Here is a 60,948-nt window from a genome sequence, read left to right as displayed (position 1 = left end):
ATAGTACTTTTGGTATGATTAAAAAGAAAAGAAAAGTGGCTTCAACCATCCTTATTGTAATGAAGGCTCAAGACTAAAGATTCGTTTTACTCACTTTGCCGTTAGATTTCTCTTTTTTTTTCCTTTTTATTTAAAGCCAATGTGACTTATTTTAGAGGAGTGTTCCTCAATAGGCGGCCCGCGGGCCACATCCGGCCCGTGAGACGAAAATGTTTGGCCCGCGCTCATTTCAAGGTTGTCATGGTAACATCAGCATAAGCACGTCACTGGCGTTAAAATTCAAACGCAGTATCTGACAGCATTCGCGCACATCAAAAATATGGCAAGTGTTAAGAAAAGAAAAGTGGACACAGAAAATAGACGATTCAAATCTGAATGGACTGAACAATTTTGTTTTATTTTGCCTGACCACAACAACGCAAAGCCAACGTGTTTGTTATGCACGCAGACCGTGGCTGTCTGTAAGGCTGATAATATCAAACGCCATTTCAACTCATTGCACTGCAATTTTAACAGCAATTTTCCTGAACATTCTGAGAGTCGCAAACAGAAGGTAACACAATTGGTAGCAGCTTACAAGCAATCAGGTGCTGTTATTCATAAAACCACATCCATACAGGAGAATGCTGCATCCTTACGTGTGGCTTGGAACCTGGCAAAGGCCAAAAAGCCTTTAAAACCTTTAAAAATTAATTAAAACCTGTGCGATTGACATGGTGGATGAAGTTTTAAATCACGATGAGAAAACGAAAAAAATGGTTGTGGAGCTATTACAGAAGGTGCCAGTATCCGATTCCACAGCAACAAGAAGAGTAGAGGCATTGGCGGGTGAGTGTCTGTCCAATCTTTTATCCGACATAAAGAAAGCCGAAGTCATGTCACTTGCAATAGACTCGTCTTGCGACCGAACCGACATTGAACAGCTGTCAGTGTTCGTCAGATTTTTTGATGGGAAGGTTTTCCGTGAAGAGCTGCTTTGTTTGCTGCCAATACAGGGACGTACAACCGGAGAAATTATTTTTAACGAACTGATGCAATTCTTTGAAAAGAATGGATTAGATTTAAGCAAAGTTGTGTCAGTTGTCACTGATGGGGCTCCGTCAATGGTTGGACATCACAGAGGCCTGATAAGCAGGCTAGCTGCTGTCAATCCAAAACTCATAGCATTTCACTGTATAATTCATAAATCGGTGTTATGCGCCAAATTGTCTGGAAAAATAAAAGAGACAATGGAGTTCTGGTCTGCAACATCGCCTTTTCCGAGCCTTGCAGGAGGAAATGTCTGCAGAACGGCACAATCTATTGCTGCACAATGATGTCCGATGGCTGAGCAAGGGTCGTGTACTGGAAAGAGTGTGTGAACTTCAAAATGAACTTTGTTCATTTTTAAGCAGCCTTCAAAGCCAAAAGGCAGAGACATTTCTGAGGTTTTTGACTGACGACACAGAGATGGCATTCGTGCATTTTTTGTGCGATGTCATGTCTCACCTAAATCAGCTTAATTTGCAATTGCAAGGCATGAACCACACTATTGCTGACATGTACGAAGCGGTTGAAGCTTTTCGTTTAAAGCTGACCCTTTTTGAGCGGGATCTTCAAGGGAGAAAGCTGCACTTTCCGTATTTACAACAGCATTGCGAGAAACACCATGTGCAAGAGGACCCGTTAATGCGCGACTTTGTGATGAGACTGGCAGAGAATTTCAAAGAGCGATTTCAGAGCTTTAACCTGTCAAGTGAACTCCTTCTCTTCCTAAGACAGCCATTTTCAGTCCCAGCAGATGGACAATGGACTGCTGAGGCTAAACGCCTGGTTTCATCCTTGGATGAAGCATCTTTGCAGCTGGAGATTTTGGAAATGTCAAAGTCTCACTTGATCAGAGAGCAACACAAGGAGGCTAGTGTGAGTGACTTTTGGACAAAAGTGGTTTCTCAAGCTAAATTCAAGAACAGCAGAATTATTGCAATGTTCCTTCTTTCAATGTTCCCATCCACTTACATCTGTGAGTCATCGTTTTCTATAATGAACAACATCAAGAACCAGGATAGAAACAGACTGTCCAGTGTGCATCTTGATCAGTATCTCAGAATTGCTACAACAGAATATAGCCCTAACATCAGAGCTATTGCTTCAGCCTCTCGCTGTCACTTCTCTCATTTGTGACTCTTTTAACAAAACAACAACAACAACAATAATAGCAGAAGAGCAAACATTAAGGTCATAACATTTTGGTCGGTGGCCCTTGGCTTTGTATTGACGGCAGAATTTGGCCCTTGGTAAAAACCAATTGAGGAACCCTGTTTTAGAGCATGTGAGCCACATCTACAGATGTTTGACGTTTACTGATCTCTGGCAAAACACAGCAGGTTTGTTTAATTTCTTTATTCATGCAATAAGGAAATTACTGCATCATTTTTGTGTGATGATCAGCTGTGAATTAGTCAAATTGATGAATAAAAAACACTGCGTTTCAGCATTCATACAAAACTGGGCTCCTATCCATACCGTTAAACCACACAGATGGGCTTATTTGATTCTTCAGCAAGGGAAAGGGTGTGCTATAGCAATAATTGGTGCACTTTTAAGCCGAGCGTGTGTGAAGCGAAGGGAAGGGAAAATGCCGTCATCCAAAATTGGTGTGACAGCGTGACATTAAAAATGGCTTCGGTGAAGGTGATAAAGAGCAAGAGAGAGGTTAATGGAGAAATGTCACAACCTCTCAATGGATCAAAAAACAACTCCACAAACTTACCGACTGGCCTGAACTTTGGCAGCCAAGATATTTAAAAGCTTTGTAGCTACAGCTGATGGCTGGATACAGCACTGTTCCTGCTAAAGCTCTGCTCTCATCACTCAGAGTAGGTGCTATTTGTATGGGTCTCAAGTAGAGACTCACACATAGGTAACAGCCGAAGACATGGTAACTCGGTGACTCAGACCCTGACTAGGCCTTGGATGACGGCATCTGGATTAGGCTCGGACTGTGAAATGGAATTTTAGAGCTCAGAGAGAAGGGACAGCTGTAATTTCCTGAGCCAATTCTTCTTTAAAAAAAAAAAAAAATAAATAAAACAAGTCCAAAATCTTATGGTACAACAGGGCAAAATGTATCTGAGATAAAAGTCCACAATTTATTTTCTTCCAAAGCAATAAACATCAGCTTTAGCTTCCTAAACTCCTGTGCTTTGCTGTATTGTGAAATGTTCCAGATGTATGAGTTTTTGTTGTTGTTGTTGTTGTTGTTGAGCAAATACAGGATACTGTATTTAAGATAATTTTTTTTAATGTTTCTGGTTTATGTAGATAATGAATTAATCACAAATATTTTAAGGAAAAGGACTTTCCCAGCCTGTTCCATGTGTGAATTTCATTTTGCTGAAGGTCAATAAATCACCAGTTTTTCAGTAACGGATAGGATCATATTATAGGGTTAAAAGCCGCCTGTGAAAAGACCCACTGTTAGGATTTGTGAAGATTCATATATTAAATACACTACAGTTCAATATTTTGGGGAATTTTTTTTTTGTTTGTTTGTTTGTTTGTTTGTTTTTTAAAGAAATGAGTACTTTTATTCTGGAAAAATGTAATTATCAAAAGTTATAGTAAAGAAAATGTAAATGTTACCAAAGTAAAATATACCAAGGAGACATTTTAATTGTTTATTAATAAACAAGTGTTTTCTGTGTCAGTGCCCTGCATAGATGAAGTTGACGATGCTGACTCACGATCTTCGCAGTAGTGAACGTGCCAGAGAGAAATGCACATTTCATACGGATTACATAAGGAGAGAGCAGTCTGTTTTCTTTCATTTTGAATTGTTCTGTTTAAAAGAAGACATTTCAAGCTTTCTATAGATATATTTCTCAGGCCTGTCAGGCAAGTAGGCTACCTTACGCTGAGTTTCGGTTCATTTATGAGACGAGCTCCAATTCACGCGCCAGCGCCTCCGTGTCGTGATTATTTATTGTCTGCTATATATACTTCTTATTTATTAAATCCAGGCAATTGGTTGATTGGTTGGTTTGAAACATTGATTAAAATTAAGATACAATTAATACAAAACGAAATTCATTTTAAAGAAAGGCTTTGTGCTTTCTGTTTGAGGTCTCAGTGAAAGTTTTAAACAGTCTTTTAGTGCCACTTTCAGAGCGCTCACGTCTGTAACATTGTTTTTTTCCTCATAATTGCGAACATGAAAAATAAAATAAAATGAATATGTTATGTTCTGTGGAGAGCGGTGGGTATTACTTTTGGTTTTGCGCATCCCCGGCCCAATTTAACCACTGCCGATGGGCAAAATCAAGTCTTGCACTCATTTTTTTTTTCTTGTTCGAGAAGCCATTTCACTCGGATATACGTCACAATAGGAAAGAAAAGAACTTCTGTTTCGTGTCAACTATAAAAGTGCTCTGGACAAAAGCATTTGCCAAATGCATAAAAGGTTAAAGGAAAAAGTATGTGAACCACGCTGGTTTTAATCACAAATTAAATTTATGCTAACTTTCCCTCTGCTCTTCAAATAAGTAACACAAAGGATCTATCAACGGTCTACTCTACAATTATACATTTTAATTTCTCTATTGAACATACTCTTTCCTGCAACTGAAAATGTGTGCAACTGAAACTGAATATACTATTCATAAGAGGAAGAAAGAGCAGTTTGGCAGATGCTGCCGAAGCTCCTGCTAAGAGAACAAAAGCCCAGAGCAGATTACATTACAGACCAACTCGAGTTAAAGCAGCAGGAGGGACTTTGATAAGCTTGACTCTTCTTTTCAGACATGCAAGTAATCATCATCCCATAAACACTGCATGTATAAAATAAGCTTCTAATGATGACTTAACATTGCATTTAATGGGGCTCATTGCAGTATCTGCACACAAATGCAGCTGGTTACATGTGTACTGTGCACAGCGCCTTCAATCGATTATGACCATCTATTCACTTTTAAAAATTGTGTTATTGTAAAAGTTATTGTAAGTACTTTTCAACTAAGAGAGATATTTAAGCTGAGATACACTGATGGCTGTGAATGATAATTGCTGTTAGCCCCAAGAGAGTGCCTTTCGGTTATGATGAATATAATTTAATCTACTTGTTTCTCACTATTCCTATTCAGCGGTACCTCTAATAAGGGGCTGTATGACCCTCAGCGGTCCAAGGGGTTTAGCAGTTAGTCCATTCATTACTAGCACAAAAAATGTCAATCATGGCAGTCTGGTCAGTAAAGTGCGGGGGGGGGGGGGGGGGGGGGGGGGTTCTTTCCAATCATTACTGTAGCAGAATACATTTTATGAATTTCTAAATGGTGTTTGCACCCCACAATGTCCATTAGTCGTCCTCCTGTGGTGGAGATAGACAGGCATTTAAAAAATCCTCTGGTGTCAGTCAATGGCTTCCCCAGCCAATCCATTTAGAAATGACCGTTGGAACCTCACGTTTCCTCGTATTTCTCAGTAGTGACAGCCGTCTCAATTTCAGTGTTAAAATGAATCCAGCTATGTATTTGTTCTTATGGTATCTGGTATCCATCAACTGCACATTCATGCTCATTCACATGTTCACTGACAAATTAGTTTCAACTAATTAAATTAGGGATTTGAATGATTATAGTAGTATTAGTCTGTATCATTGGAAGATAGCCTATATGTAGCATTATTAAAGGAAACTGCCATCATTAAAATATTGTTCAAAAGGATTTATCAAAATATTATTCTTGCTTAATAATGCAAAATCCTCTGCAGGCACTTTATTACACTGATGTTCAGAAGAACGAGTCGGAAAATACTGGGGAAAAAAATACTTTTTAACAGCTTCATTGAAATGAACCATCTGATTGAACCAATTCCCTTAAATTACCTGTAGCCTATTTTCCAAATCTTTTTGAGACATTCTAAGAGAGAGTGTTTTGTTATCTAAACTCCTCCGGTTGTACGGCTATGAGCCTAATAATGTGCCATAAAAAGCAGTGATGCCAAAAATAGCTATAAGCTACACATTTTCAAAACGACTGCTGTACCTCTAATAAAGATGTAGTTAATTTGTGTAACGTAATAATTTAAAGTAAGTTGCTGAGGTGGTTTGTTTGCTGTCTACATGCCATCTGGTCTTTTGTGCTCGTGTTCATGTTACCCTCTTCTGCCTGTTTGCCTGCCATTAGTGTTCTAATCCAACAACTTGTTACATCACTGCCAGCTGGAGGCAGTTCCCTGGATCACGGCAAATTTTGATGTTCGGTATTCCAGGCCTTGTCAGCTTCCATGTTCATATCTTCCATGAAAGCGACTCCCTCGCACCTGCTCCCGTCTCCTCCTCAGCCACGGCTGATTGCTCCTGGAGCTCCCAACCCCTGCAGATAATCATCTAATCAGGCAGCTACGGTGGGCTGTGATTGCTTTTCCAATCAGTTAACCCTCCTTCACCCTGACTCACTCGCTGTTCATAGGTACCCACTGCAGCTGCCATCAGCACCACTAATTAAAACAGGAAGACCATGACTGGGTATGAGAAGTGTTGCTGGTGAGACGGCTGGAAACTCTTATGATATTGGGAAACTACTTAAAGCAACACTAAGGAACATTTTTTACCTTAAAATAATGTTTCCAAAATCGTATCAGTGGTTCAAGTCGTAACAGGGTGAAAGGCACTTCTGGATTCGCTTTGCAGCCCTATATCTGCTATAACAACACCATGCAAGTTTGCCAAACCGCGTTTCTGTAGTTCGAATGAGACATAAGAAAACTACAAATTTGACTTGCTTTACGCCAAGCGTTACAATAGTCATTATTTAGTTTTCCTTCGTTTCTGATGTCGCAATACATCATACTTTCATGAAATCATGCAACATACTCTACCTTGTCAGTGGACATCGTTCATTCCAAAGCCGGTGCTGGATAAACAGCGTGTGTGCGTGCAACAGTAGACTGCGGGCGGAGAAATGATTTACGACAGCGGTAATGGACAATTCCGCTTCCAACCTGTAGGGCGACCGAAGAGGAAAAGTTCCTTTGTGTTGCTTTAAAGGACTTGGATTGTTTACGCCATTTTTTATTCATCTAACTTGAGGTCCTTACAAAATCTACATCTTTCTTAAACAGTCATTCAGCACTGCCATGACAGGTCCCTACTTGTTCTTTTCCCTTTTAAAGGGAACATATCATGAAAATCTGACTTTTTCCGTGTTTAAGTGCTATAATCGGGTCCCCGGTGCATCTACCAACCCAGAAAACATGAAAAGTGAGAACCCAGTAACTTGTAGTGGTGTCCGAAACCATAGTGGACGTTACTGAGTGCACTTATTCAATCCCACATTGCACTGCAATAATGAGAGTACGGCCAATGTACACTGAACGACCGTCTGAATTTGCTCACCCCTTTTCATTCACTCCTTCAAAGTGAACAGTATTAGTGGACTAGTGTAGGGAATAGTGAATGAGGGTTTAGGGGGGCGATTTCGGATTCAGCCCAAGAGTTGTTAAATGGGACGTTATAGCCTACGGAAGATTGTTCTTGTCGCCTATCAACTGTGACAGCTGCCGTTGATGAGCGGCAGTAACATTTGGACTAGACTTTTTTAAAAGTTATATTTACCTGTCTGAAAACAAAACAGGGTTCACAAACTTTCTATTATGTTCACCATGGTCCATTTCTGTAATAAAGAATATACTATATATAATCGCATCTTAAGCTATAATTCAACATTTGAACCGCTTTAAAGGTTTTTCTTTATTTTTACATTTGTATCATTAGATATTTCAGTAAGTGTAATTCGACAAATTCTCTAAAAAAAAAAAACGTGTCGTCAGAGGCGCACAATGAATTCTGGGGCTGCAAAGGATCTGTTGTATCCTTCGTTTACTGCAAAACTCATTTGGAGGCCAAATTTGAAGGAGCCTTTCGATTTGGGACAGCCTTCTTTGTGCCGTGGTGACGCAATCGCCCTTTGAATGCGGCCTTCGAAAGATGCAGCCTCTGAATTGGGACGCAGCAATAGAAGTCACTTTCAAACCAAGCAGCTTTCTGTTGGTCAACGCATTGAATTCACGTGACCAACTTGAACACGAGAGGAATCTGTGTGGAGAACTTTTCATCCCTAATGCAAAAATCTTGATCGCACAGATTCCTATTGAAATGCCTGGATTTTACTCACAAAATTTCACCAAGCAAAATTTTGAACATCCTGGCAAAAGGCAAACATTTCTCCATGCATGGATTGAATCAAATTCAAGCTTGTTAAACTGTGAACCAGCAAAATTGCAGCATTGGCCAATATAATAGCTTACTTTGAAATTTCAAAAAAAGTTTCACTAATCCAAGCTAACTAAAATATGTTCAAAGAATATTTTGCCAATGTTCCCATTAATAATTTATGAAAAAAAATGATTTCTGAATCATTTCATTATTTCCATTTTTTTAAATGTTAAAACCTTTCTTCTTCTTTTTTTTTTTCTTTTTTTTTGGTTATGGGAACGTTAAGGGAAGATTGCATTTTATATTTTTTTCAGACATTTATGAGAATGTTAATTTTTAATGTTCTCTGAGTGTCCTGAAACAGGTAGTTAACATTTAAAAAACGTTAGATGAACACCCAAAAACTTTTTAGAAATAAACGATGAACGATAACGTTGTGGCAATAATTTTATTTGTTTTTGCTAACTTTTTGAGAACATTATTAAAGACCCGAGAACTCTAAACAAATTAGCCTTACGTTACTGAAAAAAACGTTGTTCATTACTTCAAGAGAACTTTGCCAGAACGTTAGTAGGCTACATTTCAGTAACTACTCAACGAACGTGAATTTATTCACCTGAATAACTATTTAGATGTAACCAAATGTAACAGCGTTTGCTATTTCATACATACACCCGACATCTTTAAGTCAAACTACATGCGTAAGTGCGCGACTCTGCGATTGTGATATTGCTTTTAAACAACAGTTAACAAAAAACAATAAATTGAGTAACTTACCTTTTAAAATGTCAGATAACATGCCAGATAGTCTATTTTCACTCCGTAAACAGCTCCAAACGAAACCGCAGTAGTATCAAAAGTCCTGCGTCTCCGAGCATCACACTGCCTCAGTTTAGCTCCTGAATGAATCACTGTTTTAAATGAATCTGTTGAGTGAATGATTCGACTCACTCACAAAGACTTTTGTTGTTTAGTTTCTGAATGAATCGGAGTTTTTTTAACGAATCGTTTGAATTAATGATTCAGTGACTCATACAACTTGTCGCCACCAACTCATTAGTAATGTACATGAATATAGTCACTCACCCAATCAAATTTGTGGACTGAAACAACTGCTGTAGACTAATCAACAATATATATTTATTTTTTTAACACAATTAACTTCTAAAAATGTTTGTATTTTGCCAGTGTGTTTTTCAATTGATATTGGTTTGTTGTAAAACATAATTTGAGGCTTCCTGATTCAGGGTGAAGATGGATAGCCTACATTTGATCTAAGCCTATAATTTAAAAAAATGTAGCCGTTTTCATGTACTGAAGGATGTGACTGACGACCAGGCCAACACGTGGCGCCCACATTCATTTGTTGGCTCTGGTTTCAGTGCTTCTGTTGGCAGGACCGTAAACACCCGGTGAGAGGAAATATCTGTCTGGGAGCAGGCGAATGTTGCTCTGGCAGAGCAGAGTGACAAAAGTTGTCCAACACATGTGCTGAGAGGTGACACCCTGACATTTGACATTCATATTCATCTGGGCTCTGCAGAGACATCACACAAAAGATGGAGAATGGGAGAGAGGCCACAGTCTCAGCCTGGGGATTGTAACAGAGTATTAAAGCAGATGAGTCAATAATGTGTGAAAAACAGATGAATGGGAGGAAAATATATGATTTTGATAAAAGGATTTTGTATTATGGAGTTGATGGCCTTGCTACGGATTTCTAATTTGCAGTCATTTTACATTATGCAGCTCTTGTCCTCTGAAGGTGACATGATCCAGTGTTTGTCCTTTCCTTAATATAAGCTTGCACTTTAAAATCAGATTTGTGTATTAAATTAATATTGAATAACCTGTAAAAGGATTCAGGTTCATTTAACTTTTGTTTCTTGTGATTTTCTCATCATTAAAAACTGTCATCATAAGTTCTCTGGTTAACTCTCTCTCATGTTGGCGGAGACTTTAACACCTCAACAATCTCTGTGGGCATATGGCGCTCCTCTGTATCACTGTGTAATGTTTGCCATATTTCATATGTGGGAGAGACTACATCTCAAATACAGAGGAGGCTCGGTTGGCACGAATGTGTGTGTAGGGAGTGTGAAGGCATTTGGTCATTTGATTGTGAGCCGTGTGAATCATTGCCAGGGTGGCCGACAGCCAGCTGCCGGTGCCATCATTTGCAGGAATGAACTGTAATTTGTTTCCATATTTCACATAATTACCTCACTGATAGTCCAGGTTTAAGACAGAACAGAGGGGGTACATGCAGTTAAAGTAATGAAGATGAGCTTCAGTTAAGATGAGACGTGGAAGAGATGAGATGAGATGACAATGAAAAGATGAGATTGAGGATGATTGGGGATGAGATGGGGTGGAATGAGATGAAATGAGCTTGAATTGAAATTGAAATGAGATGAGATGAGCTTGAATTGAGATTGAAACAAGGTGAGGTGAGATGAGATGGAGAGAAAGATATAGCTGAGATGGAAAGTTGGGTGAGAAAACAATTGAGATGTGATTGTTGATGAGTTGAGACTGAGGATGAGATCAGACTGAGATTTAGATTGATTGATGGGATTAAGGACCAGATAAATTGGAGTTGAGATGAGATGAGTTTGAGGCAAAAGATTAGATGAGATTAAATTGTATTGATATGAAATGTAGTATGAGGTGAGATAACATTGAGATTTAGATTGAAATTAGTTAAAATGAAATGGAGTTGAAGTTGAAATGAGATTTGAAGATGAATTAGTTTTAAATTTAAATGAAATGAGATTGAAGATGATTTGAGACTGAGGATGAGATGAAGTTGAATGAAATGATAGGAGAATGAATTGAGATGGAGAGAGAGATTAGTTGAGATGGAGAGTTGAATGAAATAACACTTGAGATGAGATGGAGGATGTGGTGAGACTGCATTGAGATTTAGACTGAGATGAGATGGAGTTAAAATGAGTTAAGATAAAATGATTTTGAGTTTTATATTAAAATGAAATGAGATTAAGGATTAATTAGACTGAGAATGAAAGGTGACAGATTTAGACTGAGGAGGAGTTGAGACTGAGAATGAGATGTGACTAAAATTTAGATTAAGAATGAGATTATGAGGTGGAGTTGAGATTATATTTAGTTTAAAAAATGAGATGAAGGAAGAGGTGAGATAACACTGAGATTTAGATTGAAGTAAGATGAATGATGATATAGATTGGAGCTGAATTGTTGAAGTAAGATGAAGGATGTTATGAGATGGAACTGAAATGTGATGAGACGGAGTTGAGATGAGATGACAGAGAGAGACTGGGATGAGATGAAGGATGAGATGAGATTAAGTTGAAATGAGATGAGATATGATATGACTGATATTTAGATTGAGATGAAATTAAGGATAAATTGAAACTGAAGATAAGATTTGACTGAGATTTAGATTGAGATCATATTAAGGATGAGATGAAGATGAGCTACTTCACGAGTTCACCCTTACATCAATTAAACAGAGTAAAGATTATGCGTATTTGGCGTGCTGTCCGGGGAGGGCTCCGAGCTCGGAAATTTTGCCCGAACCCAGAGTACTCCCCCATTGTTGTAAGACTATTTAGGACTAGAAGTGAGGAGATGGGGTGTTGGAGGGATGCTGTTAAACTGTCAACGAACAGAGTTAAGTTTGCAGTATATATATATACACCTCTTACCTCGTTGACTGGGTTGATTAACAGAGTGTGGTCCACTCGTGTCTAATTAGGTTTGATTGTCTGAATGTGCTCCACATGTGTTTAATTAGGTTTGATTATCTGAACGTGCTCCTCCCGAACTTTGTTAATAAAACATAATTTAAAGGAAGTGTAAGCAATGTTTTTCATAAACACTTTTTGTTTTATTGGGTGGATCTCTCTTCCCTTCCCAGCAATCAATATTAGAAGTGCCATCCATCCATCCATCTTCTTCCGCTTATCCGGGGCCGGGTCGCGGGGGCAGCAGTCTAAGCAGGGATGCCCAGACCTCCCTCTCCCTAGACACTTCCTCCAGCTCTTCCGGGGGGACACCGAGGCGTTCCCAGGCCAGCCGGGAGACATAGTCCCTCCAGCTTGTCCTAGGTCTTCCCCGGGGCCTCCTCCCGGTGGGACATGCCCGGAACACCTTCCCAGGAAGGCGACCAGGAGGCATCCGGAAAAGATGCCCGAGCCACCTCAGCTGGCCCTTATCGATGTGGAGGAGCAGCGGCTCTACTCTGAGCTCCTCCCGGGTGACCGAGCTTCTCACCCTATCTCTAAGGGATCGCCCAGCCACCCTGCGGAGAAAGCTCATTTCGGCCGCCTGTATCCGGGATCTTGTCTTGTCCATGAACATAGGTGAGAGTAGGAACGTAGATTGACCGGTAAATCGAGAGCTTCGCCTTGCGGCTCAGCTCTTTCTTCACCACGACAGACCGGTACATCGACTGCATTACTGCAGAAGCTGCACCGATCCGTCTGTCAATCTCCCGTTCCTATTAGAAGTGGTCTAAATATTAAAACGTGTACATATATCTTCTTTAGACGTTTCAGAACTAAAAAAATGTTCGTCCAATCATTGCATTCGGTCCGAGTGCAATAATAAGATGTCCTACCTGCCTGTTAACATAGGTCTTTGCATACCTCCTTTGAGAGGAGGTAATTTAACACTGTGGGCCCTATCTTGCACCCAGCGCAATTGACTTTGTACACTGACGCATGTTTCATTCCTATTTTGCACCCGCGCAAAGCGCGCTTTTCCCTCCACAGAAGCACGTCGCTAAACTAGGGAATGAACTTGCGCTCCCTGGGCGGTTCAGCGCAAAAAAGGAGGCGTGTTCCGGCGCAAACGTTCCTTAATGCTATTTTGCAGGTTTAGAAAACAATTGCGCCACTAACCAGGAAAAAATAGTTTAAAGTCAGTGGCGCGTTGCGCATGTTATTCATATGCTATTTTAAGGGCGCATGCTTGGCCATAATTAATGTAGCGTGTGCACAACGCGCATACACTTTGATTCTCTCATCTACACAGAAGCAGCAGTTTTCATTTTTGCAAATCATACATTATTATGATAGATAGATAGATAGATAGATATATAGATAGATAGATAGATAGATAGATAGATAGATAGATAGATAGATAGATAGATAGATAGATAGATAGATAGACAATTTATTATAAAAGCATACATCTAGCTTACACATTTACCCAAATTATCATACTCCTTTTTAACCGAAGTTAATTTGGGTGGGTTTCTCCATCCCCAACGTCCCTGACGAGAGCGTTGCTCTCCTTGGCTGTGAACAGCTCCTGGCGCGCGTCTGGCAAATCCGCCGTTATAATAGGAATCCGCTTTAGAACAAAGCGCGTCTGCTCTTAAAGGGAATGTGAGATGACGCTCTGATTGGTTTATTTCACGTTACGCCCAAACCACACCTATGAATAATGAAGCTACTTCAGACCAACCCATTTTAGATTTGCGCCTGGCGCAAGAGTCATTTATCCCGCTGGGAAAATAGCAACAGCGCCAAGACCCGCCCACAAAGTTACTTGCGCTTTGCGCTTTGACACTTGCGTTTCAGATCGTTAAAATAGGGCCCTGTGTCTCATGACGCTTGCAGACTCTGCTCTGGCTGTGTGTGTTCATTTGTTTGGAAGGCTTTGGAGAGCGTACCGAAGGGAGGGTGGGATCTTATGCTTACAAAGCTAATATGCAATTGCCTATACCCTGCCTTTTAATGTTGCTCCCTGGGGGTAAGTGTTTGTGTAGTGTAAGTTGCTTTGGATAGGAACAAATTACCATCCGACACACATCCGTAACGACAGAGGCTTGCGCACTCTGCACCAGTGTGGGTGTTGAGGGGGTTGACTTGTTCTCCAGTGAGTCAAATTGGATAGAAGCAGGTCGGTGGCTATGAGCAGAGACAGGTACACTCTCATTAGAAGCCCTAATGATCAGCCTTCATTGACTGCTCCATCAGGCAGTAAGTGATGAAGATAAGGGGAGAAGGATGGACTGATAGGGTAGAGTTCACAATGAGGAGGACAATCGACCAGGCAAGGCTTATTTTATTTTTAACAGGGAGGAATTTTGAATGACTGAAGTGAAATAAGGTATTATAATGAGGCAATAATCAGGCATTTTAATCTGAAACTAACAACCCTTGATTACAGAAAAACAACCATGGAGAGGAAAAGTTGTGTGGGAGTGGGTGAGTGGAAAAAACTTCCAGTTTCTCTTTCCCTTTTATTTAATTCTTGAGAGTGCTCATTGCAGCATTCAAAAACACTGACAGTCTTTTCATCTGCATTTTCGGTAATGACGTGAAATTGGCCTGCTGGCTGGGAAGTGCAACTCCAAAATTCAGTTTGTGTGTGTGTGTGTGTGTGTGTGTGTGTGTGTGTGTGTGTGTGTGTGTGTGTGTGTGTGTGTGTGTGTGGGGCAGTCATCCACTTTCGTAGCACAGCGTGAGAGCACCACTTTGTCTTAATCCACTTTGTGGTGACCTTACTGTGGCATGAAAAGCTGTTTGCCACAAAAGAAAAGTAATCCAAACCATTAAAATCTATCAGACTATCCTTGGGGTTACTGAAAGCAACGATTAAAAGAGTGAAAGAGTACAAGAAAAGGTACATGCAAGGAAACATTGCTAGGTCATTCTCTCAGCAAGGTCACCAAATCTAAGTAGCAGATTCTGGTAACCTCTAATCCCTGCAAGACATGTTAAAAACAGACGCACGCAATAAGACTCGTCCACAGTTTTACATTATCAATCTGTGACACGTTCACTGTGAGCTTACGTGCAGGACTAAAATGGTGGCTAGCAAACAAAAACAGTCTTGAGCATTAATCTTGAGCATGGCTTTTCTTGAAAAGTAAATGAAAGAAATGAAGACGTGTGGAGCAAGTGGTAGTTTATTGTCTCACTAATTGCGGCATCAGTTTCTGCACTATATATATTTTTTGATTTGACAGTCGTAGGATTAGTCACACTGCAGGTTTGTGCCTCAAGACTTCTGAAACTGCCTGAATTTTGTCTGAAGTAAAAAAAAAACGTTTTGCAATGGTCATTAATCAGTCCTCGGCGAACGTCAAACTAGCGGAAAAAATTTTTTTGGCCCAGGACCAGAGGAATCTTTCAGGATTTTCTCATTTGGGAATCATGGCCAAAATCGAACAGTGCTTTAATGCCCAGTACATATTGTACGATTTTGGCCTGTCCCAGATGAAAGATGACAAATCGTGGCGATTCCTGTGGTCGTGGCTCCTAAATGATGGTCCTGCGTCATACATAGACGATTCAAAGATGGCCGTTGACAATGTCAGAAATTTAGCATGATCATCTCACAGTGCTATACGACCTACGTCTACGGACTAGCATGACATTACATGGCGTATTGATCAATGCGACATGGCACTAAAACCTAAAACTACTTACCTCAAGCCCCATTTGCAAAATTGGCATGCTAAGTTGGCCTCTTTTTCCTAGCCATGACCGCATCCATATTATCCTCTTTTGCTTCCTCCTCATTTTTCAGTGCACATAACACCACATTTGCCAAAGTGTGATTACTCTGGCTCTATTTCTTTACCACTAGCACATGCTGATTACGTTTTATTCTCCTATACTAACGTGCATAGCCTACGATTCAATAGGTGTCATCATCGTACAGTCTACATACATGTCGTACCCAAATGATGCTCATTAGATCCATGCCTTACAGTGTGGATATTTTAATGATCTTGATTGCCAAAATCGCAGTCTGTAGCAGGCGTTGGGGGGAAAACCTTCCATGAACATTGTATAAATAATGTTTTTAAAGACCATATAACATTGAACAAACATTCTATAACGTTACCAGAATAATGTTTGATCATAATTTTGAGAGAACATTGCCAGAATGTCAGCCAACGTTCTGAGAATGTTCCCTGTTAGCTGGGGAGCTGCCTTGTCGGATTCAGTGGCTGTATATCTGCAGAAAACCAAAATGCAGGATATAATATAGAGGCGTAACGGATTTCGGTATCGGTAACCTCTAATGTTATCCAAAACCTGTTACCTCTTGTTGTTAGCAGCACCAATCCTAAAACCATAAACATGGAAGTGTGAAAAAGGCTAACTGGACTTGTTCTGTTTCAACTGTAATGAGACGTACTCGTGTAATGGACTTTGCTATATTAGTCGCTGTCTTGGTTACAGATGATATTCACAGCTGTGTAAAGGAACAGAAAAGGGACTGACATGTGTTTACTTGTTTAATGACATCAGTTCAAGAGTCCTACCTGTTAAATAAGTTTTTCAATCCCAAACACTAACTGTGTGAATGTAGCTTATAGGAGACCAGATAGACCTTCTTAAAACCAGCAAACCATCTTAGGCCAACAACACAGTTGAGCAGCACCATTATGTGTGTGTGTGTGTGTGTGTGTGTGTGTGTGTGTGTGTGTGTGTGTGTGTGTGTGTGTGTGTGTGTGTGTGTGTGTGTGTGTGTGTGTGTGTGTGTGTGTGTGTGTGTGTGTGTGTGTGTGTGTGTGTGTGTGTGTGTGTGTGTGTGTGTGTTTGTGTGTCCTCCTTTGCAGAGGAAGGATGAACATATTGTTGGAATAGGTCTTCCAAGGACACACATAATCCACTTGAGGCCTCTTTCCTTTTCTTTATAGGAAGCTGATAATCATAAGCAACATGACGTGTCACATTCACCTTTGATTGACGAGTGAATCTGATGATGAAGAAGACCCTCTGATTAAAGTAATCACAGATAATGGTGTCTTTCCCTTCTGAGAACTCAGTATTCACTAAATCTGCTTGTCCTCTTCCCTGGTTCTCAGCGTGTGAGTGGCAGCAGAATTATTGGAATCGCTCAGAAGGTTGGAGAAGGGGTGGAACTAATGGGCCAAAACTCATTCTTCATAGTGCGTGAAGCCTTGTTGTGATGCCTTGTGTGATCTTGTGTCTTTGAAATGAGGAACATTTACCTTGTCGTTACAACCATATTATGATTTTGTATGATTTAAGATAAAGACGATAAAGACAAAATAAAAGAAAGATGTTCAGCACTAACCAAATTTCTTGATTTTTCTATGGTTTTTTGTCTTCCTTTCTGACAAGTGGTGAGAAAATAGTTAATATTTATAATAGTAGTTACATTGCAAAACATTAAGTCACAGTATTTTTTTTTTTCTAAAGTTGCAATTCTAAATTGTCATATCATTAGCCTCATAGCATAATAGCCTAAGTCATTTTTAAAAAAAATATGACTTAGGCAATTATGCTATGAGGCTAACGATATTGTAAGATATAAAGTCACAATTATGAGATATAAAGTTGCACTTGTGAGATACTGGATAGTCAATTTCAATTAATTTAAGTTTATTGTATTATGTCTTCATTTCTAATGATGACCCCTTTAGAACACCTTCAGAATTTCACAGCTTGACCGCTTCACTGTTACACTGTTTATTTGTACAGCTTTCAAATGGTGTCATAAAACCTGTCCACCGGAGGAGATTGATACAGTTGAGCTGTGTGCACATAAAATGGTGAAATGTCTTCTGGTGCCAGCTGTGCCACTGCTTAGATGGCATCAGTATGTCACATACACATTCAGAGTGTGTGTGAGTGCGTGCGTTCTAATAGTATGGGGCCCTCTTCTGGTAATCTAATGCAGGTGCAGTTTTACATTTATTTTGCCACAATCTCGTTTCCTTTACTGTGATTAATTGAAATATTTATGAAAATATGCAGCCTAGACATTTTACTGAACTTACGAACTTTTAGTTGCACAGATTCATTTTTAGATGCATATTTTTTTATTTAAAGAAAGAAAGGAAAATTAATCAATGCTAGTATGATTTTATTCTTCATTGGTGTGTAGATGAGATTAGCAAAGTGTTGATAACATATATATTCAGTATATTTGCTCTTTTTGCATGAATAATGAAATCTCAAATGAAAGTTGGTACTTTTTAATCTAAGCAAGGCTCAAAGGATAGACATTTTGCAATTAAATCTATCTAAAAACAATCAAAAGTTTTTCTCCTTTTTCTCTTGTACATCTCTTATTTTTTCCCTGGCCCATATGGGTCCTGTGTGATCGTTCCTGCTATCTCATCCCCAAACTGAAGCTTGTTGGCCAGTTTGTGCGCGTTACAGGTAGGAAGTAGCCAATAGCCGCTGCCGCTGTAAGATAAATATTAGCATGCATTGGAATGCATATAGTCGTATTTCCAAGAAGAAATTGGGCTACCACCAGGAAGAATTTAATTGTATTGTATTGACATAAACTCATTCATAACATTTGCATTTCAGTCTTGTCATGTTAATTATAAATTCTTACCCCATAAAACGAAAGTACACGGCATCACGTGACCTAAAAAGACAAATGAAACAAACCGGTCAATTTTACTAGCATTTCTGTATAACAAACAAGCAAGCCACATAGACAAATCTAGACACACACAATGTCATAATTATTTAGATTTGAAGTTGAATTATTTGATTGCATGTTGTTTTAGACGATAATACGTTTTGTAACATACGTATGTCAACACAGTTTTACATTTTAATTAAGAAATTTTAACAACATTTTAACATTTTAATTAAGAAATGACAAATCAGTTCACTTAAAACTTTGATTCAATAAAAGCGTTTTTATGAATATTTCCAAAAGACAGGAGAACCACTTTTACAATGAGAATTCGAGCATATTTTGATACTGAAATACATAAAACATTGTGTGTGTGTGTGTGTGTGTGTGTGTGTGTAGGCTATACCTGTTTCCCTCATACGTGGGAGTTATCTGCATAACAGATTCCCCCCTGAAAACAAATCATCTTGATGAAGCAGAATTGGTCGCTTTTGTGGACAAAAATACAATGATAATTTGAGCATATTTTCATACTGAAATGCAAAAAAGAGTGTGTGTGTGTGTGTGTGTGTGTGTGTGTTCTAATAGTATGGGGCCCTCTTCTGGTAATATAATGCAGGTGCAGCTTTACATTTATTTTGCCATAATCTCTTGTTTCCTTTACTGCGAGTAATTGAAATATTTATGAAAATATGCAGCCTAGACATTTTACTGAACTTACGAACTTTTAGTTGCACAGATTCATTTTTAGATGCATATTTTTTATTTAAAGAAAGAAAGGAAAAGGAATCAATGCAAGTATGATTTTATTCTTCATTGGTGTGAAGAGATGAGATTAGCAAAGTGTTGATAACATACATTTATATATTTGCTCTTTTTGAATGAATAATGAAATCTCAAATGAAAGTTGGTAGGCTACTTTTGAATCTAAGCAAGGCTCAAAGGATAGACATTTTGCATTTAAAATCAAAAACAATCAAAAGTGTTCTCCCTTTTCTCCTGTACACCTCTTATTTTTTCCCTGGCCCAAATGGGTCCTGTGTGATCTTTCCTGCTATCTCATCCCCAGCCTGAAGCCTGCTGGGCAGTGTGTGCACATTACAGGAAGTAGCCTGGAAATCAAGACCTAATTCTAAAAGATTAATGGTCTGGCGTCTACTAATGAAAATCGGCCAGCTCGAGGGGCGGCACCAAGCATGCATTTGAAAATCTCACTGCACGCAATTGGATAACACTACAGCCAATCACAACATCGCTTAGCTACCAGTGGAGCTAACTGGTAGATTAGACTCTTACCGAATCCGGTCGGCAGTGTTGCCAGATGTACGATAATTATCGTATTTGTACGATAATTTTGACCTCTGTACGATGTACGATCAATAATGGAAAAAATCCTATAATGTGCGATAATTTCAGAACTGTGTGACACTTCAAATTATGGTCGTTGTAATAGGGCTTCTCATTGATCTAGCTGTGGATTCTACGTCTACCGGGGGAAGAACGTGTAGAGAGAGGGAGCAAGAGACCTTGCGTGTGTGTGCTAGTGTGCCTCACGAAGCGCATGTAAGGACCCAACCAATCAAATATAAGTGCGGGCGGGCTTTTATCTATAGCTAAATCCCCCCCCCCCCCACCGTTGGAGATTTCTTGACTCCCAGAAATGACTTTGTGCAGGTTGGGATGTCTATCATTTTCATGTCGTTGACTCGTGGAATGCAGTGGAATGCAGTCGTTTTTCCAAGATGAAATTGGGCTACCAGGAAGAATTTAATTGTATTGTACTCATGTGAATGACATAAACTCATTCATAACATTTGCATTTCAGTCTTGTCATGTTAATTATAAATTCTTACCCCACAGGACCAACGGACATGTCATCTCGTGACCTAAAAAGACAAACAAAACAAACCGGTCAATTTAACAAGCATTTCTGTATAACAAACAAGCAAAACAACTCATAGACAAATCTAAACACACACAATGTCATAATTATTTAGATTCGAGGTTGAATTATTTGATTGCATGTTGTTTTAGACGATAATACGTTTTGTAACATACGTATGTCAACACAGTGTTATAACATTTTAACATTTTAATTAAGAAATGACAGATCAGTTCACTTAAAACTTTGATTCAATAAAAGTGTTTTTATGAATATTTCCAAAAGACAGGAGAACCACTTTTACAATGAGAATTTGAGCATATTTTGTTACTGAAATGCAAAAAAGTGTGTGCGTGTGTGTGTGTGTGTGTGTGTGTGTGTGTGTTTCCCTCGTTTCGTACCTGTTTCCCTTGACCTCTGTGGAATTGGAAAAAAACGCCTTCGAAGATTCCGTGCTGAAAACAAATACATCTCAATGAAGCAGAATTGGTCACTTTTGTGGACAACATTACAGTTCTGCTTGAAAATATCTTACCTTGTGTCATTGAGGATGGGAAAGGCAAGAGTGTAGCTGAGGATCAGAGAGCTGAGAGTCCAGACAGAAAACATGTTCATCACACCAGCACTGACTTACTGAACACAGTGAAGGTCAATGAAGCAGACCAGAGTTGAATCAAGCTTATATAAAATTCCCCGATAATTCAAATGCTCATCAATCTTTAGGGATCTGAATCTGTGTGTAATTCCCACGGGCCAGAGTGGGTTTTGTCCTTGAATAAGACAGGGACAAATATTTTTAAAAGACATCAGGGAAGATTGATGAGACCTTACTGATGCTTTCAGAAAGTTACATTTTATATAGAATTTATGATACCAATTTATATATTCATATGAATTGTTATATATATATATATATATATATATATATTAATCTCTGAATGTGTTATTGTGTTCCAATGTGGTAGTCACATGCAGTTGAAACAGTTATTTTCCCCACATTATTTTGTTTCTTACTGTTGACAGCGTGAGTAATTGAAATATTTATGAAAATATGCGTTTTTGGGCTACTTAAAATTTAAATAAAAAGAAACAAACCAAAAACAAGTCAATATTACTAGCAATTCCGTATAAAAAACAATCAATACAAATCCAGACACACAAATATGTGTTTTATTATCATAGAGGATACACTCAGAATTATGCTTGCAAGGTTGAAGTCTTTGTTGTTCCAATGATTCAGAATGAAATAATACAAGGAATCAAAAGTGCTTGGATACTTTTTTTGCAGACTTAGAATGTGATGCAATGTTGTGTGACATAAGTTTGTAAGTGTACAGACAGTTTAATAAGAAGATACTTTATAAAGACAGTACATTACGCGTTTACAGACAGGCGTCATCTTGGAAAACAGTCTCGACTAGTCGAGTCACGAACGCCGTGCTACGTTAGATTTCACTATGCGTAATTCCTATCGACCAGCTCACTTAGCGCACGGCGTTCGTGACTCGATTAGTCGAGACTGTTTTCCAAGATGACGCCTGTCTGTAAACGCGTAATGTACTGTCTTTATAAAGTATCTTCTTATTAAACTGTCTGTACACTTACAAAGTTCTCAATGCTTCGGTTTGCATGTAGGGACCCTCATTATGCTACCGTGTTAGTGTGAGGCTATTTTGAGCCTTGTTAGTGGTATTAACTAGCGATTTACTTTTACTTACTCTGTGCCCCATGTTATGAGCTAATCTGTTTTTAAAGATAAAACTCTATACATTCGATTTTCATGAAAACGCATCGCAGGGAACGATCGACTCGGTAACCATGTGTTAATTACCCCTAGGTTCATTTTTCACTGGATTTGTCCTTTAAGTAACTGTATAAGATGGTCAAAAATCAGCAAACTGCATCCAAAGTTAGAGTATGTGACCATTGGTTTCCGGCCCCAAAACCTATCATTCCCTGTGTGTGTGCGTGTGTTCTAATAGTATGGGGCCCTCTTCTGGTAATCTAATGCAGGTGCAGTTTTACATTTATTTTGCCACAATCTCTCGTTTCCTTTACTGTGAGTAATTGAAATATTTATGAAAATATGCAGCCTAGACATTTTACTGAACTTACGAACTTTTAGTTGCACAGATTCATTTTTAGATGCATATTTTTTATTTAAAGAAAGAAAGGAAAAGGAATCAATGATTGTATGATTTTATTCTTCATTGGTGTGAAGAGATGAGATTAGCAAAGTGTTGATAACATACATTACATACATAACATACATTTATATATTTGCTCATTTTGCATGAATAATGAAATCTCAAATGAAACTTGGTACTTTTGAATCAAAGCAAGGCTCAAATGATAGACATTTTGCAATTAAATCTATCTAAAAACAATCAAAAGTTTTTCTCCTTTTTCTCCTGTACATCTCTTATTTTTTCCCTGGCCCATATGGGTCCTGTGTGATCTTTCCTGCTATCTCATCCCCAGCCTGAAGCCTGTCGTTCAGTTTGTGCACGTTACAGGTAGGAAGTTGCCAAGAGCCGCTGTAAGATAGCCTACAGGTAAATATTAGCATGCATTGGAATGCATATAGTCTATATGCATATAGGCTACCAGGAAGAATTTAATTGTACTCATGTGAATGACATAAACTCATTCATAACATTCACATTTCAATCTTGTCATGTTAATTATAAATTCTTACATTATAAAGGGCCCGCCACCACGTGACCTAAAAAGACAAACAAAACAAACCGGTCAATTTTACTAGCATTTCTGAATAACAAACAAGCAAAACACATAGATAAATCTAGACACACACAAATTCATAATTATTTACATTCAGAATTGTGTTCGTGAGGTTGAATTCTTTGATCGCATATTGTTTTAGAAAATAATACAATGTTTTGTAACATACGTAGCCTGTCAACACACATAAGTGTAATTACATTTTAACTAAGAATTAAGAAATGACAAATCAGTTCACTTAAAACATTTATTCAATAAAAGTGTGTGTGAGTGTATGTGTGAGCGTGTGTATAGTATACCCGTTTCCCTGGTCTGTGAAATTGGCCAAGATATTCATAGAAGATTCCGTGCTAAAAGAAAATATATATATACTTTTTGATGAAGCAGAATTGGTCACTTTTGTGGACAACATTACAATGAGAATTTGAACATATTTTGATACTGAAATGAAAATAAATAAAAATAAATAAAAAACATTCATGTTGCTGAAAAATACCATAAAGACAGCACTGGAATTCATGCTCATGTTCCTCTATTTCTTGTCAATTCCCATATGGATCTCTGTCCGAGTCTCAACTCATTCACACTGTTTCTGTTCTGTCAAGTGTGTGTGTGTGTGTGTGTGTGTGTGTGTGTGTGTGTGTGTGTGTGTGTGTGTGTGTGTGTGTGTGTGTGTGTGTGTGTGTGTGTGTGTGTGTGTTTCCCTCGTTTCGTACCTGTTTCCCTTGACCTCTGTGGAATTGGAAAAAAACGCCTTCGAAGATTCCGTGCTGAAAACAAATACATCTCAATGAAGCAGAATTGGTCACTTTTGTGGACAACATTACAGTTCTGCTTGAAAATATCTTACCTTGTGTCATTGAGGATGGGACGGGCAAGAGTGTAGCTGAGGATCAGAGAGCTGAGAGTCCAGACAGAAAACATGTTCATCACACCAGCACTGACTTACTGAACACAGTGAAGGTCAATGAAGCAGACCAGAGTTGAATCAAGCTTATATAAAATTCCCAGATAATTCAAATGCTCATCAATCTTTAGGGATCTGAATCTGTGTGTAATTCCCACGGGCCAGAGTGGGTTTTGTCCTTGAATAAGACAGGGACAAATATTTTTAAAAGACATGGAAGATTAATGAGACCTTACTGATGCTTTCACAAAGTTACATTTTATATATAATTTATAATACAAATTTATATATTTATATGAATTAATATATATTACAGTTTTTCTCGGTTGCTTAAACACATTTCTTGAAACTATGCCTCGTATTCTCAAAACTGTAAACACAAATCCATAACGTCTCACCCAATTCCCCAAACATCCTATTTTCAGGTCAAAATGAAGCTCTACACTCAAAACCATTCACTCTTGCTGAAAAACCAAACTTTGCCCTCAAGACAGGACACACAAGCCCTCAAAATCACACACACGACAACATAGTCTAACACACTGGTGCAATAAATTCAAAACAACATTTCCAAAACTGGTCAGTTATGTCGCTTGTGGTTCCCCCCTCACAAACCTTTTCACATGATGAACACAAAAGACACAACCAATGGATACATTGGCACATTTTTATTACAGTTTTTCTCGATTGTTTACACACATTTTCTGAAAGCATGCCTCATATTCTCAGAACTCTACACACAAATCCAAAAAAACACACACAATGGGCAAAACCCCTCAATTCTCCTGCAAAATGAAACTTTACATTCAAAACAATGTTATTTCTTCTCAAAATGGTATTTTGTTTTCAAATGACACACACAAACCATCATATGAATAGACATTTATAAGAACCAGTTGAACACTGATGTGCTCAATGTAAAACACTATGATGAATGGAAAACACTTCTTCTCCATTCATCATAATGACTTAGGCCTTTTTTTTGTTCAGTGTTACACTTACTACAGACAGTACATACATAAGTGTGTTGTAAAATATTTGAGAATATTGTTTTTATACTCGGAACACACAAATACATGGTAACAAATATATTTTATTTTTCCCACAAAAACAATGTACACAGTGTGCATCCCAACCAACACAAAGTTGTACATACAGTGGTCTACATACAAAACAAGAATTGACTGTATACAGTTACAGTAAAAAAAAAAAAAATCCAATGTTGGCATCCATTGCTCCATTGAAGAGCTCACCTGTTGCCCTTTTATGCTAAAGCTCTGATTGCTAATTGTAAAACTGTGTGACGGGTGTTTGCCCATGTGATGAGTCAGTGTGCATATTTGAATGGCAGTGTGTTCCTTGTGAAAACAAGAGATTTTCTGCATGAAAATTGTGCCAAAAGCAGAGAATTGTGTGTAGTGTTTTGAAAAAAGTGTGTTTTAGAAGTGCAATTTGAGTGTAAAGCAGGAACTGTGCTTGTAGTTTAGCAGAATTGGTTCAGGGGGTTGGTGAATGAGTTACATGTTGTGGTCATTGTGTCTCAAGTAACAGAAAATGTGTGTAAACAATCGAGAAAAACTGTAATTCATGTACTACACAGTACAACACACACACAACAAAACAAAACAAACATTTTTTTCCCTGTTTTACTTTTCTTTTTTTTAATTCTCTCCTCTAAATGTTTTTTTATATTTACTTACAGTAAGATGTGTGTGACCATGACAGTAAAAGAGCACACACAAACCTTATTCTAATATGGAATTGTATTGGAATGGTTAAGAGTGTTGGGACGTGACAGGAGGGTCTCCACTCAAGGACACAATATGATGAACAAGTCTAAGAATATTCCACATATGGTTGAAAATACCATCATTGGCCTAGAAAAATAACATTCTGGGAGTCAAGAATATAAAGGAGAAAGGATGCCCTCCCTTCACTGTCACACTCTGTAGCCACTCTGTGTGACTGTACGACTGCTGGCCTTTTCTTGCAAGAAAATAAACCTCATCAAAGACTATTGGAAATGCTTGTCTCTTATTCAGTGATAGAATTTTGTTTGCCACCACACCTCCCTGAAGGTTCTCGAGGCGACGGTAAAGCGACTCAAATTTGGCCTTACTCGTAGCTCAGCCTCCCTCATAGTCATACCATTGATAAAGACATGGGCAACTAGAGTGGCTTGAATTTCATCTGAGACTGCTTGTCTTCTTGCCCTTGCCCTTCGTCCTCCTCCTCCTCCTCCTTATCCCTCCTCGATCTCTTCCTTCATGTCTTTCTGGATCCATTGTTCCAAAACTCAATAAACTTTTATTTATCTATTGATGGATCTGATTGATGTGTGTTCAATTTTGACTCTTAGTGTTTCCACCTGGATAATTGTGTGCTAACTGAGCTGAAGCTGTGCTGACTTGAGTGAACAATACTGAATGCTAGTGCTTTCTAAATGACAACATGGTGTAGGCAATGAGAAATTAAGGGATTTGTGTGTAGAGTTTTGCAGTGACAGTTCAACAAATCTGACTCATGTGTCAAAACAGGGAATAGTGTTTATAGTTTAGGGAAATGAGTGTGCTTTTTGATAAATGGCATAATGGTTTTGAAATTTTAGTTCAAAAGCCTGGTTATAGTGTTTAAGCAATCGAGAAAAACTGTAATCTCTGAATGTGTTATTGTGTTCCAATAGTATGTGGTACTCACATGCAGTTGAAACAGTTATTTTCCCCACATTATTTTGTTTCGTAATTGAAATATTTATGAAAATATGCGTTTTTGGGCTACTTAAAATTGAAATAACCCATTAAACATTAAAGTAATATGTTATCATCAATATATAGAACTTTATTTGGATACCATGTGTAAAAAAAATTATATTTTTGCCATTTATTTTAGGTTGTTTTTTTATGATAAAACAGGCAATATTACTTGTTATATATTGGCAGTATTTTATCATCAACATAAGAAAAGAAGTCAATGGATAGTAATAACAATTATTTTATTCATTTGTATGAAGAGATTACATTATTGTTGAGAACCTCTTGCATTAATGATAAAATGTCTAATGAAAGTTATCCAAGCAATTTTTACATCTTTAAAACAATCAAATAAAAGTAACCTTTTTCTCCTATACATCTCTATACTATTTCTTCCTTCCTCATCCACATTTTGAATCCTGTCGGACAGATTATCCAAGAGACAGGAAGTGAACATCGTAATTTCCTGTGAAGTACAAATAAACAATAGCTTATATTTGTTGTAAGCACAGGTGGGACCACCTGCAAGGCATTTCTGCCTGACGCACTTCCACCAGTGCCTTTTGGTCTGGCTGCAGGGTCGTCAGCCGGGAGCCACCCTTCACAGATGTTTCGCTCCTTTAATCCCGGAACATCTCCGGGTGGTGGAGCAGCGACAGGGACATCTCCCTGCCGCCCCCTGCAGCCAGCCTTAGGATCCGTCTTTCCCCCAAGCCTTGTCCTTTCTACGGAGCCAAAGCCAAAAACTCCCTTGCTCTGCCTCTTCTGCCAGCTCCTTGCGGACTCTCTCCAGTTTGGCACCTCTGATGCCAAGGGTCTTAAGGAGTCGTTGGATGGAGGTTCCAGTGAAGCCCCTGCAACCAACTTCCACTGGGTAGGTGTATGCTCTCCACCCAGCTTGTGCGCACGCAGCTGCCAGTTCCGCATACCTCACCTTTTTTCTTTCGAAGGCGGCCTCCAGCCCATCCTCCCATGGCACGGTTAATTCGGCCATAATGACGATCTTCATGGCGGTGGACCAAATCACGATGTCTGGCCGGAGGGAGGTTGTGGCGATCTCCTGAGGGAACTTCAACTGGCGATCCAGGTCAGCTCTAAGGGCCCACTCCCCTCCAGGTGTCAGCAAGGACCTCTCTCTTACTGTGCTACTGAGTGCCTCTCCCCCTTGTCTAACAAACTGGATGGGCGGGTGTGATGTTATTGGGCTGGCATGGTTCACTTCGAGCCTGCGTGCTTCGATGGCTTCTGCTAGCTTTCGCAGAACTCTGTCGTGACGCCACCCGTAGCGCCCCTGGCTCAGCGCAGTCTTGCAGCTAGAGAGGATGTGCTGGAGGCTGGGACGTTGGTGGCGTTTTGGTGGATTTTGGGGAATTGGGAGAGTGTCATACGTGGCTCTGATCAAAAAACTTAGCCTTACTTGGGGCAATTTTCATAGATCCGACCACGTGATGGACCTGTCGGTGACAGCCTCCCAGGTGGTCCATCTACCTTGCTGGGATTGGGTCACTGCCATAACCTTGTAGCCCTCCTCTTCCCCCCTCCTGACTTCTGAAATTACGAGTTGTTTCCTTTCCTCCCTTGAGGCTTTCGACCATGGCTTGGATGGTGTTCGCCATCCAAGACCTGCCGTGCCATATTGCACTGCCCCTACGACCTCCTGGTGTTTCAGCCGAGTTATGGCCTGGTCTAATGCCTGTGATGCGTGGATATCATAGGTTTTCCTAGAAAAAATTTAGCTACTTATGTGAATGTCATGAATGTCATTTAGGAATAGGCACATTCACATTTGAATGTTATAGTGTTAATAATAAATTCTCACCATGCGAGTAAGTCAACACTTTGGTTAAAAAGAACAAGTCAATATTACTAGCATTTCCGTATAACAAACAATCAATACAAATCCAGACACACAAATATGTGTTTTATTATCATAGAGGATACACTCAGAATGCTTGCAAGGTTGAAGTCTTTGTTGTTCCAATGATTCAGAATGAAATAATGGAATCAAAAGTGCTTGGATACTTTTTTTGCAGACTTAGAATGTGATGCAATGTTGTGTGACATAAGTTAAAAAGTGTTGCATTAAATTATAAAAGAGGTGTTAGTGAGGTATTCTAGCAAGGCTAGTTCATCAAGGTTTTCAGCCAGTAAACAGGATGGTGTATCGGTCAGGACACAGGAATAAAGACGAGGAGATGTAATTTCTTCTATTAACTGTATTGAGATCCAGCAATACTCATCAGAACATTCCAATATCCAGTATTGTCATTATAGTCTGATAAGAAACAAATAAATCACCATTAGGTACTATTACTATGCAACGTAAATAATAAATCCACACAAATAATACAAATCAGGATCATCAAACATAAATATATCAATAAACATTGCTATGTCCCTTTAAACATAATCTACAATTACATAAATGAGGATATTACTTCCTTCACATAATAGCTTCACCTCCTATATCACTGACCAGTTTACATGAAACTATATTAAAAGGGGTTTACAGAAGGAGAAATGGCGACATCCTCTGGCCAGAAAAGGCTACTGCACAACAGCGTCTGCACATGGTCTCCTGAGCACGATATTAACTCTTCTTAATTCAATGTTATAAACGTTACTACGTAATTTAGACATCAGAAAGCTCACATCAGTTAAATTATTATTTCCTACAGTGTTTTACAGCATAAACATTGTTCTATCGCTATAAATCTCACTCATCACGCTGGGCACGTTAATGCATTGTAATTCTACAGTATAGAAACACAAACACAACGAAGTGACAGTCACTTACTTTTCGTCATGAACTCAACACATGAATATTGGAAGCTGGATCATTCAGAACAGACTAAGGAAACTACACAACACAGGTACGTAGGCTGAACTATGCTGCTGAACTTGAACACGTTACCGTACCAACTATAACCAACACACTAATGGCGCTTTTCCATTACCAGTACCAGCTCAACTCGACTCGACTCGGCTCGCTTTTCCCTCCGTTTTCCATTGCAGATAGTACCTCCACAATAGTACCTGGTCGTCATAGCGACGCCGCAGGAAACTGCCATGACTTAATCTTTTACGCGAGACGCGCGAGACACACCCGCTACTAGTAGGGTAGGAAGGGGGGGGTTCACCTGCACCCGAAAGGTATATTTTTTTAACCTAGTTTTTTGTAATCCTTAAGGTGTCTAGTAAAGGAATTTTGATGTTCCCCATCCCCACGCAAATTATTGTCCCATATGTGATTTTTTGTATCATCTTTTGTGTCCGTGCTTGATTTCCAGCTGTGAAAAATGAAAACTTTAAATCTACATAGAATCTGAACAATACATCCTACAGACACAATCCACCCCATTTTATATTCGTCTTTGCATGAGGAATTGATAGATATGAGGATTGTCATGATTAGATGATGTTTGGTGCATTAAAACTCAAATAAACGCAAAAAAATGTAAAAAATCTGTGACATTGGATCACTGGAACTCCTCCCCTATGGACCCTATTGATATATGTTTTCTAACTTTTGTATTTTTATAGTCTTTATGATGTCTAATAAGCAAATGTTGATGATCCCTACTTGAAAAATTGTCACATGTTGGTCCAAATGAACATCTCCCATAATAAGGAGTTACTATTCAAACCGTTATATTGGTATTATATTTATTGAAACAAAACAGAAAACCACTCATATAGTCAAATGTGTGTATATATAGGGTATAACAAATCCCCATTAGAATAAACTGAAATAGAAAAAAGTGATTCTAATCAAAGGTCAAAAGGTCAAGGGCAATGATGTCCATTCATCATACAGCAGGTCTTCATAATCGACCTCTTGCTCCTCGTCTTCTTCACCATCTCCATCCATCTCCTCGACTGTTTCCTCCAGCAAATTAGTGAGTAAAGTGGGGAGGATAGGTCCACAAGGCCACACTGGTTCCAGGGTACCCTCTTCAGTCTTTTCCCAGCCTTGGCCAGGATCATGGGGCTTGGGACACCAGAATATCGGTGTGACTGCTCTCTTGTAGTTGGCCAGACGGTGGTTGACACGGTTGATGTGTGGGACCAGGTTGTCTCTCCTGGGCGGGAGCCGGGACTGTTTGGTTCCGGTTTGTCCAAAAAGTAAAGAGAGTTGCATGCATAAATCTCTCGTCCAGCATCCTTTTTTATACACAACAATTGGCGACGAGGATGGCTGAATTTTCTCTTCCTCCTCCACCTCCTTTCCTCGCACTTCCCGGTGAGCCTACAATACCGTGGAATCACTGGCATCAGTCTTTTGAAACATACCTACAAGCTACGGGACTAGCTGACGTGAGTGCAGTTCGGAAAACAGCATTGCTGAGGCACTGTTTAGGAGTCGAGGGACAACGGGTACTGGAGACGTTAACTGGCAATGGGACAAATACAGACTATGCAGGGACAGTGAAACTTTTAAAAGACCAGTTTGCTGCCCCACAGAGTGCTTTATTGAGACGGTTTATGTTTAGACAACGACACCAACTACCAGGGGAGTCCATCCATCAGTACGTCTCCAACCTAAAAGGTTTAGCCAGCCATTGTAAATTCAGCGCATTGACAGATGAGATGATACACGATCAACTGATTGAGCACACTACACAGGCTAAAATCAGGGAGACGTTGCTACTCGAATCAGACGACTTAACACTAGCTAAGGCTGTTGCCATTGCATTCCAAATTGAAAGTGCAGCGGAATGTGCAGCTAAATTAACACAGACAGAATCATCATTAAGCCAAGCAGTATGCATAAGAGCACAGTCACATGACCAGCAACAGCAGCAGCCATCTAGCTCTGGTTTGGATGTACCAGACACAGCCCCAGACCCAGTCATGCATCTCACAAGACAACAAGGGCCAGCGTCAAAGGCAGTTTTCCTGCGGTAACTGTGGATCAAACACGCATGCCACCAGAGCCCGGCACTGTCCAGCTAATGACCACACATGCCGTAACTGTGGCAGGAAAAATCACTTTGCAAAAATGTGACGCTCTGCCCCCTCCAGGTCGGATGCACACACTCCCCGTGGTTCACCCACCATAATTCGCCATGTAACATCGGGGCCCATGCAATTCAAGTCATGTACAGTGAATATAAACAGTGTGTATTCCCCTGCTGCTAGACACAGGTGCAAGTGTCTACCTTCTGAATGCCAGTACATACCATAAGTTCTTTCATTCCTGTCCACTGTCCACGCCCACTGCTGTCCTACATGGGTATGGTAACTCAAAAATGGACTTGTTGAGGTCCATCACAGTGACTGTTAGCTATGGCACTAGGGTCTTGCCCTCCTTTGTCTTCAATGTGGCCCGACGAGGGGTGAATTTAATGGGGCTGGATCTGTTCATGGCATTGGGATTTTCACTCATTGACACAGGGGGGGCTGCCATTATGACTGTCGCTGCCGGACCACATCAGAAGTGGTCATCACTGTTTGAAGGGCTGGGCTGTCTGTCTGCTTTTGCCCATCAACCCCTCATTGACTCCTCGGTGACGCCAGTCGTCCAGCCACTGCGCCGTATTCCACTGGCCCTGAAGGGATGGAGTGTCTGTTGAGCTGCAGCGGCTGCTGGATGCCGGTATCATTGAGCCGGTTGATGCTTCACCATGGATTTCAAATTTGGTTGTGGTAAGAAAGAAAACAGGGGCTCTGCGAGTCTGTGTGGACCTCCGCGCAGTAAATAAAGTAGTCATCCCAGACAGATACCCATTGCCCACGTCGGAGGAGCTCACGGCACAATTTCATGGCTCCACTGTCTTTTCGAAACTGGATCTCAGAGAGGGCTATCTCCAGGTGCCCCTCAACCCTGAAAGCAGAAACCTGACGGCCTTCGTTACACACCTCTGTGTTTTCCGCTACATGAGGATGCCGTTTGGCCTTAGCTCCACCCCCTCCTGTTTTCAAAAGGTCATGACCTCAGTACTGGCAGGTATACCAGGTGTTGTTATTTACCTTGATGATGTGGTGGTACATTGTGCTACTACGGCTATCCATGACAGTCGCCTGCAGAGTGTGTTCGAAGCCCTCACCAAGCACAGTTTAACCCTCAATGGCAGCAAATGTGTTTTTGCTGTGCCGGCCATTGAATATGTAGGCTTCCGACTTTCCACTGAGGGCATCTCTCCCCTTCAATCTAATGTGGAGGCCATCCTCTCCGTTCCTGAACCGACCTCGGCTGCCCAGCTCGCTTCATTCCTGGGCATGACAGGCTACTACATGAAGTTCATCCCTCACTATTCAGCCATAACAGCCCCACTGCGCCAGCTGCTTCGGAGAGATGAGCCGTGGGTCTGGTCGTTATAATGCACCAAGGCAGTGCAAACTCTTAAAGCTCAACTTACCTCACCTCCAGTGTTGGCACATTTTGACATATCCAGTCACACCCTGGTCACCTGTGACACCTCGGCCATGGCAATAGGGGCTGTACTGTCACAAGTACAGAATGGCGTGGAGAGGCCTGTTGCATTCGCCTCCCGAGCTCTGAACCAAACCGAACAAAGATACTTAGTTGGGGAGCGGGAGGCACTCGCTTGTATGTGGGCTTGTGAGAGATGGCACCTCTACCTTTATGGCCGCCAGTTTACGCTGAGAACAGACAACCAGGCCTTGACAGCTCTGCTTTCCTCTACTGGCACCGGGCACAGGCACAAACTGCATCGTTGGTATGACCGCCTCCGCCAATACAACTATACTCTACAGTTTACCCCGGGCCGGGATAATGTCGTTGCAGACCTTCTCTCTCGGTCAGTTCCTGCCCAGGCCCTGCCTACCAGCGTCAACCACATCGAAAGTGAGATTATTCTCACGCTACACACTCTGCTCGAGTCCACGGTCACTCTACAGGAACTGAAGGCAGCCTCAAAACAGGATCCAGTTATCTCCCAGCTCTGCATCTACAGTCGTCAGGGATGGCCACGGGAATTACTAGAGGAGCTGTTAGCATTTTCTCTGGTCAAGCAGGAGCTCTCTTGTTGGAATGAGACATGTGTGGCGCGTGGGTTTTGCACCGTGATTCCAGGGGCCCTTCACGCCCGTGTGCTGGACATGGCACATGAGGGCCACCTGGGAATAGTGAAACTTAAACAGAGATGCCGCGACCTGGTGTGGTGGCCAGGCATAGACAAAGACATTGAGGCCCTTGTTAAAGAATGCCCAGCATGTCTTGAAAGTGGAAAGACTGGTCGTCGACCCCCGCCACCTCTGCAACCCCTGGCCTGGCCCTCAAAACCATGGGAGCATCTGCAATTAGACATATGTGGTGAGATCCACGGTGCCCCCCACTATCAGCGGTTCTTGGTCGTAGTGTATGGTTTACAATCCAAATGGCCTGAGCTGACCACTACCGGCTCCGTCACCTCCCAGGGGTGCGTTTCCCGTACAACTATATAGCTCGCTGCTTAACTACCATAGTACGATGCATCATTGGAGAAATCAACTAGCTAGTCACGACTGTTTCCCGAAACCATATGTCGCAAAGTATCATTCAACCACGTTGGTTTATGACGTCTCGCACGTGGTGGACTAATAACTTATTTTAATTAATCTGTTTGAGATCAAATTAATGCTAGATTTTGTCATATAAGTTACAGACATGGCATCTGAAGACCATTTCTAATTTTTCTCAGTTATTTTGCTTTATTACCAGACTCAATATTTGGCTCGTTCTTACATAGTAGAGCACGTCCGCACATGCGCATTCTTCAAAAACGGTGCTTTAAATCTCTTGACAAACTAAAAGACGTAAATTACATTTGTATGTATTCTAATTAAATAACACGGGTTGTACTGAATGACAGCTTGCTTATATTGCTAAAGATAAGGATTTATTCAGTCTACATCTCATGTAAACTAGAAACTATGCTTCTAACCACAGCTCGAGAGCTGTCGTTCCAACCACACAAGTTTGCGATGCTGTTTGCGAACGTTCGTTGGAACGATGGTTTCGGGAAACACCAAATCGTTGAACTATGCTGATAACGACGGAACTTGCGACCATAGTTGGCTAACGATGCTTTCGGGAAACGCACCCCAGGTCATTGTGGACTTTCTGGAGTCTCTCTTCTCCCGCTAGGGCCTTCCACAGACCATTACCACCGACAATGGTCCACAGTTTGTATCTGTGGAGTTTACTTCATACCTGGAGAACAGGGGGATTCGACACATCCGTACAGCCCTGTATCACCCACAGGCAAACGGCAGGGGGGAACGCTTCCATCAATCCCTAAAAACTGACATCAGAGCACATCAGGCCCAGGGCTGTTCCTTTAAACAAGCCATACGTCTAACACTGCTACACTACCGTGCTACCCAGCATTCAACCACAGAGGTTTCCCCAGCCTCGCTCATGCTGGGTAGGGAGTTACACCTACCACTGGACAGGCTCCACCCCACCGCAGTCCAGAACACACTCACACCAGTCAAAGCCTCAGTCACCCGCTGTCAGAAGTGGATGAAACAGTGGTTTGACAAGAAAAAGAAGGTCAGGATACCAGATATCGCTGTGGCAGACTGGGTGAGAGCTCGCCAACCGCACAGGGAAAACAAGATGGCATCATTTTGGTCCACTTCACAGCAAGTGGTCCGCCGACTGGGACCAGCCACATACTTCCTAGATGATGGCACCCGCTGGCACGCCAGCTGCCTTCAGAAGGTGCCAGCACCTCCTGCAATGTTAACTCAGAACAGCGGGGACATAATGCGACCCAGAGCGGAGCAGGAGGACTCCATACCACAAGCAGCCGCACAGCCTGAAGATACTCCCTCGTTGTCACACCCAGTGCCCCCATCATCATTGTCGCTGCCCCTTTCCCCAGCCTCCCTACCACTGTTCGCCTCACCTTCAGCTGTGTGTTCTCCACAGCCAGTGCGCGCCAGGGCACGGCCCGATTACCTGAAGGACTTTGTGTCTACTTTTCATAGTTGAACCCCCCAGAGAGGGGAAAATGTTATGTCCGCTCAGGACGAATTAATCTGTGTTCGTTTGGTAACACCTCGCTGCATGTTTAGGTTGCAGCTGTTTTGGTCTGAAATGTTTGGTTCCGGTTTGTCCGAAAAGTAAAGTGAGTTGCATGCATAAATCTCTCGTCCAGCGTCCTTTTACAAGTCTCATCCTCTCCAATAATATTTTTCAGCATGATGCTGCGCACGTTGTTCACAGATTTTTCGTGGGCCTGGCCATACATTACACATGTAAATGCCTCAATGTCCTCCACCACATCTGGCTCCACAGACCACTGATCACCAAGTTTTGTATTGCAAAGTCACAATGTATTAATACCTATGTTAAGCATTAATTGCCATTACATGCTACAGGATATCTGACTAAAATACTCACTTGAAGGCTGCATGGTACTTTGGATTACTCTGCAGCTTTTTCAGAGGCCCAACCTTCCCTTTGCCTCTAAAGGTACTTGTAACGTCTTCTCCTGTGAAGACATATAGGCAGAGTATTGTTGTGCAGTAGTCTGCCCCCTTACATTCTGCCAGTTCGCTGACATTTAGGATCCGCCTGTGCTTTCCGGTCCCAATGTCGACGTACTAATTATTTATGTCCTCAGAAAACTTGGTGATCAGTGCTCTGTGGAGCCAGATGTGGTGGAGGACATCGAGGTATTTACATGTGTAATGTATGGCCAGGCCCGCGAAAAATCTGTGAACAATGTGTGCAGCATCATGCTGAAAAAAATGATTGGAGAGGATGAGACGCTTACCACCAGATTCAAGGTGGATTTGTCCCGGCTCCCGCCCAGGAGAGACAACCTGGTCCCACACATCAACCGTGTCGACCACCGTCTGGCCAACTACAAGAGAGCAGTCACACCGATATTCTGGTGTCCCAAGCCCCATGATCCTGGCCAAGGCTGGGAAAAGACTGAAGAGGGTACCCTGGAACCAGTGTGGCCTTGTGGACCTATCCTCCCCACTTTACTCACTAATTTGCTGGAGGAAACAGTCGAGGAGATGGATGGAGATGGTGAAGAAGACGAGGAGCAAGAGGTCGATTATGAAGACCTGCTGTATGATGAATGGACATCATTGCCCTTGACCTTTTGACCTTTGATTAGAATCACTTTTTTCTATTTCAGTTTATTCTAATGGGGATTTGTTATACCCTATATATACACACATTTGACTATATGAGTGGTTTTCTGTTTTGTTTCAATAAATATCATACCAATATAACGGTTTGAATAGTAACTCCTTATTATGGGAGATGTTCATTTGGACCAACATGTGACAATTTTTCAAGTAGGGATCATCAACATTTGCTTATTAGACATCATAAAGACTATAAAAATACAAAAGTTAGAAAACATATATCAATAGGGTCCATAGGGGGGGAGTTCCAGTGATCCAATGTCACGGATTTTTTACATTTTTTTGCGTTTATTTGAGTTTTAATGCACCATACATCATCTAATCATGACAATCCTCATATCTATCAATTCCTCATGCAAAGACGAATAGAAAATGGGGTGGATTGTGTCTGTAGGGTTTATTGTTCAGATTCTATGTAGATTTAAAGTTTTCATTTTTCACAGCCGAAAATCAAGCACGGACACAAAAGATGATACAAAAAATCACATATGGGACAATAATTTGCGTGGGGAACATCAAAATTCCTTTACTAGACACCTTAAGGATTACAAAAAACTAGGTTAAAAAAATATACCTTTCGGGTGCAGGTGGACCTCCCCTTCCTACCAGACTATACCCACACACACAGGACAATGGAGGAAATCGAGTGTATGCTGTTTTTGGATGTTTTTATTTTTGTTTTTGCTGTTTTTTTATTCAGGATACTCCGTCTGGCGCGTGCAATGATGACGCAGTGAATAGTGACGATTCTCTCTCATAGATATCATATATAAACGCTAGATGTCTTATGGCGCAGTCACTTCCGGCATCACCGTTCGGCCATCTTGTCACAGTGAAGCTGTGCATTAAGGTGAATGATCAGCATGCACACAAATCCTCTTATCTCGCTGAAATCTTGACGGATTTACAAACGGTTTGGTTTCTTACAAACGTTATTAACGTGGCTATTATTCCGAATGCTTGAACATGTATGTTATAATTATTCATATGTATGCACTGTATGTATGCAGTGTCATAACTACATCTCTGACGTTTATAACAAACCAAACCGTTTGAAAATCGGTAGCAAATTGAGCAAGTTATGGTTATTTAAAAGTACATGCACCATTAAACGAGTGAGCGAGCACACTGTGGCAAGATGGCCGCCACGTGCGGACGTCGACCTCCATTGGCCAGCAGCGAGCACGAGACATCTAGTCTTTATATATGATATCTATGTTCTCTCTGACTAATCAGCAGTCTGCCGTGTTTTCACGTCACATTTTAGTATCGCCTCAGCCCGCTGAATCTCGCCGGAGGTGGTACGAAAAAAAGTACCTGGAAGCAGGTACAGGTACAACTTTTACACAGTGGAAAACCAAACAGAGCCGAGTCGAGGCGAGCTAGTACTGTGTAGTAGAGGTGGGCGGATCGATCCTAAAATATCGATACTTCGATACTGACATGGTATCGAAAAGGATCGATCCTCACATAAAAATATCGATCCAAATGTGTGTTTTTTTTACCAGTAATTTTTATTAATTTAGCATGCAATTCAGTGCGTAAAATAAGCTTCTAAGTGGAAAAATAAGCGAATGTTAGCGGATAATTGTGTAGGATAGAACTTTTTCTCCTAGTCATCTGGATACAAGACGAAACCAATCAATCACAGAGAGCATTCGATGCTGGTGCTTCACTGAGCTCACAGGCACGTTTGGGAAACGAAGCCTTGCTTAGATGACAGAGAAACAATCGGGAGTTATTTTGCAATAAACAAAGCAAAAGTGTATATAACGGTTCAAAATGTTGAGGACAGTAAGATTTTTTTTAATGAAATTAATATTTTTATTCAACAAGGATCGATGCATTAAATTGATCAAAAGTGACAGTCAAGGGTTTTTCACTGTTAAAAAAATCTACTTCATATAAATGCTGTTCTTTCAACTGTGTTCATCAAATAATTCTGCATCATGGTTTCCACAAAAAAAATATGAAACTATTTTCAACATTGATAATAATAAGAAATGTTTTCTGAGCTGTAAATCAGCATATTAAAATTAAGTATCATCATAACTGGAGTAATGATGCCGAAAATTACGCTTTGATCAATTGAATAAATTACAGTTTAGTATGACATAGAAAACAGATAGCCTATGTTAAATTGTAATATTACAGTTTTTACTGTATTTTTGATCAAATAAATGCAGAAGAGAATTAAAAATCTTACAGACCCCAAACTTTTGAACAGTAGGCTAGTGTACAATAGTACTTTTACTATAATTAGGGTAGTTTTTTAAAAGTCACTGACTAATAATTACAGGCGAGTTGAGAGCACAAATCACAAAATATTTAGTAGTCATGAAAACGTTTTCAGATTTAGCATATTAATGATGCATTCACCTCATAAATCATGACACACTGCTCTAGCACAGGAAAGTGCATACAAGTTCAAGTGCATGCTTTTAAAATTAAAAAGTATTGGTATCGGTATCGATATCGGCGATACTGGCCCTGTATTTACTTGGTATCGGATCGATACCAAAATTTGGAGTATCGCCCACCTCTACTGTGTAGTGGAAAAGCGCCATATGTACACACTTCCTCTACCGTAACTTAAGAGTCTTAAAGCGGCAGGCACCCAGAAACATCAGAGCCTTTTATACAAGAGGCAAACAAATGTAATTACATTTTAAGCATTGTGACACATCAGTTTACATATAAACTGATTCAATTCAAAAGTCATTCAAGAATATTACCAGAGGACATGAGTACTGCATGTACAACAGGAATTTGAGCTAGTGCCAGCCTGTGCCACTGCTTAGATGGCATCAGTATGTCACATACACATTCAGAGAGAGTGTGTGCGTGTGTGTGTGTGTTCTAATAGTATGAGGCCCTCTTCTGGTAATCAAATGCAGGTGCAGCTTTACATTTATTTTGCCATAATATGTTTCCTCTGTGAGTAATTGAAATATTTATGAAAATATGCAGCCTAGACATTTTACTTACAAACTTTTAGTTGCACAGATTCATTTTTAGATGCATATTTTTTATTTAAAGAAAGAAAGGAAAAGGAATCAATGCTAGTATGATTTTATTCTTCATTGGTGTGAAGAGATGAGATTAGCAAAGTGTTGATAACATACATTACATACATAACATACATTACATATATTTGCTCTTTTTGCATGAATAATGAAATCTCAAATGAAACTTGGTACTTTTGAATCTAAGCAAGGCTCAAAGGATAGACATTTTGCAATTAAATCTATCTAAAAACAATCAAAAGGTTTTCTCCTTTTTCTCCAGTATAGCTCTTATTTTTTCCCTGGCCCATATGGGTCCTGTGTGATCTTTCCTGCTATCTCATCCCCAGTCTGAAGCTTGTCGTTCAGTGCGTGCACGTTACAGGTAGGAAGTAGACAAAATCTGCTGCTGCAAGATAAATATTAGCATGCATTGGAATGCATATAGTCGTATTTCCGAGAAGAAATTGGGCTACCAGGAAGAATTTAATTGTATTGTACTCATGTGAATGACATAAACTCATTCATAACATTCACATTTAAGTCTTGTCATGTTAATTATAAATTCTTACATTAAGGGCACGTCCCCAAGTGGCCTAAAAGACAAACAAAACAAACCGGTCAATTTTACTAGCATTTCTGTATAACAAACAAGCAAAACAACTCATAGACAAATCTAAACACACACAATGTCATAATTATTTAGATTCGAGGTTGAATTATTTGATTGCATGTTGTTTTAGACGATAATACGTTTTGTAACATAGGCCTACGTGTCAACACAGTGTTATAACATTTTAACATTTTAATTAAGAAATGACAAATCAGTTATGACAGTTAAATCAATTATGCAGCCTAGACATTTTACTGAACTTACAAACTTTTAGTTAAACAGATTCCTTTTTAAATGCATATTTTTTATTAAAAGAAAGAAAGGAAAAGGAATCAATGATTGTATGATTTTATTCTTCATTGGTGTAAAGAGATGAGATTAGCAAAGTGTTGATAACATATATTTGCTCATTTTGCATGAATAATGAAATCTCAAATGAAAGTTGGTACTTTTGAATCAAATGATAGACATTTTGCAATTAAATCTATCTAAAAACAATCAAAAGTTTTTCTCCTTTTTCTCCTGTACATCTCTTATTTTTTCCCTGGCCCAAATGGGTCCTGTGTGATCTTTCCTGCTATCTCATCCCCAGTCTGAAGCTTGTTGTTCAGTTTGTGCACGTTACAGGTAGGAAGTAGACAAACTCTGCAGCTGCTGTAAGATAAATATTAGCATGCATTGGAATGCATATGGTCTATATGCATATAGGCTACCAGGAAGAATTTAATTGTACTCATGTGAATGACATAAACTCATTCATAACATTCACATTTCAATCTTGTCATGTTAATTATAAATTCTTACATTATAAAGGGCCCGCCACCACGTGACCTAAAAAGACAAACAAAACAAACCGGTCAATTTTACTAGCATTTCTGAATAACAAACAAGCAAAACACATAGATAAATCTAGACACACACAAATTCATAATTATTTGCATTCAGAATTGTGTTCGTGAGGTTGAATTCTTTGATCGCATATTGTTTTAGAAAATAATACAATGTTTTGTAACATACGTAGCCTGTCAACACACATAAGTGTAATTACATTTTAACTAAGAATTAAGAAATGACAAATCAGTTCACTTAAAACATTTATTCAATAAAAGTGTGTGTGAGTGTATGTGTGAGCGTGTGTATAGTATACCCGTTTCCCTGGTCTGTGAAATTGGCCAAGATATTCATAGAAGATTCCGTGCTAAAAGAAAATATATATATACTTTTTGATGAAGCAGAATTGGTCACTTTTGTGGACAACATTACAATGAGAATTTGAACATATTTTGATACTGAAATGCAAAAAAGTGTGTGTGTGTGTGTGTGTGTGTGTGTGTGTGTGTGTGTGTGTGTGTGTGTGTGTGTGTGTGTGTGTGTGTGTTCCCTCGTTTCGTACCTGTTTCCCTTGACCTCTGTGGAATTGGGAAAAAACGCCTTCGAAGATTCCGTGCTGAAAACAAATACATCTCAATGAAGCAGAATTGGTCACTTTTGTGGACAACATTACAGTTCTGCTTGAAAATATCTTACCTTGTGTCATTGAGGATGGGAAAGGCAAGAGTGTAGCTGAGGATCAGAGAGCTGAGAGTCCAGACAGAAAACATGTTCATCACACCAGCACTGACTTACTGAACACAGTGAAGGTCAATGAAGCAGACCAGAGTTGAATCAAGCTTATATAAAATTCCCCGATAATTCAAATGCTCATCAATCTTTAGGGATCTGAATCTGTGTGTAATTCCCACGGGCCAGAGTGGGTTTTGTCCTTGAATAAGACAGGGACAAATATTTTTAAAAGACATCAGGGAAGATTGATGAGACCTTACTGATGCTTTCACAAAAATTTACATTATAGATATAAAATGATTAATATATTTATATGAATTGTTTTATATATATTCTTCTCTGAATGTGTTATTGCATTCCAATGTGGTAGTCACATGCAGTTGTAACTACACAGTTATTTTCCCCACATTGTTTTGTTTACTACTGTTGACAGCGTGAGTAATTGAAATATTTATGAAAATATGCGACCTCGTATGTTTGACAGATTTCATCAGCCATACATTTTTGGGCTACTTAAAATTGAAATAACCCATTAAACATCAAAGTATTATGTAATCATCATTAAGTAATCATTTATACAGAACCTTTTTGGCATAAAGGGTTCTTTAAAATTGAGTCAAGAACTCTATATAGAATTTTATTTGGATACCATGTGCAAATAAAATACATTTTTGCCATTTATTTTAGGTTGTGTTTTTTATGTATGATAAAACAGGCAACATTACTTGTTATATACTGGCAGTATTTTATCATCAACATAAGAAAAGAAGTCAATGGATAGTAATAAAAATGATTTTATTCATTTGTATGAAGAGATGACATTATTGTTGAGAACCTACATTCTTATATGCTCTCTTGCATTGATGATAAAATGTCTAATGAAAGTTAGCACTTTTGAATTCAAGCAATTTTTACATCTTTAAAACAATCAAATAAAAGTAACCTTTTTCTCCTATACATCTCTATCCTATTTTTTCTTTCCTCATCCACATTTTGAATCCTGTCGGACAGATTATCCGCCCCAAAACCCATCATTCACACTGTGTGTGTGTGTGTGTGTGTGTGTGTGTGTGTGTGTGTGTGTGTGCGTGTGTGTACGTGGTCTGATTGGTCTTATTCAACTCTATGAAGGTCCTCTCTGTGACACTGGGAAAAGTCTCCATATAAGACCCTCTGCTAAAAACAGTGATGTAAAAAAATATATATATATATATATATAATTGTTTATTTTATACTTGTCAATTCTGCTTGAAAATCTCTTACCTTGTGTCACTGAGGATGGGAAAGCTGAGGATCAGAGAGCTGAGAGTCCAGACAGAAAACATGTTCATCACACCAGCACTGACTTACTGAACACAGTGAAGGTCAATGAAGCAGACCAGAGTTGATTCAAGTATATCATTCTCTGACCATTCACATGTTCTTTAAATATGTTATATATCTGTATATATGTGTGTGTGATTCCCACAGGTAGGACTAGGTTTTGTCCTTGATTAAGAGAGAGACAAACAAATAAATAGACAGACAGAGAGGATTGATGAGACCTTATCAGTGTGTTGGAGTATAAAGGGAGGTAATAAGTCACAGATAATAAATAAATCAATTGCAAGTGTCACATGGGAAAATACTAGATTTTTATCTAAAGTGTGTGTGTGTTTGGATATTCAACAGGTCTATCAAAAAAGTTTGATTTTAACATTGTTTAAGAGGGAATATTTTGTACATGGGCATTGTATCTTTTGTTAAAGACAAACCAATCTGGCTTCATTTATCTTTTATCAGCTGTTTCTTGGTTGTAGATCCTCTGCTTTAACGAGTTTCCCTCTCACAGTGACACTTTTTTCAGGGACTGGGGCCAATAACGATGTGATGTTTTCATAATCAGTTTTCATACATGCCTTTTGTGATAACTGGACAACTAACATAATGTGGTTTGCACATGCTAGATTATCCTGCTGAATGCCATGTCAATGAATGAATTAAAAATGAGGTGATAGCTTTGAGAAGTCGTAACTCTGGCAGTTATTTCAGATCCACTTTTAGTCATCAGATACTTAATGACCAAACAACACAAACTGAAAGATTTTCAGATTTGTAACACATTGTTTATAATAAACCGCAATTCACAGTTCCCAAGATAAAGTTAGCACATTTTAACTATAAACATCACACTTTGCCTCTCATGATTCGCAATGTTCAAAGTGACAACCAAAATAATGATTAAAAAGTGTTTTTTTGTACATTTAGAACTTATATTTTAGACTGATTCAAGCAGGATGTTAGCTTCTGCAATCCATTATTATGAGTTAGAATATATATTTTTCATATATATATATATTTTTTTTTTTCATATATATATATATATATATATATATATATATATATATATATATATATATATATATAGTGGAAAATAAATGAATATTAATAATAAATATTAAGTAATTTAATGTACATATAATACATATTATGAATATATTTTAAATAATAATTTATTTTATGTTCACTACATATAAAAAGGAAAATAAAAAAATAAATAAAAAGGAAGACACTGCAGGTAAAAAAAAAATTAATTCACAAATTACACTGTTAAAAAAAAACCTGTGAAACTTACGGTAAAAAAACGGCAGCTGTGGTTGCCAGTATTTTACCGTAAAAAATAAGGTAGCAACCTTTTATGTTTTACGGGATTTAAATTTACGGGCAAAAAAACACAATGTAAAAAAAAACTGGTGAAATTTACGGTAAAAAACGTCAGCTTGGTTGCCAGTATTTTACCGTAAAAAATATGGTAGCAACCTTACTTTGAAAAAAAAAAAAAAAAAAAAAAAAACCCTTCAGCAGGATTTAAATGTGTAGTAAAAAAAACATCAGCTGTGGTTCCCAGTACTTTACCATAAAAAGTACAGTAGGAACCTTTTAGTTTTCACGGGACAACCGTTATATTACATAAACCGATAAATGTTATCATTAAATTTCACTAAAGTATTAAAGTCTGCTTTATATCTTTGTAATATACTGATAACCATCATAATAACACAAGTGGTAAAAAAGAAAAGCACATGATGATTTAAGTATACCATTAGTTTTCCACAAACTGAGGCACATGTTAATATTAAGAAGGTGCACAGTGTCATACACACAAACACAAAACACCATCATGGTGACACACACATGACTCCAAATAATGCCATAAACATTCATTAAACAATATATGATGTAATATAAACCCCAAATGTATAAAACTGATAACAAAAACCAAGAAGAAACATAATTATTTAAATGAAATAGCATCAAATGTGAAGTGTCACACAGGGAATTCTGGGAATGTCCATTTAGAGAAACAACAGACAGAAAAAAGAGACGAGCAGAAACACAAGAACTACAACTGACTTCAGCCACAGCCTTAGATGAAATCAACTGAAGATAAAAAACATTAAATCTGTGGAGATCTCAGCAGAGGAGGATTAAACAACTCCACAAACAGCATTACCAGCTTCACTTATTACTAACCAGACTGACTTTATTTCTGTCAGACGTCTACAGTTCTGTTTGAGAATTAACAGAGGTTTAGATGTTGATGATTTATTGTTTCATTTGAAGTCACCATGATGGAGATCAGTGACTGCTTTAGTTGGGCTCTTGACCCTTGACTTTCTAACATTAGTTTTTCTCTGCCTGCTTTAACTCTGTGTTTATAAGACATGTTGATTATGGCTAGGAAATCAGAGAGAAAATGAATCATGTGATGTTGGCTGTGTATCAGTGATGGCAATCACCATGTTTGATTCACTGAGCTCTTATAGAGTCTTATCTTTGATTATATGTGTTATTAATTTTACATTATTGATTGTAGTAGCCCTATGATTCTACAGCATGTGATCCATCATTGCTGTGATAATCAGAAGAATTTTTAAAACATTGTGTACAATAAAGGTTTGAACTGCTGTATCTTTCAGACACACACAGACATCAAGAGTCAGCGTATGAATCTCAACAATGGTGATGATAAAAGTGCAGTGCACTTGATGGAGCCTCCAATCAAAACTCATCAGTATCTCCCAGCATGCATTGCAGCAGGAATACATTATGCTGAATTGCCTTAGTATTTTCTTTTATTATTATATCTGCTTTTATTTTTTATGTTGTTTTTGTTGCAGCTTTTTAGTAGCTTGTTTTGTGATGTTCAGAGTTTTATCTGATTATTGTGTTGATTGTCACCGTTTTTGAGATTCATACGCTGAATCTTGATGTCTGTGTTGGTTTAAATCGAGCAGTAGTTCAAAACCTTTTTTCTACACCATGTATTTTTAAAGTTCTTCAGATTATCTGTTGCTCGCTGCTGGCTTACAGAGATATTATACTCAATAATATGAAGTATTTATTTTTATATTATAATTAATATTATCACTTTGCTCATAAAGTGAGAGATAAGACTCTTTATGAGATCGGTAAATCAGGCCACAATATGACCATTATGTCATCATTAACCTGCCATCATCACCTGGTCACATTTTCTCTCTGATTTTCATGCCATAACGTTTGTGTTATTGTTTGTGTAACTGTTACTACACAGTTAAGGCAGTCAGAGTAAATCTAAAGTTAAAAAGTCAAGGGTCAAGAGCCCAACTAAAGCAAACACTCATCTCCATAATGGTAACTTCAAACTTTATTATTTTCAATAAAACATCAACGTCTGAACCTCTGGTAATTCTCAATAATTAGATAACAGGAAACCACAGCTGGCAGGTTTTTATTTTTTATATAAAAGTTCAGTTCAATGTTCAATGCCATAAAACCTAAAATATTACTACCGTATTTTTTACGGTAAAGCACTTACAAGCTGCTAGTTTTTTACCGTAAACTTTAGTTCAGTGCCGTAAAAGCAAAAAAAAATTCTACCGTATTTTTTACGGTAAAACCACAGCTGCCAGTTTTTTTCCGTAATATTTAGATCACTGCTGTAAAACCTAAAATATTACTACCATATTTTTTACGGTAAATCGCTCGCAACCAGCTGCCAGTTTTTTACCGTAAACTTTAGTTCAATGCCGTAAAACATAAATATTTATACCGTATTTTTTACGGTAAAGTACTGGCAACCAGCTGCCAGTTTTTCACCGTAATTTTTAGTTCGATGATGTAAAACTTTGTAAAATTAGTAAACATTTGCTACCGTATTTTTTACGGTAAGGTACGGTAAATGCAACGGTAAGTTTTTTTTTTACAGTGTACTTCCAAAATCCGTACATTTAACAGTATATTAATGTAAAATTACATGAAATGTCCCGTGAGAGCTATTACAGTTTTTCACTGTATATAGTAAGGGTACATACCGTTAAGGAATTAACTTTTTTTTCCGTTGCTTTTTTACAGTTTTTTACTGTTAAAATTACAAACATTTTTTACAGTGTAATCAGCTTCCACTAAACATACATAAATCACACTTTGCACATATGTCTCAGTTATGTTATGAATAATATTACAACATTTATAGTAATTTCTATGTGTGTATAAACATGGACAACAGGGTGTTCCTTCTATAGTGTTGCATTTGGTGTGTTTGTAATAGCCAACTTGTAATAGCCTATAAAATATATGTTTTTTATTAAAATAATAATCACCCTATTACCCTATGTCACCTGAAGTGCAAGGTCTACATTTTACACTGCTTATAAAATCAATCATATAAAAATACAAAGTGCAATAAATATAATGTTCAATTTTCTGTAAATTGTGAAAGGTTTTTACTAAAATTCAATAAAAACAAATGTCCGCTACAGTGGACAGATATAAACTGCTGGATGTCACTAAAATCATTATACTATAGAGATTGAGCATATCTTTCCTAAACGCAACATGCCTAAATCAATCCTGTTTTTACAGAATTACAGCAAGCCTACGATAACCAAACACATTACTTCACTGGAACGTATTAGTGAAACGTCCTCTCATTTTCAGTGAAAACACCATTTCATCATTATTTGATCATTCAGGTTCATGCTTTATTTCTTGCCAATTCCCATTGGATCTCTGGTCATGTCCCCAGCAATCTCATTCCCAGTCTGTAGCCTAGATCCCAGGTTCCACACGGCACAAGTGGGCAGAAAACAAATCCTTCTGAAATGAGAGAGAAGTGTATTTCAGGCACCAAGAAATACTGAATAAGGATTTTAATTAATATTCTGTCCTTTTGTCTGTCAGGAAATTATTTAGAGGCCATTAATACAATGAATCTGGTGTGTTTCAAAAAGATAGATAGAAGGTGATGCCGAGAATGACACAGGAAGAACGAGACAGGAAGTTATTTGTTATATTTTATGGTAAAATTTTACCAGACATTTCAGATTTGATATATATGTGAAAAGGATTCATGAAAGCTGTCAATGTCTGAATTTTATTGACTTTATTAATATAATATAATATAATATAATATAATATAATATAATATAATATAATATAATATAATATAATATAATATATAGAAATAGATTATTATATATGCATTGTTTTTAAAACAAATGAATTAAACGCATGACTTACAGGAATGAAGACCTTTTTGGTATCCCTGTTTCAGATCTATGGAAAAGTCAAGACATTTGGGTTAGGTTAGAGAATTGGTTTAGCATTTTGTTGGACTTTTTTACAATACGTGTAAATTAGGAAATTTTCTAAACCTGTTTGTTGGATTGGTCTTTATATACTCTGTGGAGTTCCTCTCTGTAATATTAGGAGAAATCTCCATATGAGAGACACTGTTGAAAAGAATAAATCATAGGAAGTAGAATTCTTTTTAGGATAAAATACGACATTAACTCTTTTTTTGTGCTTGAAAATATCTTACCTTGTGTCATTGAGGATGGGAAAGGCAAGAGTGTAGCTGAGGATCAGAGAGCTGAGAGTCCAGACAGAAAACATGTTCATCACACCAGCACTGACTTACTGAACACAGTGAAGGTCAATGAAGCAGACCAGAGTTGAATCAAGCTTATATAAAATTCCCCGATAATTCAAATGCTCATCAATCTTTAGGGATCTGAATCTGTGTGTAATTCCCACGGGCCAGAGTGGGTTTTGTCCTTGAATAAGACAGGGACACATATTTTTAGAGTGATGGGACCTTATCAACATTCTGAAATTATTTGGGAGCTGACATCGATGGTCTAAGAAACCACAGAACGATTAATAGACCTACAGTATAGCTAGATATAACCATTTTTAAGTTTTAGTTAGACATCCATAGTGTGACAACGGTGATAGTATGATTTCCAGGAACTGGCACCAAAGCAGTTTCTCATTTCTCATGATTATTGCACAACTAACATCATGTGGTTTTAAAACATGGATGATTATCCTGATGTGTAGCTGAATGTCATATTTTTACTAGCATTAAGCCAGAGAGGCTTCTTATAATTTATGTGGTATGATTTAATTTAAAAGAAAGTTCGGTAACACTTTATTTTACAGTGTCCTTGTTACACGTTACATGCACTTACTATAGTAATAACAGTAAATTATGCATAATTACTTGCAACTAACCCTCAACCAACCCCTAATCCTACCCAAACCCTATAGTAAGTACATGTAGTTAATTAATATTACTCAGTACTTAAATATATAATTACACTGTAACATTGACACCTTAAAATAAAGTGTAACCGAAAGTTCTTTTTTTACTACAGTATCTTTTAATATTTATTAATACTATTGTTGTTTTTATTATAATATTTTATTATATTTGTTTAAACATCAGACACACATTCATCACACAACACCAATGGAGTGTCAGACTTCATTACTTTTAATAAACTGCAATTCAGTTCTGAAGATGTGAGTTAACATTTTTGAATAACATCACACTGTGTACAGCTCAACGTGTACACCAACACAATGACAAATCATGCATTTATAGCCCACTGTATTACAGTTACAGATATACGTGATCTAAAAATGTCCAGATAACACTTTAAGTAATTTGAGACAGATTTGTAAGCGGTCAATTACTGTACGGAGGTTCTGCAGTCCAATATTATCAGCTTTAAAATGAAAGACATTCCAGAGCTTAAATATTGAAGGGACAGTATTTATATGTAACTTAATTTAATGCAATATATAATGTCTGTTACACAATGGGTAAAATAATGAATGTCTTTCTTTCTTATATATATATTATAAATAATATTGTGTACAATTAAACAATTATGATTAGGAGCAGTGACAAACAATTTCCTCCTCTTCAAACTTCGGGAATGGCAAAAGACACATCACATTAACAACACATTATTATATAATCCTTACAATATGGTTTCCAGCTTCAGCAAGATGGATGAGAGCAAGAAGTAACCCTTGTTTACTCTTGCACCCAGGCCATACTGGATACTCTTGCATCCATGGGTGTATCAACTTATCGGAAGTCCTCTGCTGAGAACATGCCCTTGGCCCGTCGCAGGATGGAATCTTTGGAGGCGTCATACGGATGCTCTTTTGAGGGAATCTCCAGCACGGCCGGGATGGACTGCATGTGGGCATCTATAGCATGACGAATCATCTCTGCGATGAACTGGTTGATGAGGATGATGCCAATGTCACTGCGAGCCAGGAAACTCCTGTAAATGAGCAATTGATGTTGATATTCAAGTAAAAATGTACATTATGGACTATAAATTAGGCAATCTACAATACTCAGTCAAAATTCGATTATTAAAAAACCTCGTAAAAGCAATTGGCACATAGTCTAATATATGGAATATACAGGAATCATCTAAATATTTGTGGTTAAATCAATCAATGTTGAATAATTAAGTTCTGTACGATAGATAGATTACAACAACAACAAAAAGTATAGGGAGGCTAGTCAATTTTATTCGTGAATTCGTCCAGTCAATATGATCCATATACTAATATTTAAGATGGCATATTTCTTCTTATTTATTTAGGCTATGTATTTGATTTTGGATTGTAATATATGATTTTAAATCATTCAGATATTTCAAATATTGTCTCTTACTTGAAGGTCTCCTCTATCTCTGTGATGCTAGTGTCCTTTTCCACCACCAAGAAATTGGGTTTTCGGTTTTTATTGAGCTCTCCAATCCCTCCGAGGAGGAATCCGGTACATGTGTCTTCATCCCCGATAACGGCGATTAATTTCCCCCGTCCAGGCATTGCGACTTTTTCTTATTTTCGCTCAAATAAAAGACAGAATCAGATGGTGAAATGTTTTCCCGTCCTGTAGGGATCATATGCTTTAATCAGCTGACTAGTGCACTTCCGCTTTGACTAGACCGTAAGCGCTTTATTTAGACAGCTGATCTGGGATCTGTGCTCCTCGTGTTAATCAAACCCGCCCTAAGCGTGGTGATTATGACAAATCTGATCCTGAATCAGAATAATGCACGCACAGCCAAAACACTGGCAGAATTGTGTCACAATAAGCAACATTTTAATCCTTTTGCCGATAGTATCACATGTTGTACATTCCCGAAGCATAAAAACATAAAAGTGATGTAAAATATACAGGAAAAGCAATCTTTTTCTGCGATGACGTTTTATACACGCGACTCTTGTTTGTCAGTCACGTGAGGCGAGGTGTGAAGGAAGACGACAGTGTAAATTCATCAGCACTGCCTAAAAATGGTAAATATAATTGTTATTTTGGAGGCATTTGTCTAAACTAAATGTTTATTTTAATGAAAAGGTTTTGTTATGTTGTGCGCATGCTTATGGAAAACATAAAAGTGATATTACCGGTATACATAATGTGATGGAGAAAGCAGTAAGCTGTAAGGAATTATTAAACATAAATGATCTCTGCAACTGTTTAATTCCTTCATTGCCTTGTGTTGAATTGCAGACCACCGCTCTGACCCAAGGTTTAGAGAGAATACCCGATCAGATTGGGTATTTGGTTATTAGTGAGGACGGTGTACTTGCGGTAAGTTATTAAACATTTAATGAGCAGTCAGATTAATCACTTTACTTGTCGCAAATACTGTACACAAAGAGATAACGTGTTGTTGAATAAATAATCTTAAGTTACAAAGAAAAAAAAATCCAAAGAAAGAATAAGAGAATTGTCCAAACATATAACACAGGGTCTTTGCTGTAATTAAAAAATAATAATTGTATGCATGTAATATCTGGACATTAACGTTTTATAATTTTAGATATTGTGTGTGTGTGTGTGTGTGTGTGTGTGTGTGTGTGTGTGTGTGTGTGTGAGAGAGAGAGAGAGAGAGAGAGAGAGAGTGAGTTTATTGGTCAATGTCAGACAATATTAGGTTTTTAGGTGTTTACTGGTTTTGTGATCCAGGGTCACAATTGTCCAAACATATAACACAGGGTCTTTGCTGTAATTAAAAAATACCCTAATTGTATGCAATGTAATACCTGGACATAAGCATTTTAGATTGAGTGATAGTGAGAGAGAGAGAGAGAGAGAGAGAGAGAGAGAGAGAGAGAGAGAGAGAGAATTTATTGGTCAATGTCAGACAATATTAGGTTTTTAGGTGTTTACTGGTTTTGTGATCCAGGGTCACAATTGTCCAAACATATAACACAGGGTCTTTGCTGTAATTAAAAAATACCTTAATTGTATGCAATGTAATACCTGGACATAAGCATTTTAGATTGAGTGATAGTGAGAGTGAGAGAGAGAGAGAGAGAGAGAGAGAGAGAGGTTGATAGATAATTTATTGGTCAATACTATGGGTCAATGTCAAACAATATTAGGTGTTTAATTGTGGACTCTTGTTTTTGTTAAGTTCTTTTGTAAATCTTGTCCTCTTACAGTCCGCAGGAGAGCTGGAGAATGACGAGCACACGGCAGGAGTGATCATGCAGATGGTCAGAACAGCCTGTCGTTTCAGGTTGCACGGAACAGCTGAGCCCCCTTTCAAACGCATGTCAGGTAAGAAACGTACATGTTTTCGCTTGGACAGCATGATTTTAATCACTATACACAGTAAATTATCCTCAAATTCTGTGTTAAGCTAAGCTACCGCTTAATAAACATCCTGATGTAACTGTGTGATTTTTTTTTTTTCTCCCCCCCACAGTGATGTTTGAAGACTACGTTTATGCTGTGACCATCTCAGGACAAAAAGTTTTTGTAGTCAAAAGGCAGAACAACCAGCGGGAACCTGTTATTGTGTAGTAAAGAGGATAATATGGACTGATCTTACCCACTTTTACAAGCTCAAATTGGTGCCCTCACATTGAAACAGCCATCGCAACCATCTGATGTTTAGCACAATCGCAATGAATTTCTTTTGTAAGAAGACTTTATTACACCGAATTGGGGGCCTTTGCTGGTGTCAGGTGTATTTGACCTGAACCTGAGTAAGTTAATGTGTTTTCTTGAACAACTGCAATGTTACAGACTATGGTCACAGGATTTATCTGATGCAAGATTAAATGCTGTCAATATTTTAGCCCCCATTTATGATTGAGTGGTTTCGATTACTGTATTAATGGAGATGACTATAGATTTGTATTTACATTTAACCCATTTAATCTTTTAACATACAGCTTCCTCATAAAAAGACAGGCATCTTTTGACTTAAAGACCTGCTCATCACATTATATCTTTATGCAGAAATCTTAATAGGCTGGAATAACATATACGTGTATTAGACACGGAAGCGGTTTATTTTTGACAATATTACACTGGGTGTTATAATTGTTTTATGAGTTTCATACTCCAATCTTAATGTAAAGTGTGAGAGCTTGTAGTGAGGTGTTATAATAATACAATGTTATTTTCTCTTGGATCTGTGAAAGCAGAAACTTAAGTGCACTGAATTTACTTTTTACAGTCTATTTCCAAATGTGTTTAATTAACAGGCTTGAAATCAAAACTTTGAATAACTGCATTAACAATAATATATTAAATAAAGTACTATGCATTTTAGTTTCGTTCTTTGTCAAGAATCATCTAATTATTCGTGGTTAAAACAATCAATGCTGAATAATTTAATTCTGTACTATCTGTCAAGGTCTTAGGCATAATAAATAAATATATATATATACAGTATATATATATTTATAGTAAACAAAAACATTAAAGGAACAAATTTTGTTAAAAAAAATAGACCATAATGAGCATAATGTGGAATAAGAATAGTTTTTTCTTAATTAATTTTTACTGATCTGACACATGATTTATGAGAGGAATTCTGAAAATTCCTAATCTTTTTGTTTCAGAAATCCTTTATGCTTTGAATCCCAACAATCCCTGTCTTACTACAAAATACTACAATACTTACCTTCATCTTTGTTTCATAGTAATACATATTTCTAGTATACAAGGCCAAATTACTAATAAGATGATGAGGTTTTAAAAAATATCTGGATAGGGTGACAAAGGAACAAGAAATGGGGAAGGAAAATGCAGAAAAGTGGGTTAGAACAGGAACTGATTGCAAAGTCCTAAATGTGAAGGTCAAACCAGCAAAGAACATTTTGACATTTCCTGTACTGCAACACTCATCTGGCATTTTATTTGTTTATTTATTTGCATTTGATTTTTAATCTGGCCCAACTCTTTAGTAATTCTCCATTTGAATTGCTTTGATAGTTCTTTAGATAGCCAATTGAGTCCCGCTCCTTGGGTGGCACATGTGGCTTAAATACTATATATCACTGCAGGACAAGAGGGAAACTGAAGCAATTTCGCAACATTTGTAAAAGCAAATGAGCAATGAAAGAAGATGCAGTACTTTTAAGTGGATACCTAGTTTGTCTGTCAGGTCGCTCACTGCCATGGCATTTGGCTGTTTGTTAGCAAATCAAACAAACAAAAACAGAGGGAGATGCTTTCAGAAACCGTGCCACTGTGCACAGTTTACTAAAAAGTATCGGACATTAATACACAAATCACTCCCAAAGTTTTGCAGTTTTGCTGTGTCGTGGATTTTTACACTGCCCCATGGAAAAAATGGAGTGCAAGATGATCCACGGAAATGTTTGTAAAATGGAAAAATAGTTAAATAAATATATTACGCTTTAATTTTGCCAATGACAGAAATTATGATTATTAATCATTTTTGACAGTGTTTAAATAAGAGTAATTTGATGGTGGGTAGAAATATCTAGGTTCTGTGAAACATAGTGAAAACCAATGTTAAGGGCCGTACACACCGGGACGAATATGGGCGCGCGTTATTCGCCAGCGTTTTTCAACGCGTTTTTTGTGTTCACACCCAAGCGATTTTCGCTGATGATGAGCCGAGTGAACATGCAAATTCATTCCCTGACATTAGATGGCGCTTAATGTAAAACAGAAATACCCCGGTACATAAGGTAGCGCAGCGCAACTTTACGCTTCTGACACTCGCTTGTCACTCAGAAGAAGAAAGCAAGTATTTACGCACTTGTCAAAATCATACAAAGAAAACATGGATATTTCAATGAAACTCACCATCAAGGCCCATTTGCTCTGCAATACCACTCCATAACAGTTCTCTTTTATCAAGATTTTTGTAGTCGCTGTCGCGTTTGTCATATAGTTCTTTATGTTCCGACACCAACGAGACCAGCAGCTCTACATTCATCTCGCCTTGCATCTTCCTCGTCTTATTTCTTCCCGGCAGTGTAGACGCTATTGGCGTATATCTTCTTCGCCGTTACGTATGTGTGCTCGGCAAGACCGTTTTGTGTTTGAGCACCCCCAAGTTGTGTTTTACTGTAACTTCAGAAGCTCCAGACACGTGAGCAAAAGCGCCAATCTCATTGGTTGGATAGTTTTTGACGCGGCGCGTCAAACCAAAGCAACGAACCTGAGGCGTTTTTTAAAAAATGACGCTTTTACGCGTGGCGTTTTTCGCGTCGGTGTGTATACTCACATTGGCGCCCTTTGTTTAGTCACGAGGCGTTAAACGTCGGCGAATATCGCGCGCGAAATTCGTCCCGGTGTGAACAGGCCTTTAGGCTACTCATGTATAAAGCAGAAACAAAGCAACCAGGCCTTTCCGCAGCGCTGTAAAGCTTTTCCATTATTAACGCAAGTCCAAGCTCTTGCCTGATCCTTTTCCAAGTATATTCCTCTAACCTTTTTTCTTTTGTAATGTCTCTCAGCCATCTCCTTTCTACAGTCTTTCTACAAATGTGCCTCTTTCTCACCCTCCTCCCCCATCATGAGTGGACACGCCTCCTACTGCTGATTGGCTACAAGAGTTTTGGTGCTTTATGGATTGGTCCGATCCAGTTTGTTTTTTCTCCTATTTGCACAGCCAGGATGATGTACCAACACATTTTTTTTCCAGCTCACACACAGAGCAGACATTTAGCAAATATTCACAAAATTGTTTGTTTGGGGGTTGATTTCAATTTTCAACAGTTTAATCACTTACTGCACCTTTAAACTGGACCGATCCGCATGCACTCCCAAAAATAAAGGTTCCAAGCTATGTTTAGTACACCCTTTCACACCAACATTTTCCACACCATTTAGAACAAAACGATTGAACCATCCAAACTAATGACAGAAGGATCTTCCTAGTTTTTCTATTATTATAACTCAACCATTAATTTCATCTGACTCTGGAAGAAGAGTTTGGGGAACAACACCAAAATTGTGATCCCCATGTAATAACACACAGAATACTAAAGAAAGACTGCCGCTGTCTTTTACTCCAGTACGTCATCGAGATACAGATACTTGACGGTAACTAAATTATTAATGTTCTAGCATTTTATGTGGTTTGCAAGTTGTCATTAAATTGATTTGGTCTATTAAATATGTTCATTTTAGGTCTGATGGAACTGAAAGAGGAAAGTGAACAACTGGGTGCAAATGCATTTTGTTTTATTGGCCAGGGGATCGAGCATTTTTTTGTATAATCTGGACTTAAGTAAAACATAGCCAAAATAATTATTTGAAATATTTGATATATTTTAGATTTTCTGAGTTGTGACTCCCAGTTCACGTTGCCTGATTAGTAAGGACCAAGTCATTAATCTGTTAACTGTTGTTACTGGCCTATCTGATCTAATGTTGATAAATTAAATATCATTCGAAAGCTTACAAACTCAAGATTCAGCCCGTGAAAACGGTGTTTTGAAATCGGACCATAAAAATGGTACTTGAACCGCTTAACTCTCACCCCCCTTTTTGAGAATGGACATTAAAATGCACTATTCAAACTTAAATGGTTGTAATTCAAGAATGATTTTGGTTATAGACCTAAGTTTGGTCTTGTTAAAAAAAAAAAAAAAAAACACTCAGCAGATTATTGCTGAAGTGAAAGGATGAAAGTATGAAAAAGTTATGGAAGTTTAAATTTACAGTAAATCAAATATAGCCTACTGTAGGGCCTACTTAATATTCTTTTATATAAAATATATATTTTACAAAATATTTTTTACTCTAAAATTAATATAAAATCAAAGCCATATATCTAAGCAAGTTGTGTTCCAAATTTGAAGTTGATATCACAAAACTTGAAGTTCCCATGAGATTTTGTTTAGGCTTAATACCAAAAATAGCCACTGGGTGACATACATTCCATTGAATTTAATTGTATGCATTCTGCCGTAACAAATTAATACATTTCTGTTCAAATATCACTTCTGTCACAAAATATCGAACCTTGAGACTCAGACCTTTCTGACAATATTTTGTCAAGATTAGAAAAGGTTTTGGTCATAAATTATGAAACATGATTACGCCCAAAAGGGGAGGAGCCCGATAAAATAATTTAGAGTACCTTTTCTATGGTAACGCAATGTCCAATTTCAAAACGGTTTTCACAGGATGAATTCTGAGTTTGTAAGCTTTCAAATGATACCTAATTTATGATAACTACTAAAATATTATGTAATAAAAAGGCGATAAAAAGATAATATTATATTTTAGAGGATAATATATATATATATTATACTTTTTAGAGGATAATATTATTTGATAATTTTTTATTGACAAATACTAGATTATATGTTTTATTATGAACTTTTATCATGAAAACCAAAGTTTATATATATATATGTTGATAATTATAGCCTACTTAATTATACAATTATATAATAATAAATTGACAAATAAAAACTAAGACAAATAATTTGTATATATTTGCTGATAATTAAAGTCTAGATAAAGTTTTGATACGCGTTATAATCACGTCGATTGTCAATAGTCAAGGTAGTTTCCAAAGTTCTTAAAAAAATCTTTCACTGTATAATTACTTACTTTAGTATATTTAAAAATAAAAGTATAATAACAACACTTTTAATACAGAAATTTTTTAATCTAACACAAGTTAACTTCATCAACTTCGTTGTTATATTAATTATTAATAATTTTTGTCTCCTTTTCTTCCTCTGATGGACTGCCACTGGGCATATCGCTTATTGTAAAGAATAATAACAAATTAATAGATTGATACATTTAATGAATGTTATAAAACTAGGCAACCAGCTTCCGGAGCTCATGGGTGTACTTAAGTCATCTCTTCTCTTCCCTCTCTCTTTCTCTCACAGTTTTTCACAGATAGTTCACTGTTGCACACAAACAGCCATTCGGTTTTTTGAACAACATGTCTTGCAGCCATCAAAGATGCTTATCCATCAAACTGAGCATGTCCACCATGCCCACCTGTTTCAGAGAAACAGAACCCTTAAGCCCCTTAGATGAGCATGAGCTCATCTCAGCCCTCCTCGCAAGGAGGTGGTGGGCAATAAATGGAGGTAGAGGATCGTTTACACTCATCATTTGAGAAGAACAGGTGTGGGCTCACTTCAGGCCAGTGGGGAATAGTGGAGGCCCCACAAGGAGCCCCAGCTCCTGCTAGGTACCAGCAGGGAGAGCCTGTGCCTGCCCAGTCCCCTGCGGGAGCACCCATGCCAGACGGGTCCCCACAGGGAATACCTGTACCTAAAGCATTAGTGACCACTGTTTCCCCAGGGGAAGCACCTGTGCCTGCCTTGTCATCTGAGGAAGCACCCATGTATGCAGGATCCCCTGAGGAAGCACCAGTGCCCTGCTGCCTCCCCACAGGCAGCACCTGTACCTGCCTCATCCTCAGAGGAAGCATCAGTGCTCACTGTGTACCCTAAGGAAGCACCTGTGCCCAACTCATCCCAAGAGGATGCACCCGTGCCCACAGCCTCCCCAGAGGAAACACCAATGCCCACCACATCCTCTGAGATAGCACCTGTATGCGCCTCGTCCCAAGAGGAAGCATTCATGTATGCAGCATCCCCTGAGGAAGCACCAGTGTCCGCTGCCTTTCCACAGGGAGCACCTGTACCTGCCAGGCCCTCATTCAGGAGAAAAGTGAGGATCCCTAATAATATGAGATTGCATCTGAAAAGGGATGTCATCTTGACACCTTTGCCCTTAAGGCCCCCCAAGGGACCACCTACGTTTGGCAGGACATCAAAAGGAGCACCAGTGCCCAGCACGTCTCTAGAGGAAGCACCTGTACCTGCCTCATCCTCAGAGGAAGCATCAGTGCCCACTGTGTCCCCTAAGGAAGTACCTGTGCCCAACTCATCCCAAGAGGATGGACCCGTGCCCACAGCCTCCCCAGAGGAAACACCACTGCCCACCACATCCTCTGAGATAGCACCTGTATGCGCCTCGTCCCAAGAGGAAGCACTCATGCATGCAGCATCCCCTGAGGAAGCACCAGTGCCCGCTGACTTTCCACAGGGAGCACCTGTACCTGCCAGGCCCTCATTCAAGAGAAAAGTGAGGATCCCTAATAATATGAGATTGCATCTGAAAAGGGATGTCATCTTGACACCTTTGCCCTTAAGGCCCCCCAAGGGACCACCTACATTTGCCAGGACATCAAATGGAGCACCAGTGCCCAGCACGTCTCTAGAGGAAGCACCTGTAACTGCCTCATCCTCAGAGGAAGCACCAGTGCCCACTGTGTCCCCTAAGGAAACACCTGTGCCCAACTCATCCCAAGAGGATGCACTCGTGCCCACAGCCTCCCCAGAGGAAACACCACTGCCCACCACATCCTCTGAGATAGCACCTGTATGCGCCTCGTCCCAAGAGGAAGCACTCATGCATGCAGCATCCCCAGAGGAAGCACCAGTGCCCACTGTGTCCCCTAAGGAAACACCTGTGCCCAACTCATCCCAAGAGGATGCACTCGTGCCCACAGCCTCCCCAGAGGAAACACCACTGCCCACCACATCCTCTGAGATAGCACCTGTATGCGCCTCGTCCCAAGAGGAAGCACTCATGCATGCAGCATCCCCTGAGGAAGCACCAGTGCCCGCTGACTTTCCACAGGGAGCACCTGTACCTGCCAGGCCCTCATTCAAGAGAAAAGTGAGGATCCCTAATAATATGAGATTGCATCTGAAAAGGGATGTCATCTTGACACCTTTGCGCTTAAGGCCCCCCAAGGGACCACCTACATTTGCCAGGACATCAAAAGGAGCACCAGTGCCCAGCACGTCTCTAGAGGAAGCACCTGTACCTGCCTCATCCTCAGAGGAAGCACCAGTGCCCACTGTGTCCCCTAAGGAAACACCTGTGCCCAACTCATCCCAAGAGGATGCACTCGTGCCCACAGCCTCCCCAGAGGAAACACCACTGCCCACCACATCCTCTGAGAAGGCACCTGTATGCGCCTCGTCCCAAGAGGAAGCACTCATGCATGCAGCATCCCCTGAGGACGCACCAGTGCCCGCTGCCTTTCCACAGGGAGCACCTGTACCTGCCAGGCCCTCATTCAGGAGAAAAGTGAGGATTCCAAATAATATGAGATTGCATCTGAAAAGGGATGTCATCTTGACACCTTTGCCCTTAAGGCCCCCCAAGGGACCACCTACGTTTGCCAGGGCATCAAAAGGAGCACCA

At 38.9% G+C, this 60,948-nt stretch overlaps 6 protein-coding genes across 12 annotated transcripts; 1 reads left to right on the top strand and 5 right to left on the bottom strand.

Moving 5' to 3' along the window:
* Positions 1-17,971: 17,971 nt before the first annotated feature.
* Positions 17,972-21,114, bottom strand: LOC311081834 (uncharacterized protein). 2 transcript variants are annotated; one of them, XM_084112538.1, is made up of 6 exons: positions 20,965-21,114; positions 20,831-20,884; positions 20,401-20,433; positions 18,954-18,998; positions 18,518-18,550; positions 17,976-18,360 (listed from the first exon to the last, which is right to left on the bottom strand). In XM_084112538.1, the coding sequence occupies exons 1-6, from the start codon at positions 21,042-21,044 to the stop codon at positions 18,240-18,242; spliced, it is 366 nt and encodes a 121-aa protein (XP_083968664.1). In that variant the 5' UTR covers positions 21,045-21,114; the 3' UTR covers positions 17,976-18,239. The 2 variants fall into 2 exon arrangements, with proteins under 2 accessions (XP_083968665.1, XP_083968664.1); XM_084112539.1 differs by lacking the exon at positions 18,954-18,998 and having other exon boundaries at positions 17,972-18,360.
* A 1,498-nt stretch (positions 21,115-22,612) lies between these two features.
* On the bottom strand, positions 22,613-24,134 carry LOC311081855 (uncharacterized protein). 2 transcript variants are annotated; one of them, XM_084112557.1, is made up of 5 exons: positions 24,022-24,134; positions 23,888-23,941; positions 23,471-23,521; positions 23,128-23,154; positions 22,613-22,978 (listed from the first exon to the last, which is right to left on the bottom strand). In XM_084112557.1, the coding sequence occupies exons 1-5, from the start codon at positions 24,099-24,101 to the stop codon at positions 22,852-22,854; spliced, it is 339 nt and encodes a 112-aa protein (XP_083968683.1). In that variant the 5' UTR covers positions 24,102-24,134; the 3' UTR covers positions 22,613-22,851. The 2 variants fall into 2 exon arrangements, with proteins under 2 accessions (XP_083968683.1, XP_083968684.1); XM_084112558.1 differs by having other exon boundaries at positions 22,613-22,966.
* Positions 24,135-40,003: 15,869 nt separating this feature from the next.
* Positions 40,004-42,252, bottom strand: LOC311082022 (uncharacterized protein). Of its 5 annotated transcripts, XM_084112766.1 has the most exons (7): positions 42,093-42,252; positions 41,959-42,012; positions 41,713-41,763; positions 41,370-41,396; positions 41,094-41,219; positions 40,525-40,548; positions 40,004-40,361 (listed from the first exon to the last, which is right to left on the bottom strand). In XM_084112766.1, exons 1-5 carry the CDS (start codon positions 42,170-42,172, stop codon positions 41,099-41,101), a joined length of 333 nt encoding a protein of 110 aa, XP_083968892.1. In that variant the 5' UTR covers positions 42,173-42,252; the 3' UTR covers positions 40,004-40,361; positions 40,525-40,548; positions 41,094-41,098. The 5 variants fall into 5 exon arrangements, 4 of the variants coding, with proteins under 4 accessions (XP_083968892.1, XP_083968890.1, XP_083968891.1 ...); XR_014606088.1 differs by having other exon boundaries at positions 40,525-41,219; positions 42,093-42,225; XM_084112764.1 differs by lacking the exon at positions 41,094-41,219 and having other exon boundaries at positions 42,093-42,225.
* A 4,585-nt stretch (positions 42,253-46,837) lies between these two features.
* Positions 46,838-49,142, bottom strand: LOC311082353 (uncharacterized protein). The gene is made up of 4 exons (XM_084113114.1): positions 48,973-49,142; positions 48,806-48,883; positions 48,672-48,707; positions 46,838-48,248 (listed from the first exon to the last, which is right to left on the bottom strand). The coding sequence occupies exons 1-4, from the start codon at positions 49,050-49,052 to the stop codon at positions 48,134-48,136; spliced, it is 309 nt and encodes a 102-aa protein (XP_083969240.1). The 5' UTR covers positions 49,053-49,142; the 3' UTR covers positions 46,838-48,133.
* Positions 49,143-49,908: 766 nt separating this feature from the next.
* atp6v1f (ATPase H+ transporting V1 subunit F) lies at positions 49,909-51,396 on the bottom strand. The gene is made up of 2 exons (XM_084110724.1): positions 51,136-51,396; positions 49,909-50,734 (listed from the first exon to the last, which is right to left on the bottom strand). The coding sequence occupies exons 1-2, from the start codon at positions 51,291-51,293 to the stop codon at positions 50,533-50,535; spliced, it is 360 nt and encodes a 119-aa protein (XP_083966850.1). The 5' UTR covers positions 51,294-51,396; the 3' UTR covers positions 49,909-50,532.
* Positions 51,397-51,513: 117 nt separating this feature from the next.
* Positions 51,514-54,044, top strand: lamtor4 (late endosomal/lysosomal adaptor, MAPK and MTOR activator 4). The gene is made up of 4 exons (XM_084110725.1): positions 51,514-51,764; positions 51,982-52,062; positions 52,920-53,037; positions 53,186-54,044. The coding sequence occupies exons 1-4, from the start codon at positions 51,762-51,764 to the stop codon at positions 53,281-53,283; spliced, it is 300 nt and encodes a 99-aa protein (XP_083966851.1). The 5' UTR covers positions 51,514-51,761; the 3' UTR covers positions 53,284-54,044.
* Positions 54,045-60,948: the final 6,904 nt, after the last annotated feature.

This window comes from Abramis brama (assembly GCF_963993115.1).
Source record: "Abramis brama genome assembly, chromosome: 4".
In the NCBI taxonomy this organism is placed as follows: Eukaryota; Metazoa; Chordata; class Actinopteri; order Cypriniformes; family Leuciscidae; genus Abramis; species Abramis brama.
Note: the sequence above shows the minus strand (reverse complement) of the source record. Positions and strands in the feature narration are given on the sequence as shown.

Bases quoted from the DNA above. Each gene is read 5' to 3' on its own strand.
- LOC311081834 (XM_084112538.1), bottom strand. From the start codon at position 21,044: ATGAACATGTTTTCTGTCTGGACTCTCAGCTCTCTGATCCTCAGCTAC. The intron at 20,434-20,830 runs GTACGAAACGAG...TTGTCTTTTTAG, and splicing joins ACAGAGGTCAAGGGAAACAG to GTCACGAGATGACATGTCCG. The intron at 18,551-18,953 runs GTATAGCCTACA...TTGTCTTTTTAG, and splicing joins CCCACGTATGAGGGAAACAG to GTCACGTGATGCCGTGTACT.
- LOC311081855 (XM_084112557.1), bottom strand. From the start codon at position 24,101: ATGAACATGTTTTCTGTCTGGACTCTCAGCTCTCTGATCCTCAGCTAC. The intron at 23,942-24,021 runs GTAAGATATTTT...ATTTGTTTTCAG, and splicing joins CCCATCCTCAATGACACAAG to CACGGAATCTTCGAAGGCGT. The intron at 23,155-23,470 runs GTATACTATACA...TTGTCTTTTTAG, and splicing joins TTCACAGACCAGGGAAACGG to GTCACGTGGTGGCGGGCCCT.
- LOC311082022 (XM_084112764.1), bottom strand. From the start codon at position 42,172: ATGAACATGTTTTCTGTCTGGACTCTCAGCTCTCTGATCCTCAGCTAC. The intron at 42,013-42,092 runs GTAAGATATTTT...ATTTGTTTTCAG, and splicing joins CCCATCCTCAATGACACAAG to CACGGAATCTTCGAAGGCGT. The intron at 40,362-40,524 runs GTAAGAATTTAT...TTTATCTTGCAG, and splicing joins CTTGGGGACGTGCCCTTAAT to CAGCAGATTTTGTCTACTTC.
- LOC311082353 (XM_084113114.1), bottom strand. From the start codon at position 49,052: ATGAACATGTTTTCTGTCTGGACTCTCAGCTCTCTGATCCTCAGCTAC. The intron at 48,884-48,972 runs GTAAGATATTTT...TCTTTTCAACAG, and splicing joins CCCATCCTCAATGACACAAG to TGTCTCTCATATGGAGATTT. The intron at 48,708-48,805 runs GTTTAGAAAATT...ACTTTTCCATAG, and splicing joins AAGACCAATCCAACAAACAG to ATCTGAAACAGGGATACCAA.
- atp6v1f (XM_084110724.1), bottom strand. From the start codon at position 51,293: ATGCCTGGACGGGGGAAATTAATCGCCGTTATCGGGGATGAAGACACA. The intron at 50,735-51,135 runs GTAAGAGACAAT...GCTCATTTACAG, and splicing joins GAGATAGAGGAGACCTTCAA to GAGTTTCCTGGCTCGCAGTG.
- lamtor4 (XM_084110725.1), top strand. The intron at 52,063-52,919 runs GTAAGTTATTAA...GTCCTCTTACAG, and splicing joins GTGAGGACGGTGTACTTGCG to TCCGCAGGAGAGCTGGAGAA. The intron at 53,038-53,185 runs GTAAGAAACGTA...TCCCCCCCACAG, and splicing joins CCCTTTCAAACGCATGTCAG to TGATGTTTGAAGACTACGTT.